The sequence below is a fragment of the Suricata suricatta genome, chromosome 5, assembly GCF_006229205.1.
Source record: "Suricata suricatta isolate VVHF042 chromosome 5, meerkat_22Aug2017_6uvM2_HiC, whole genome shotgun sequence".
In the NCBI taxonomy this organism is placed as follows: domain Eukaryota; kingdom Metazoa; phylum Chordata; class Mammalia; order Carnivora; family Herpestidae; genus Suricata; species Suricata suricatta.
In genome coordinates, this window is record NC_043704.1 from 119,251,679 (window position 1) to 119,316,769 (window position 65,091).

General features: G+C 42.5%; 1 protein-coding gene and 1 long non-coding RNA gene across 3 annotated transcripts in view; both read right to left on the bottom strand.

Moving 5' to 3' along the window:
• Positions 1–1,557, bottom strand: part of LOC115292186 — a 13,692-nt gene extending 12,135 nt beyond the window's left edge. For both annotated transcript variants that reach the window (XR_003908836.1, XR_003908837.1), the window contains exon 1: positions 1,299–1,557. This is a non-coding gene — a long non-coding RNA (uncharacterized LOC115292186). The remainder of the gene's footprint in view (positions 1–1,298) is intronic.
• Positions 1,558–28,340: 26,783 nt separating this feature from the next.
• GRK7 (G protein-coupled receptor kinase 7) lies at positions 28,341–60,726 on the bottom strand. The gene is made up of 4 exons (XM_029940134.1): positions 60,115–60,726; positions 58,365–58,802; positions 37,368–37,642; positions 28,341–29,303 (listed from the first exon to the last, which is right to left on the bottom strand). The coding sequence occupies exons 1-4, from the start codon at positions 60,724–60,726 to the stop codon at positions 28,967–28,969; spliced, it is 1,662 nt and encodes a 553-aa protein (XP_029795994.1). The 3' UTR covers positions 28,341–28,966.
• Between the last annotated feature and the right edge of the window lie 4,365 nt (positions 60,727–65,091).

Below are 65,091 nucleotides of genomic sequence, written 5' to 3' on the forward strand. Positions count from 1 at the left end.
CAAGGAATGGAAGGCCACGGGCCGCATTAGCACCATTAGCTCTCAGAAAGAATCACCATTGTTATCAGATATACCAAAATAGCCAAACTGTTTTCACCAGCTCCTGCTCCTGAGCCATGTGTAGTAGATTAATCTCTGAAATGCAAACAGCAAACACCAGAAGGAAAATCAGTCAGTCAATCCATCCATCCATCAATCATACCCCCTTGAAACAGACACATTGTACTGGTGGCATGAAGAACTGGTTACATCCTTCTGGGGATTTACAATCCACTTAGGAATACTCATTCAGTTGACAAATGTTTATTGATAAGACAAGATGATGGTTAGCTATCAAATCTTCAAGACTACTGAGATTCAGAAGAAGGAGAAGTCCCTCCTAGCTGTAGAGGCCAGGGGAGTCTTATCTAGAGAGGTGAGGTTGGAGTGAGGGCCTGGAGACTGGGAGGTAGTATAACTGTGTGAAGCTGTCAGTGGGAAGGCAGGGAGCGTCGGCTGGAGGGAGCAGTTTTACACAGGATTCCAGGGAAATAAACTTTGAATGGTGGTTAGGTTATATTGGCCCTTAATTCCTGGCTAAAATTTTAGGGGGGGTGGTTATAAGTAATGGGGATCTATTGTGAGGTTTACATTGCTTGGGGGAAGAATTGATGGCCAGGTTTTTAAATTTACATGATTGATGATCAGGCTCAGAAATGCCCTCTACTCCGCTTACTTCCTAAGTTACTAATAGCTAACATAGAAGAATCATTAAGAAACTACCAAGTGAAGAAAATCAGGCCCAGACAGAGCAACATGGGCAGTTTTCTTCTAGTTGCATTAGACACATATTGCCTAAGATTTCCCACACTGGGAATACCTCAGGACGGCCGAGGAACCACTGGCGGCCATGGCTACCACCTCAAGAAAGTGGGAGCCCTGTATTCTGAATCACCGGTCACAGTGATTCTGTGATAAAATCCGCTAGATGAGGAAGCAGTACTTAATTTCATTTTGGCTTAGTTTAGTTTTTAATCACAAGAGATGGTGGCCATTGTGTGAGAGCCCAGGACGTCACGTCAGAGGGCCGGTCTGACCCAACCTCTGCTCTCTGCTTGTCACTGTGTGATCTTGGAAAAGACATAACACTCTAAGATTCATCTTCCTCATTTGTAAAACAAGGACAGGAACACTTTCATTACAGGAGAAATTTTGGATTCAGTTCTGATTTTAAACATTGGGATGGGACGAAGCTTTCTAACTGAGAGGCTGGGCTTCACTGTTCTCATCTAGCCAAGGGGAACAGAAGAATCACTTACCTCTTTTCCTAGCCTGCGCCTTTGACCACACCTGGCTCTCAGCACAATTACATTTCAGACGAAGGTCTGATGAGCTCTTTAGTTTCTGATGTGGGATTTGAAGAGCAATTTGTAGAATGTCCCCTCTAGGAAAGCAAAGTGTAGTGCTGAGCACTAATTTAATTCATATGCCCAAGATGTCCTGTTTAGATCTTATTTCGGACGACATTAATGGAAGGCTTTGATTCTCTGGGCACTGCTATGGAAATGGTGTGAACGCTGGAAGCACAGCTCAGCATCTCTCCTCCTTTGGCCATTTATATACAAATCCATATTAGGCAATAAGGAAAAAGTCCCTGTGCAATTTCATCTACTGTGATTTGGAAAGTAGCCACACCCTCCTCTCGGGACTTCCCTCTTCACACACAAAGCTTTTTCCTTTCAAAAATGAGATTTTTTTGTTCTATTTATAGAAGAAATGTGGGCTCCTTCCCCAAACTATGCTCTAAGATGAAATCAGTTTCACCTCACATCAAAGCTGACCCTTTCTTCTGAATGGCAACATAAATTTACACGAAACTGGCGATTTTTGCTAGTGAATCTTGTCCTAGAACAAGGACAGAACTAACAGATTGCTTTCATTTATCTGAGGGCAAGGCCAGATGAATGTTCACACAAAGGAAAGTAAATACACAAAGGAAGAAGGTATAAACAAAGGAGAAACCAGTGTGCTTTAAGTACAATGTTAGGGACTTATTTTATATCACCATTTCTGCACGTTAAATACTTTACAGATGTCTTAGTATTTAATACAACAATCTTATAAGTATTATTATCCCTATTTTAAGATAAGGAAACCTGAAAAAGAACGATTAAATAACTTAAGGTCACACACTGAACATGAGTCTCTGGTAAAGACACGGGGTGGGGGGGGGATTTTTCTCCTCTTCCTTGCACACTGTGGGACACTGGCCCAAGGGTGGGAGCAGTATCCTCACTCCCCTGATTGCTTCTTCCAGATAATTGCTCCTCTTTCCTCAAAAGCTCTGACCTCTGGTGCCTGTTGTCAGAGTAGATTAAATATTCCCCTTTGTTGAATCAACTCTAGTCCCTGGGGGTCTTGAAGAGTTTTGTTCCCTGTTACTCTTTGCAAATTCCTGGTAATCTCAAAACTCACATGACTGATCTTGCCAATAACCTGTCAGCACCTCAGCTGCCTGTCTTCGGTGATCTTGTCCTTCCACCCTACCTGCGCCAGAGGCCAGCTCGCTGCTGTGCAAATCCGCTTCCACTCCTTCCTGAGCAGACGGCGTTTGCCCTCGTCCTTCACAGTTGGGTGTGGCATCATAACTGAGTTCTGCGCAAAGGAACAGGGGAACCGCCCGTGTAGTTCTCCGCTTTCTCCCTCTCATTATCTGCCAGCCAGATGGAGAGGATCCAAAGGAGAATTCTGAAGCCCTAGAATAGCACTGTCCAGCAGAAATGTAATGTGGGCCACATATGTGATTTTAAACTTTCTGGTAGCTGCTTTTTAAAAAATGTTTATTTATTTTTGAGACAAAGAAAGAGAGAGAGAGCATGAGCTGGGGAGGGGCAGAGCGGGGGTGGGGTGGAGGATAGAGGGTCCGAGGGGGCTCTGCCCTGACACCAGCGATGCCCAACAATAGGCTGGAACTCATGAACCATGAGATCCTGACCTAAGCCAAAGTCAGATGCTTACCTGACTGAGCCACCTGGTGTCCCTGGTAGCTGCTTTAAAACAGTCAGTAAGAAACCTGTGAAATTAATTTTAATAATACATTTTACTAAAGCCAGTACATCAAAAATATGATTTCAACATGTAATAATGTAAAAATTATTGATAAGGTGCAGCTGGCCCATGAACAACATGAAGCTAAGGGTGCTGACTCCCACATAGTTGAAAATCTAAGCATAACTTTTGTCTTCCCAAAACTTAACTACTAAGAGCCTACAACCGACTGGAAGCCTTACTGATAACATAGTTAACACATATTTTGAATGTTATATGTATTATACATTCTTTCAGTAAAGTAAGCTAATGTAAGAATGCTATTAAGAAAATTATAAGGAGGGGTGCCTGGGTAACTCAATCAGCTGAGTGACTGACTCTTGATTTCACCTCAGATCATGATCTCATGGTTTATGAATTCAAGCCCCATGTAGGGCTCAGCCCCGACAGCCCAGAGGCTACTTGAGAGTCTCTCTTTCCTTCTCTCCCTGCTCCTCCCCTGCATACATTCACGTGTATGCACATTCTTTTTCTCTCTGTCCCTCAGAAATAAGTAAACAGTTTTAAAAGTTTTTAATGTTTATTTTTGAGAGAGAGAGAGAGAAGCAGAGAGAGAGGGAGACAGGATCCGAAGTGGGCTCTATGCTGACATCAGATGGCCCAATGTGGGACTCGAAATCATGAACCATGAGATTAGGGAGATCTGAGCCGAAGTTGACACTTAACCTACTAAACCACTCAGACACCCGACATTTTTTTTAAAAAAGAAAATTATAAAGAGAAACTACATTTATAGTACTATCTGGTAAAAAAAATCACATGTAAGTGAGCCCACACATTTCAAATCAATGTTGTTCAAGGGCCAACTGTATTTTATATTCTTTTTTTACACTAAGACTCTGAAATCTGATGTGTAATTTATACTTTGAGCACATATCACTTCAGATGCTAAGTTTTCATAAAAATACTTGATCTCTATGTACGCTGGTCCCTCCTCATCTGTGGTTTTGCCTTCCATGGCTTCAGATACCCAAGGTCAATCAGGCCAGAAAGCAGATGGTTCTGCTTCTGAGGAATCATTAGGTCAAGAGTGGATGGATGCTACACCGTAATGTCTACATCATTTGCCTTGCTTCATCTCATCAGATAGGCATTTTATCATCTCACATTGTCACAAGAAGAAGGGCAAATACAATACAATAAGATATTTTGAGAAAGAAAAACCATATTCACATAACTTTTATTGTTATGTGTGTTATATTGTTATCATTCTTCTATTTTATTGTTAGTTCTTGTTTTAATCTCTTATTGTGCCTAATTTATGAACGAAACTTTATCCTAGGTATGCCAAGGAAAAATCATAGTATATACATGTAGGGCTTGGTACTAACTGCAGTTTCAGGCATGGGTAAGGAGGACTACTGTAGTTTCATAAAGTAGATGGATGTATGCAATTGTTCCAAGCATTCTCTCAACATTTTAAATTAACTAAGCATAAATAAAAATTTAATTTTATCTTCTTAGTGCACAGGTCACATTTCAAATGCTCAGTATTGGAAAGTGTGGCCCTAGAATTAGAGCTGTCATGGAAAGAGACTACAGTGCACCAATTCTCACTCCTACCCCGTCAACAAGCATAAGACTCTGGGTGACAGCAAGCAGTAAGCCTTATGTGCGGAGCCACTAAGATTTAGGGATTGTTTGTTACAGAACCTAGCCTGACCAATACACCAACCTCAGCCACCAACCCTGTTTAGCCATTGTTATTACCAATATTTCTGGCTCCACTGTAACCTCCATTCCCATTTTCCTCCCCTCCTCATTTCCTATGCATTCAGCTCCTTTTCTCTAATATTGAAACTCTAACAATTTGTCAGCCTCACTTTCTTCCTCACCCATGGGATCTCATCCTCTGATTTTTACTTCCTTGCATATGTGCTCATCTCCCCTGTCCCTGCTTCCTTCCATTGTATTTTCCTAGAAAAACCCCTCCTGGGGTTGAGTCCACCTTCTGGTCTGCATTCAGTGAATGTGGACACACAGAATCATGCTGACTTGCCTCACTTTATTTATTTTTATTTTTAAAGTAGTTTGGGGCACCTGGGTGGCTCAGTCAGTGAAGTGTTCAACTTTGGCTCAGGTCATAATCTCCCAGTTCATGAGTTCAAGCCCTGTGTCAGGCTCTGTGCTGACAGCTCAGAGCCTGGAGTCTGCTTCAGATTCTATGTCTCCCTCTCTTTCTGCTCCTTCCCCACTTGTACTCTCTCTCTCTCTCTCAAAAATAAACATTAAAAAAAGTTTTAATGATTTTAATTGAAGTATAATTTAAAAAAAATTTTTTTAAGTAGTTTATTGTCAAATTAGTTTCCATACAACACCCAGTGCTCTTCCCCACAAGTGCCCTCCTCCAACTCCACCACCTCTTTTCCCCCCTCCCCCTTCAACTCTCAGTTTGTTTTCAGTATTCAATAGTCTCTCAAGTTTTGCGTCCCTCTCTCTCCCCAACTTTCTTTCCCTCTTCCCTTCCTCCTGGTCCTCCATTAGGTTTCTCCTGTTCTCCTGTTAATTGAAATATAATTAATGCAGTGTTATATTAGTTTCTGGTGTAAATATAGTGATTCAACAATTCTATACATTACTCAGTGCTCATGATGATAAGTGTATTCTTTTTTTTTTTTTTTTGTATTTTAGAGAGAGAGAGAGAACATGTGCATGAGTAGGGGGAAAGGGGCAAAGGGAGAGACAGAGACAGAGATAGAGAATCTTAAGCAGGCTCCACACGTAGGACAGAGCCTGACACCAGGCTCAATCCCACAATCCTGGGATCATGACCTGAGCCAAAATCAAGAGTCGATGCTCAACTGACTGAGCCACCTAGGTTACCCACAGTATGTGTATTCTTAATCCTCTTTACCTATTTCAACCATCTCACCTTACTTTAAGTTAATGACCAGATACTTCAATCAGGTGTTTAGTAATGCTGAGAGTCCTCCAACATTTCCTTGTTAGACTGCTCTTTCCAATTTTTCTTCTCTTTAGTCCTCTACTTCTCCTATGTCTCCTCTTTATTAGCTTCTGACCCCTACCTGTTTCCAAGGAGAAAATAGCAGCAATCAAAAGAGTAGTTCCATGCACTTCTACCACACCAACCAACCTTCGTACTGGGATCCCATCCTCTCTTACTTTTCTTTTTTGTTAAATGAACTCTATGCCCAAAGTGGAGCTCAAACTTACAACCCCAAGATCAAGAGTCACATGCTCCACCAACTGAAATAGCCAGGTTTCAGTTGGTGGAGGGGGTTTGCTTTAAATCAAACATGTAGGGACTAGAATAATTGCATCACTAGATCTAATATTCTCTATTTTCTTATTTATAAAATGAATGTAACTTGGAAGTTTCTACCAATCTTGCCAACTTATCAAGCTAACACATTCAATCTAATTTGGATACTGTCCATGAGGCAGATGTGTGTGTGTGTGTGTGTGTGTGTGTGTGCGCAGAAAGGACCATTTAGGGCTCAGTATCAAACTCTATGGTTTGGTATAATCAACAAACTTCCTTATAATTCCAGTAAATTTGGAGGAAACCCAAAAAAAGAGCAAAATCTAAAAATCAATGAGCTGTTTCACTGAAGAGTCTTTGCTTTCTTTAGAAGTGGAGGTCTTCTGGGGGTACCTGGGTAACTCAGTTGGTTAAGTGTCTGACTCTTGATCTCAGCTCAGGTCTTGATCTCAGAGTCATAACTTCAAGTCCCACGTTGGGCTCTGCACTGGGCCTGAAGACTACTTAAAAAAAAAATAAGTGGAGGTCATCCAGCCCTTAGAGTGTGAAGTGGATTCCTCTGTAGACCTTAGAGTAGATGGAAGCTTATCAGGCTACCCTTCAGCTAGAACAGTATTTGTGCATGAGTGGAAGCAGTTGTGCTCCCACATTCTCTTAGAAGACTTGAGACCTTCTTACTTAGATATTTAATATGACACAAAGATGTAAAGAAAACACAACAAATGCTCAGATATCTACCATCACTTATTAGTGAAGTCCCTTGTGTCCCACTTCCAATGAACAAAGTATATAGGACTTCTTCCACTGAAGAGAGAACGTAGCTAAATAGAACCAACTTAACAAGGAAAGGATTCAGGGCCACCTGGGTGGCTCAGTCAGTTGAGTGCCTGACTTGATTTCCACTCAGGTCATGATCAGGCTAGGCACTGAGCGTGGAGCCTGCTTAAGATTCCCTCTCTCTCTCTCTCTCTCTCTCTCTCTCTCTCTCTCTCTCTCTCTCTGCTCTCCTTCCCCTCTTAAAACAAAAACAAAGGCAAAAACAAAACAAGGAAAGGGTTCAATGTACCATACACCCATAAATATTAACTGAATGGGAAAGGACATCAGAACTTTGCAGAGATGTTTACAGGAGAAGGTTAAGGTGAGTTGTGATGGCAGGGGTGAAAATATTTGGTACGCTGTCACATGGAAGAATAAGGTAACTTCTGCCCCATGCCAGTGTCTAGCCCAACTTGACATAGGGCTAGATGTTGGATGCAGTCCAATACCAGCATGCTTGCCCTAACACACAGGCAACCTCCAAACTGGTTTATTTCTTCAGCCTCCAGTTCATCTGACTCATTTTCTATTTGGGGTCTAGAAGCTGGGTTTCAAACCAGATCCTTGGTCTAACCTCTGGTCTAGCTCTCTTTTTCTTTTTCATGATTGCATTTCTCCTCTTAGAATGCAACCTTCTAGCCCTCTGGGTCAATCCCCTGCAGGTTTGCCAGGACTCACCAAAAGAACCTGGACTTGGAAAAGAAACTGGGGCCAGAGAATGTGAATTGCAGGCAGGTAGGTTTTAGCTCCATGAAGTGAGAGAGGCTCCCTTGGAAAGCAGGGGCCCTGTCACTGGGCATGTGCAAGGGGTGGCTGAAGGGCCACCTCTCTTAATAGAGTGGAGAGAACTCCTTACCGGGAGGGGGTTGAAGGCCATCACCTCAAAACTCTCCCAAGGGCCAAAGAACTGACACTACAAGGTGGTCTAGGACCAGCCAACAATAATAGTCTTTATGTTGATGTACACTTTGTATCTTAGAAAATAGTGATGGTATTCCAGATTTAACCATTTTGAGCCTTCTTCAGTTGTAAAAATCAGGAAAATAAAACTACCACACCACAGTGTTGTAAGAATTAAGAGATGTTTGCCTTGTGAATTGTAAAGCACTTGAAAATGTAAATGTAAATGTAAATTGTTGACAATGGTTACCTTCAGGGAGTGGCCTTGAATAATGGTGCGAGCGTAGCCTGAGCACGCATTACTTTCGCAATAGCGTGTGTTTTAAAGTATGACATATGGCATAGACTGTGCAATTACACATGAATCAGCAGATACATTCCAGTCATTCTCCCTTTCAGGAGGACACTTAGCCATCATGTTACCATATAGGTTAGCATCATCCTATGCTATTAAACATTCTTTGATAACATTTCTATAAGGATGAAAAGAGATGTATTTAACTGTTTCATTATTGTGGCTGCGTGGGTTGTCTGGAGTCTTTCCATATTATACACAATACTAGGATGAATACTCTTGTGTCTCTTTCTTTCCTTTCCTTTTTTTTTTTTTTAAGTTTATTTATTTATTTTGAGAGAGAGAAAGACAGAGCACAAGAGTGGGTGAGGGGCAGAAAGAGAGGGAGAGAGACGGAATCCTAAGCAGGCTCTGCACTGTCAGCCCAGAGACTGATGCGGGGCTTTAACCCATGAACTGTGAGATCATGACCTGAGCTGAAGTCAAGAGCCAGATGTTTAACCAATTGAGCCACCCAGCACCTCCTCTTGTGTCTCTTTCTGAGTATTCCCTTAGGATGGCTTCCTAGAGGTAGAATTGCTAGGCCAAAGGGAAAGCATATTTTCCTGGCTTCTGACTCTTTTTTTTCTTAATTTTTTAAAATATGTATTTATTCTTAGAGAGAGAGAGAGAGAGAGAATGAGCAGGGGAGGGGCAGAGTGAGAGAGGGACACAGAATACAAAGCAGGCTCCAGTCTCTGAGCTGTCAGCACAGAGCTGGACACGGGGCTTGAATTCACAAGCCATGAGATCAAGACCTGAGCCGAAGTCAGACGTGCCCAACCAAGTGAGCCACCCAGGTGCCCCTCCAGGCTTCTGATTCTTATTACCAAATAGCCCTTCAGAAAGATGGTGTCAGTTATGCTTCTGCCAGCAACGTATTATCAAAAAAATTGAAGTCCAACACACTGAAACAATGGAAACCTAAAATGAATCACAGCAGCTGGATGATGTCTCTGTCATATAACCCAGGAAACTGAGTTGGGAAGAGATATTCATGGGCTCGTTCTTGGCCTGTAAAAAAGTCTTACTTTACTCAAGCCTTGTCCTCTGTAAATGACCTCAAGTGCTCCATGTTTTATCTACCCAGGGAGAAGCTCGTTAGTCAGATACACCTTCTCCACCCCGGGGAAGCTCACTCAGGCACCCCTTGGCATGAGCTGGAGAGGACCCCTTCCCTCCACTTCACCTGGACCCACTTTCTCTGAGCTAGGCTGATGGAGCAGGCTGACAGCCCAGATAGCCCAACCTGACTCTTGTGCAGTCTGCAGCTAGTGTGAGCCCCTTTGCTGCCTGTCTTACTGTCCTTCCCCCCACCCCCACCCCCGCCAAATCATCTGAAAACTGACTGAGGGTCAAGCCCTGCATGGGAGCAGAAGCCCAGATAGCAGGAAGCCCAGCCATTTCTCCTTCGCCTTCCCCTTGTGCAGAATTGGAACCCCTTCTCTGCTTGAGGGTTTCAAGAACCTGGGCCCAGCCTTACCAGCAATACCAACAAGATCAGCATTTTCTCCCCTACTTCCCTCCAAGACCTGGAGGAAATGAATAAGAATTCTTTTCATGCTTTTAAGTATTTTGTTGTTGTTGTTGCTCTTGTTATCAGAAGTCAAATCTAAAGCAGAGAGGAAGGGAGGCCTCCAGAAAGTCTCTGACCTCCCATTTCTTTAATAGCTTATGGTTTCCAGCTTGTACTGTAATCTTTTAACATTTCCAAGCTAAATAGTGGATGAAGTGGTAGGGGTGAGGTAGTGTGTGTTGGGGAGAATGTATCACTTCTGAACAGAAGAGAGAAGGAATACACTTGTAGACCAGTGAAAAAGACCACTGGACTCAATACACTAGGGGTCTTCAAAATACCATTATCCATCATAGCCCCCAAGTGGAGGAATCCCCATATCTACCTGCAGAAGTGATAAGTAAATTACATTATGTGTGTGTGTGTGTGTGTGTATATGTATGTTGTATAATATGTATATGATATATATGTATTTATATATGTATATATGTGCATATGTATGTGTGTGTGTGTATATCTATATATCTATATATATATATATGAAACAATGGAAATCCCAAATAAACCATAGCAGCTAGATGGTATGTATGTTTTTTTCATGTAATGGAATACTACACAGCAATTAAATGGGACAAAGTACTTTCAAAACACAGAACATGGGTGGCTCTCAAAAACTTAATGTTGGGTGAAAGAAGCCTGACACAGAAGAGTACATATTGTATGACCCCATTTATATAAAGTCCAACAACAGGCAAGATGTAACTAAAGTGTTTAGGGATCCCACGGGCAGTGTTTTATTAAGAAAAGTAAGAAGTGATTTCTATAAAAAAGTAGTGGTTAACTCTGGCAAGACAGAGGGAGAGTTGTGTTTAGAAAATGGTATGAGGGGGCCTCGGGTGCTGGCGATAAGCTATTTCTTGAGTTGGGGGTGGGTACATGTATTTTTAGTTTATATAGTAAGTCTTTAAGCTTGCATTCTTATGTTCTGTGCATTGGTAGGTATGTGTTAAAGAACAAAATTCAGCTGAGTACATTTGAAGATCTAATTGGCTTTGTTAAGTGATTCATGAATCAGGCCGCACCCCCGCTACAAACAGAGGGGAGCTTCAAAGAGGTGGACAAAATAGAAGGTTTTTATAGGAAGGAGGCTGGAGCAAGGACATTATTAGCAGAAGAAAAGAAAGAACAGTTTCTGGAAAGTTCACTTTCCCTTGGGGTGAGGGGGACAGAGGGTCTTATGCAGATGACCTCATTTCTATTTGGGGGGACAGGGAAGACCCGTGTGCGGGTTACCTCATTGGTGCTAACCGGAAAATCCCTAACTGGTTAAGTCTACATTTCTGGGGGAGGTTGGAAGTGCAATTTGGTTAAGTATTAAATCCTGGTTTGGTGACTTGGTCTATTGTAAGTGGTTCCATCTTGGGCTTGTGGGGTTCTTTTTAATAGTGTGTTGTTTTTCAGATGAAAAACTGTACCCATGTATTTTTGTGTCTGTGTGTGTTTACAAAGATTGAGATCAGTGTTTTCTGGAATCAATCACTAGTTGATGCAAACATTCTGTATTTGCAGTGTATGATGTGTATCTGTGATGTAGATTGAGGACCCTCTATGCACCTTGTGAGGCCACTGGTGGAGGACAAGCAAGACTGTGTGACTGGGTAGAGAAACATGAAGACCAAGACAACTACTGAGTCACAGAGCTGTTTGCATGCATATCTATTTAATCTTCTCAAAGATTGGGGCAGCCAGAACCACAAAAGAATCATTTCAGTTTAAAAGGTAGAGGATAATCTCTTACAAAGAAATTAGTTGAAGTCAGATAGCCTGAGCAAAATCTGCTCAAGCTTTGGGAAGAAATAAATGAACTAATTTGTAAAGTGCCTGATACTTGTACATAATAAATGGTAGGCGTATTCTTCTCATTTAACTCATGAAATTGCAGAGCCTGGTTTGGGTTGGACTCCCCCAGCCAGCAAGGGGGAGGATCACAGATTCAAACCCAGGCATGTTTCTCTCGAGCCCAGGGTGCCCCCACCTGCCCCATCATAACGTAAGTATTCTGTAGGAGCTCGGGGGAGGGAGCATGGGTAGGAGCAAAGGCATGTCACAGAGTGTGACACTGGAGCTGACTGTTCTAGAAGAGGCACAGAGTAGCCTAGGAAGTATAAAATTTCATAGAATCACAGGGGAATGGTGGGTGAATGACTGAGTCACTGAACTTAGCTAAGTGTCAGGTTCCAGGAATTAAGGCAAGAGGAGTTCCCCCACTTATTCCAAGTGTTATTCCGGGGATTGAAGGTGAGTATATTTGAAAGTTCTTTACAAACTGTTCAGCATCATGCAGATGTAAGATTGTGTGTGTGTGTGTGTGTGTGTGTGTGTGTGTGTGTCCCAGGAAAATTTAAAACTTGGTTGGGCACCTGGCTGGCTCACTTGATGGAATGTGTGACTCTTGATCTTTTAATTAAAATAAAGCTTGGCTTACATCTATAGGTAAAAGGGGAAATCATAACCTTACCTTTTGACCTATAGAGACCACTCCCAAGCCTGGGACACAGGAAGATAAAGGGAAATTCCTGAGAATACTAACCTAGAAGATATTAAGATATCCAACTAAACCTAGGAGACTAGAAATAGAGCTTCAATATATATATATGTATATATATATATATACACATATATAAAATATTAGGCCAAACTTTGGTGATTACAGTTTATTGTTAACAAGGATGGAATTGTTGCGCAAACTCTAGGATGTCCAGAATATGCTTGCGGCAAATATAAATTTAAGGAGGCAAAAATGAGCCCATTTTCTGGGAAAATTCTATGAACAAAAGCCTAAATTTCATTAGCAAAATCACTCACATCCTCCTGGTACTTTGTGGTCCTCTGAAAATACTAATAACTAATACTTCCTCTGTGTTTACCATGTGTTAGACATTTTTATAAGTACTTTATATGATATCTTATTGTTTATAACTAATTATAAAAACAGTGTTAATCATCATAACAATCCTGTGAGATATGCTCTCTTACTCACCTCCATTTTACAGATGGGGAGACCTTAGATAATCTAGCCAAAGTCACAAAGTGGTGGGATTTGAACTTAGGCTGGTCTGATTCTGGAGTTTACATGTTTACCCACTTCCCTCTACTGTCTTTCAGGCTGGTTAAATTAGCTATGATAGTGACTGTTTACAAGAAGAGACTCTTGATTTTTACTTTATCTCTTTGAAATTCAGCCTAAAATCCACACTTCTCAAACTCTCATCATCTACTTTGAATTCAGTGCAGCCTATGGAATGCTTGTGAGGTCACCTGTGTCTCTCTGGAAGGTGTTTCTGAATGTTTATTTAGTTGTTCAAAGTTTTGAGAGTTTTAAAAAGGACAAAAGAGGCTGACCCTGGTTTAGGAGCTTTGAGAAATCCTAATGAAACCACCAAAGAGAAAGCAAACGGGCAAGGTTGGCAATGAAGCCCTGTGATGAGGTGAAGATTGAGAGACAGTGAAGAAGGAGAATGTGAGAACAATCCAGAGCCTCACGCTGCGGGCCTGACCTGCCGGGAGGAGGGAGGGACTGTGCTCCTGTGACAGGCACGATTCTCTGTGGTGTGGGATGCTGCAGATGGCACTGTGCACACTGACAGACACAATAATGTTTTGTGAAAAACCATTAAGTTCTGCCACAACAGCCCAGCAGAACACACAGATAGGTAAAGACAATGTAGCTGCTTTGTCTGAGATACTTTCTTTTCTTTTTTTTTTCTTAACGTCATTTTATTTACTTTTGAGAGAGCGTGAGTGGGGGAGGGGCACAGAGCTGGGTACAGAGGATTTGAAGCGGGCTTTGCGCTGACAGCAGAGAGCACCATGTGAGGCTTGAACTCATGAACCGCAGAATCATGATGTGAGCCAAACTTGGACGCTCAACGGACTGAGCCATCTAGGTGCCCCTGTCCAAGATTCTTTCTATCGTGCTTTGTTCAATTGCCTTCCAAGTCTCATCCAGAAGTGGGTGAATATGCAGCAAACCTGTGGCAAGTGAGCGTGTGGCTGGCTCTGCGGACACCCCAGACTTGGTCAGGGGTGTCCAGGCCCTCTGTCCCCCAGCTCACAGCCCCAGATGCCACAGAACCTGTCAGCTCCTTCGTGCCACAGACAATTAAGACGCACCCTACCTCAAGTGGGTTGTGAGGCCGCCAGGCTTTGGCACCAGGGACAGGGGATTAACCCGAAGTGAGGTTTTTCCTCAAGCAGGAAAAAAAAAAAAGGCAATTGATAGAACTAAGGAAATGAGCTGAGAAAAAGCCAAACAAAGAATAGTGGTTAGATGATTCATGAGGTGGGGTACTCCTTTCTGGAAAAAAAAAAAAAGGAAAACACACGGTATTATAAGATTGTAATCTGCCGGTTACTGTCTTGTTCTTTAATGACTATGTTCTCTTTCAGAATTCTAAGTATAGGTTAGGGCTGGAAAGGGGGGGAAAGTTGAAATGAAGGAATTTTACTTTTTATTAAAATTTTTTAACGTTTGTGTATTTTTTTGGAGAGAGGGAGAGAGAGCGAGAGCGAGAGCGAGAGAGAGCGAGAGAGAGAGAGAACGGAGCAGGGAAGGAGCAGAAAGGGAGGGAGACACAGAATCTGAAGCACGCTCCAGGCTCTGACCTGTCAGCCCAGAGCCTGATGCGGGGCTCAAACCCACCAACTGGGTTCCCCAGGGGACCCTGAAGGGCTTTTATTTTAAGCAGGTCCATTTCGTCTGCCTTCCGTTCCTGTTAGGGCTGCAGATACGCTCTGCAACTGAGTCACGGCAGCCACTGTCCAGGCAGTTACAATTCATTCAGTTTGCTGCGTCAGATGCAAGAAGGGAAGAGCTTTTAAAATTTGGCCTCGGTTTGCTCCAAAGAGACCTGGGGATTTTTTGCAGGTTACATTATTTTCCAGCCTAGTAACTTTTCCCTCATTGCTATTGTGAGTGCTTTCATTGTTTTAAACAAATAACAGTCCAGGTACAGCCAGACTCTTTTCTTCTGGCAGGAAGACCCCAGGAAGAGCTATCAATTAGTAACTGTTCACAACATACAATTGGTAGGTGTTTGATATTTCCAGTGCTACTGAGGAGCTAAAATTTGGACATTCAACTTTGACCAGATTAAGAAGAAGGAAATCACAAACCTTGTCCTCTCAGTCTATAATAGTTTCTATCATTGAGCAGAAAAGAAGTTTACAAAAATGAACTTTTTTGTTTAAAAAAAAAAGTCCTTCCATGGGGCACCTGGGTAGCTCAGTCAGTGGAGCGTCCAACTTTGGCTCAGGTCATGATCTCACAGTTCACGGGTCTGAGCCCTGTGTTGGGCTCTGTGCAGATTCTGTGTCTCCCTCTCTCTCTGCCCCTCCCCACTTGGGCTTTGTCTCTTCCAAAAATGAATAAACATTTTTAAAAAAGTGAGCAGTGACAGGCATGAGGGTTGGAGGTGTATGAGAGTGGGGACAAGATTCCAGTCACGCATGTGTACTTGGACAACTGGGTGGAGACAGCCTGGCCTGAAAGAAACTATAGATTAAATTTCCCTCCCATGATCAAGATAAGAGATGTGGTGACAATCTATGGTTAAATTTTGGTTTTGGACACTGTTTATTTGGATGTGAACCTAAGGTCCTCACAGTATTTGTCGTGTGTCCTTTGTCTAGTGACTTGACTTCTTAGTACCCCCCTAACTTAAATATAAAATGGGGGTGTAAGGGTCCCAACACCATGGGACTGAGGAAGGATCAGATGATTAATTCATGCAAAGTGCAGAGTAAGTGCTCAACAGATGTTAGCTATTATTGTTATCAGGGCTAGAACATCACAATAGCTCTTCTGTAATATAGAAATTCCAGAAAGTTTTTAATTAGATGTGCAATCTTGGGGCTGAGTTTTTGTATTTGTAAAATGAGGGAGTTGTCCAGATAAGGTCCACACTGATCTTAAAAGCTTAGAATTTATAATTCTTTGCATTTTCTTAATGGAAATACTGAGGCATACAAGTAGTGCTTGTCTTTGACACAAGTTAACCCAGCAAAGACAGTCACGCTCCTGAGGAGGGGGCTGGCCACCAATCTCCGGGGCTACTAGTCTTCTATTATCTCATCAGAAGATCACTACCCAGGGCTCTTGGGAGTGCAGCCTGGTGTAAATTTTCCAGAGGTCAGTCCGGCAATATTTATCAAAAGCTTTAAAAGTATACTTCAAAATCCCACATCTAGAATTTGTACTAGGACAATGATAAATACTAATTAAGGATGTTGCAAGATAGCCACAAGGATGTTCATTACAGGGTTATTTATAATAACCTTCCAGGAAAAACTGGAAAAAATTCATAATGAAAACAGAGGATTGGGTAGATAAATTATGGTGTATCTATGTAATGAAATATACTTTTAAATATGGTATTTGTCATGGTAAGATGCTTACAATATATTGTTAAATTAAAAAACAGATTATCACATAATATATACACTACGACCCCAGATGGTTAAAAATCACCAATATAGGGGCGCCTGGGTAGCACAGTCGGTTAAGTGTCTGGCTTCGGCTCAGGTCATGATCTCACAGTTCATGGGTTTGAGCCCTGCATTGGGCTCTGTGCTGACAGCTAGCTCAGAGCCTGGAGCCTGCTGTATTCTGTATCTCCCTCTCTCTCTGACCCTCCCCTGCTCACACTGTCTCTCACTCTCTCAAAAATAAAAACATTAGAAAAAAAATTTTTAAATCACCAATATAGATATAGATAGATAGAATAATCCACCAAAAATGCACCAAATGAACCAAATATATTACCAGTCTACTAAATAATCTACCAAAATATAAACAGTGCTTACCTCAAAATCGTGATTGATATTTTCCTTTTTAAGAAACGTTTATTTATTTAGGGGTAAGGGAAGAGCATGTGAGAGAGAGAGCGTGTGCCAGTAGGGGTGGGGCAGAGAGAAGGAGAGAATCCCAAGCAGGCTCTTGGCTGTCATCACAGAGCCCCACTCAGGGCTCAGTCCCAGGAACCATGAGCTCATGACCTGAGCCAAAATCAAAAGTTGGACACTTAACCAATTAAGCCACCCAGGAGCCCCCTTTTTTTCCCTTCCTTCCCAGTTTTAAAGAATAAACATATGGTTTTTTTCTAAACTGTTTATTTTATAAAAATTAAAACATAAAAAGAGAAAGAATTGTTAGTCACTCCGCACCTACCCCCACTGCAGCCATGTACCCATCAACTTCAGCAATTCTTAGCTCATGACCAATTTTGTTTCACCATGTGTTATTTTTTAATAGGAAAAAAACTACTTAGATTTTTTTTCAAGACTGTATAAGGGGAATTATTATTCATTTTACTCTAACTACGGGCTAAATAATAAGAAAATTGGTTCAAGATTCATAGTGGTCCAGAGCATTGCATTTGTATTCAGATCAGGAGCAAGTAAGAGCAATTCTGCACAGACCTAGGCCAGAGTTTCACCAGGCAAACATTTTAGTCAAGAATAGCTTCAGGGGCAAGCGACAGAAACCCACCTCTAACATGTGAATGTGGGAAGCGGCTGGCTCTTGTGACCCAACGGAGTGCAGGTGGACATAAAGGCGGCTGATGGATGCAGAGTGTCCCTGGGGCCTTGGGCTTACTACTCTCATGCCTCTGACTTGAGTCCCAGGCATGTCAGCTCACCGCCTCTCAGCAAGGGAGGGTAGGGGGTCCCATGGCCCTCAGTCATACAACCTGGGGAAGTCTTTGTCTGATGGGCCTTGGGTCAAGTCATTTCCCTGTGGCCAAGGGAACCATACTGAGATATTTAGAGGTTCTGACAATAATAATAACAGCAGCAACTTATAAATATATAGCATCTGCTCTGTGCCAGGCACTGTCTAAATGGTATGTGAATATATATATTACATGACATAGTAATACATATGTAATTTATATATATATATATATATATATATATAATATGTAATTTAAACCTCATAACAACCTTAAGAGGTAGGTACTATTCCTAGTATCATTACTTTAATTTCGAGATGGGGAACTTAAGGCCAAGAACACCCAAGCAACTTGCCCAAGTTCATACAGCTAGTGACTAACAGAACCAGGATTGAAACCTAAGTAGCCTGGCCTTGGGTTAGTATAATTAATCACTCAGTGGTTTCATTGCTTAGTCTGAGCACCAAAAATATTGTGCCTCCTACCATATGTAATCCAAATCCAAATCACATTAAATTCTGGATTAGGGTAAGAAAATTTTAAACATTTTTTCTATGACTATTCTGATATTGGTATTACATGCTTTTCTCATGGTTTCAGTCCTGGTACCTAAGTAACACTGTCATGTGTATAACCGGCCCCAAGGTTTAAGAAGGGATTCGTGGTAAAGCAGGCAGTGTATAAAGTGCACCTTTACTAGCCAAAGGTGTGTTAGGTGTCTCCCGCCCCCACAGGAAGTCCTCCAGTCCACTTTGGGGACTCCTACTTTTGGGACTCTGGGAGCAGCTGTAGACTTGACGGCTCATTTCTGCAAAGGTTGACATGCATTCCTCTGACTTTCTCTCCCTCTTTTATTCTTTAAATACATTTAGTAGCAAGTAATCAGAAACTCAGCATTCAGTCCAAATCTAAACTCTAAAGAGGCTATCATCTTAAGTCTGAAAGAAGAAAGGCCAGCTCAGTGATGGCATCAAGAACCCATGTCCTCCCATCTTGCCACTCTGCCTCTTTGTGTTTAGCCCTTGTTTTCAAGCTCATACCCTATGGTCTCAAGATGGCAACCCCAGCACAAGGTACCATTGCCCTTTTATAACACAACATTTTAAAAGGAAGTGGTCAAAATGGCTTTCTTACACATGGTTCTCTTATTTAGGCCAAAATATCTAACAACATCTAACAACATCCCAACAAGCATCTGTTTACTTCTCATTGGCCAAGGTGATGTCTCATGACTGTGCCTAGACCAATCACTAGCAAAAAGGATGTTGAGTTTAGATCAATCCTAATTCATCCTCTAGGTAAGAGCATGTAGTTCCCTTGGAAATATTTGGCATCTGTGTGCGAGGAAGGAGAGATGGCTGTTGGGTAGGCTGTCATGTAATCCCTTCCTCATTCCTCTCATGTCCTTCCTCTAAATAGGCCTAAAAAGTAGAAGGCCTGGGGCGGGGTCAAGGTCAGGGTTGGGGAACAGGAGACATGGTCTACTCAGTAGTGAAACTCATAGTTATTCTTTCACAGAATAATCGACCGCTGTGTTTTCCTAAGTCCTCAGAAAATTCTTTAATTCCAAACTGTGAAAAATGTCCTACCCCTTATTAGTTTCCTATGGCCACTGAAAAAAATTACCACAAACTTCATGACTTAACACAAACTTATTCTCTTATACCTCTTGAGGCCAGAAATCTCAAATCCAAAAGTTTCACTGGGCAAAAATTTAAGGTGTTGGCTCTGGGCTCGTTCCTTCTCAAGGATCTGGGAGGATCCATTTTCTTGCTTTCCCTTTGCTTCAGTGTGCATAACTCCACCAATGGCATGTTTCCCTGTATCGCACAGCCTTCCTTAAAACAGCTCCTCCTGAATCCCTCTTATAAGGAGGGTTGTGATTATTACTGAAGGATAATCTCCTCATCTCAAGGCCCTTAAATTAATCACATCTGCAAGGTCTCTTTTGCCAGGAATTAGAACATGAATATCTTTGGGGGGCATTATTTAGCCTACCACACATCCCACTTTCCAATCCCCCAATCTCAAAACTTTTAGAAGGGGGAACTTCAGGGCACAATGGAATTCCAGTGTCTTTTCAGTGATGCTCAGCAGCCCAGAAGCTCATTATTGCAGGTTTGGGTTCTATGGCTTAGGTTTGTGGCAGGTTCTTGGGGGAGGTGGGTTATGCCTAAGGGACAGAATTCTCATCAGATGAAAGTCTTCCTCAGGAGCCTAAGGGGGACACTCATAACTCCCGGTTTCATACTTTTGCAGGTAAATGAGTTGTGTTTGCTTTAAGTCAGTGCATACGGAAGAGGTGGCAGATCCCATTAATGTGAAGTAACTTAATCAAATAACATGCCAACATTAGCTTCATCACATTTTTAATGAACCCACACTGTGGAGTGACGATTCAAGCTATTGGGACATTATGTAAAATTTCTCTAATGAGTTTATAGACCACTCAGTTTCCCTCTCTGTGTTTCTTTCTTTTTTTGTTCTGGTTCTGATCCTTGCCCCTGGCTTTCCTGTTCTCTTACTGTGTCATCTTCTACATAGAGGCAGCTTCGTATCCAGCTTTCCCTGGCATTTCTTCGCTTTTCTGTCTGGTGAGTGTCTTCCACAGGCAGTGACTTGTGGCTGGTTGCCTTCTCCCCTACAACGTTGCCCACCTCCTAAAACTGGAACCAAAGCTTGGGGGCAGACCTGCCAGATTCTGGGCAGAGTCACGACTAACCAACCACAATTCATGTCAGAGACAAGTCCGTGAAGTGCTGGTAAATGCTTAAAAACCCAATTTCCAGGAAAAAACCAAACCCTGCGTTGTAGCATATGCTGATTTTTGTGTTGCAAGTATGCCCACCACGGCCAAATACAAGCCATGAAGGCAAAGGCACCCTGAAAGTGGCGTCGGTGAGAGGTGCCACCATGGGGCTACGTGCAGGTGTTTCCTCCTGACACAGTACTTCAGTCGTCTGCCTCCTCCAACGCAGGGAGGAGCTGGTCACACGTTCCCTCTGCAGTTTCTTCCAAAGGAAACTTCTCACACACATTCTCCCCAAGTTAGTCTTCTACATGGGAGTATAACTGAAAGTAAACTGAGTTGTCTTTGCACTTTGCTCCTGGTCTTCTCCACTGCTCCTTGTTACTTGGGTGAAGTAATGCTGGCTTACAGTCACCTTTACTGGCAAGGCAGTCACCGTACAGGGGAGGTGAAAAGTGACCGGCTCCTTTGGCGTGTCTCAAGTGTTACACACAAGAAAACTCTCAACTTAATGTAACATCTGACACTAATTAGCTGAGCTTTCTATGCAACAGGAGAGAAAGAGGGGAATGGTGGGAGAGGGTGAGCCAATAGAGTATATAATTTAAATTCCCAGAGAATTCAGATTTCATTTAATGTTTCCTACCTTCTTCTTAAACTTCTCTTCTAAAATCAAGTGGATGGATTTGTTTCACTTCCTTTCTGCAACCCTGGATATGATGGGGTAGGGCACAGTGAGTGATAAAATGACCAGAGTGGACTGTGAAAGGGCGAGGCAAGATGACCAGACAGCCCACACACTGTATGTCAGACCTAAGTGACAGGATGGATCAAACACTGAACTTTGAAATGTCGCCAATGAAAGACATATAAAGTAATAAAAACAGTGGAAATTCCACATGTCTGGGCGAAGTTCTGCCCTGCAGTGTCTGCTGTTCTGTTTTATGGGCCTAGCCTGGAATATAACTAAGCAAAGGCGAGGGCCGGAGGGCACAGCGCTCCCCAGGAAGTGGGGTGCGGACAAGGGCATCTGAATGTTTGTTTGGTGGAGCTGCTGTTTCACCATTGTCTGCCTTGTTACCAGTTATGACATGTGCCCAAGCCGCCTTCGCCCCTTCATTCCACTGGCATTTGTTAAAAAAACATTCACTGAGATCCAGTCTGGATGTGTCTTTTCGCCTGCCTGTAACTTTCCACTTTAAGGGAGCCGTCATAAGGAGTTTACAAGTCCTACTTTCACAACTTTTAAAGAGCAAGGATTTTAAAGCATACACCTGAGATAAATTCTTACAAAGAGAAAAGGAAGAGGGTAAACTGGATTCTGGTTCTTAAATCCCTCTAGGCATGAGGCTTCTTGGTCCTTGGCATCAACTAAAGAGAAGCAGGGAGAATTATTGATCCATATTGGCTAACAGAGGTGTCTTGCCAAAGGGGGACATATTCAGGATTGGCATGGTCTGTCTTGGGCTCGCTTCCTGTCTCCTACCACAAGGCTTAGTACATGGTAAGCCCTGAATTAATATTTGTGGAATGAATGAATGAATGAATGTATATGATTATTTTCGAGGAGACAAAGAAATAAAGAAGTGTAGTTTCAAAAGGATCTTTCTAGGGGTGCCTTAAGCATCCACCTTCAGCTCAGGTCATGATCTCGCGATTTGTGAGTTCGAGCCTTTCAGACCTGTGCTGACAGCTCAGAGCATGGAGCCTGCTTTGGATTGTGTCTCCTTCTCTCTCTGCCCCTCCCCCACTCACACTGTCTCTCTCTCTCTCTCTCTCTCTCTCTCTCTCACCCTCTCTCTTTCTCAAAAATAAATAAACATTAAAAAAAAAAAAGGATCTTTCTAAGTGTCTACACAAAAGCCATTAACCCACAGGACCAGAAGTAGGGTGAGTGGAACATAAGGCTCAATCAAGGTGCACAACTCATGCAACTCAGTTTTGTGCATGTTTCCAGGCTGTGCTTGTGCACCTGAGACTGAGCACTGGCGTAAATACCGTGCCCCAGCTGCCTCGCTCACCTCACTCTAGTCCTGGCCCTGTGACTCCAAGTAGGGCCTACAATGTATTTCTTAGAAATTATTTCTTCCTTGAATTTAGTCCACTAAGTCTGATCCGAGCCCCACAGGAGACATTTCAGGGAATAGGGACAGGGGCAGTTCTAACCTGGGAAACCAGTGACCTCACAGCCAAGAGTTGTCAGGTGAACCTGGGTTTACTCAGCGCTTAACTGTGTACTTGGAGAAGCCCATTAACCTCTGGAGCTCTCTTTTCTTCATCAATAAAATGCAGAAAATAATGCCTACTTCACAGGATGACTGTGAGCATTGGGAGTAATACACAAAAAAGGCAAAGTACAGTGCCCAGCACATAGTAGGTGCTCAGTAAATGGAAGCTTTTATTGCATTATTATATTGGCAGCAGTAGCAGTGAGGCTGACAACACTGCCAGGCTACCTCCTTGAGTAGGAGAGAGCACACACGTGTACTGGCCAAAATGAATTTGCAAAAGCTGTACTGGAAGACAGAACTGCCAGATCCAGGCAACCAGGTGGAGATCTGGCCGTGTGCCAGACACTGTGCTGGTTGTCCTGCATTTTCTCTAAACCTGACCACAGACTATTCTTAAATGATTATCTATACTCATGAATAATATAACTTTTTAGTGTAAGTATGTCCAATATGGCATTTGGGACATAATTATACTAGAAAAAAAGTTGGTTTGTTGTATTCTGTGATTTAAATCTAACTGGACATCCTGCATTTGAATGGGGAAACCTTGAAGGGGAGTTGTTAGTTCAGGGCTATTAAAATGGAGTCTGACTTTGGGTATGTCTCTGGAATGCGTGTTTGCATTGATGGTCTCAGGGGCTCGGGACACTTTGCACTAGCAGGTGAACTTCTGAAGCCCTCCTTGGTTCTTCTGGCCCCCAGCTTTTTCCTCTCTGCTTCTCTCGCCAACAGCTTCTCCTGTGGCATGCAGGAAGCATGGGCATGGCAGGAATGTACACGACAACTGGCAGTGCAGATGGGAGAGGCAGGGTGAGGAGACGTGGTTTAAAAATATGTAATAGTCAGCTGGCCGCATGCACCTCGACCAAACTGCTGGGGAAACGCTAGCTGCTTTCTGAGCTTGCCACCACACCCCTCAGCCTTCTGTTTAGGGGTTCTTTCTGCTGTGTGTTTCATAAGAGAACAAAAAGAGAAAGGGCTCTTGCTCAGAACTTTTGCTAATGGAAGCAGAATTCCAAAAATAGGCTTTAGGATGCTTTAGGTTCTTTGATGGGGTTGTGACATTCTGAGTTGTGTCAGTGGATAATCTTCAAAAAAAAAAAAAGGTAAAATTGGGACTGTCATATAGATATAAAAATGAACACATGTTAAAGATTTTCATTTAACTCATTCATGAGAAAACTGGTGCTACAACCAGTTGAAAAAAGTAATAAAAACCATATACCTATATGCAGCAAAAGAATGTTGAAATGAATGAGCAAATTAACATAAAACTGGCTTAGGGGGTACTGGGCTGAGTTGTATCTATCAAAATTCATATGTTAAGGTCCTAAGCCCCAGGTACTTCAGCCTATGGCTGGAGGTTTGGAGGTAGGGTCTTTAAAGAGATGATTAAATGAGGTCACTAGGATGGGCCCTAATCCAATATGACTGGTGTCCTTACAGGAAGAAATTAGGATGCTGAGACACACAGGAAAAAGAAGATGGGCAGAGAAAGTAGTCATCTAGAAGTCAGGGAGAGAGGCCTCAAAAGAAATCAACCCCACTCACACCTTGATCTTGGACTTGGAGCCTCCATAGCTTTGAGATAAGAAGTTTCTGTTTTTTAAATGACCTAGTCTGCAATACTTTGTTATCAGAGGCCTGACCAATGAATGCAGTGAGGGGAGGGTCATTTGTATATCTATACACAAGAATTATTTTGCATTCCCACTGATTATCTACAGTTTACAGAATTGTAAAAATGGCTCCTTTAGAATCAGACAACCTAGTCAGTTTAATAATAAGATAATTTTTCACTAGGAACAGTACATTACTACTTGTGGGCCAAATCTAGTACTACCACCTGTATTTTGTAAATAAAACTTTATTGGCATAGCCATACTCAGCCCTTCACACATGGGCTATGGCTTTTTTCCCATTACAAAGGCAGAGACAAGTAGTTGCCTTCTGCAAAATCTAAGAAATAAGAAAGACTTTCTGGTCTTTTCAGGAACAAGTTTGCATATGCTCCACTAGGCAATGCATTGGTTTTCCACTGAAACACAAATGTTTCCCTGTAATTGGAGTGCCCTTCAAGGTCATCCAGTCAAGGGGTTCCCAGAATTTGAGATCTCACAGGTCAGTAAAATTTCAAAAAAATTTTGAGGGAGGGTAGAAGGTCTCCAATTTTACTTTTGTCAAATATCAACTGCTTTGTAAAAAGATATTTTGGAGTGAATAGTACACACAAAACTTTGCTGCCTTGTATTTGCTTTCCTTTCTCTGGGGTTTGGTAAAACTTTCACCACAGACCAGCACAGCTCTTGCTCTGGATTGTGGAACAAATAATCTAGCCCAGCCTTGGGCACCAATTGCTGGCTCTGTCCAGGGATAGTCTGCTGGTTTAGATCAGACATCTTAGCTTTACTCCCTCTCAGGACCCAGGCTAATACTCTTTGGCCAGAAAGGGATTCTCGGGGACTGATTATTGCCAGGGCCAGCCTGGACATGCCCTACATACCCAGGTCTAACTGTGATGGGCCCTGCCTTGCTTTAAGTAATATACTTTTTCCCGATTTTTAAAATAAAAATGTGTTCAGTGCAGAAAACGTGAGAAAAAGTGGAAAGAACAAAATTCATCTCTACCTAGAGAGATATAAAAGTTTACTGACACATAGAGGGAACAAAAGCACCTTCCAATCTAAAAATCCTAGAGGGAGAAAACCAAGCATCTCTCCCCAAACCAAAATGGAGCCTGGCACATGGCAGGTAGCAATATTTATTGAAAGAATAACTAAACCTACATGACTGAAATTACTTTTCCTAGACAATCCAAGAAAACTCAGTAAGTCTTTGAAAATGTTTTTGAAAATCAAAATGGCTAATAGCTAACATGATAAGTCTTCCAGGTAACCCCTACCTCCCCCCAAAATTCTGGTATCTAATTTTTTCTTTATATCATTTAAAAAAATTGTAAGACTTAAAAGTGCCCAGAACAACTGTTTAAGAAGGAAGGATTATATATTTTCACTAGTTTTCATGTCCAGACAATTTATATAAGCTAAGTCATATTATTAAACTGCCCTAATGGTACATACAATATAATAAACTTTATAAATTCATCCAATAGACTCTCAGGATTTCAAGACTTGCGATTCCTAAGAAGCCCAATTTATTGAATTTTCAATCCATGCTTTGTCACCTAAACGAGAAACATCTTAAATTTGATATTCTAAAATAAACACCTGAGAATATTTTTTTAGCTGTTTATGGCTGGCAGTCTTAAACTCCATAATTTGTCACTGTTTTCTATGAAAACCTCATCCATACCTTCTATTTTGAAGGCACCCCTACATCCCTTTAAGGAGTTTATCCATCTCCTTTAAACCCACCTCCTCCTGGAGGAAACAAACATTCCAAATAATCCCTGACAAACTAAAAGAATAACAATGACTTCTCTCTGGTCCTTCTTTGTCTGAATATTTCACTCACATATCTGTTTCCCCTGATGTTTCATTATGTTTATAAAACTTTTCTCTAAAAATGTAAGCTCATTTTCACTTTTGGAAAATAAGCAAGCATCACCTCCTTTCAAAAACCACTTTCTTCCTTCGATGAGACATCAAGTTTCACCTTCTTTAAGTCTTTACCTGAATCCCACCCATGACCTGCACAGATCGCTTTGTAACTCTGACGTGGCCTGCGTGGGTCCTACATCAGGCATGGGGCAAGGATGGACTCCAATGTCTCCACTCTTTCTAAGTAGTTTTTTCTTTCATTGTGTATGAAAACTTTCCTTTTAAACTGTTCCCCAGGACCCAGCTCTGTTCCTTCTCTCACCTCCTTTGGAACTTCTAATTAAGGTAGCCAGGTTTAGCTCTTACTAGTTTGTTCCCTGACCTAGAGTCATTTGACCAGTTGCTACTTACTGACTATAGTCTTTAATCTATTATGCCCCTACCATATGCATTATGCCCCTACTATATGCATGTACATGAAGCTATGTGCTTCATATACATTATTTCTAGTCTTTGCAACAACCCTGAAAAGCTGTGTGACCTTGGATAAGCTACAGAACATCTATGAGCTTCAGTTTCTCATTTAAAATGTGAACAGGAACACTGACAGGAATCTGTGTTCTACACTACATCATACAGCCTCTCTTAGATAGTGCTCTTATTTCTCTGTGGTATCCCCCAGATGCCTAGGATACGGCTCAATGTGAACTAAAGCTCAACACCTATTTACTTGGTGATTGTTTGAATATAGTTATCTTATTCAGTTACTTTTCTGAGTTAGTTCTAAGTTTATCGAAAGAAGCAGACATTCATATTGAGGAACCAATGCAATATGACATTACTTTTAAATGTCTAATTATAAAGCTAAACCCTAAAACCTCTACTCTTGGAATGCTCTGGTAAATTGGATTTCTATTCACTGTGAATTTGTTTTTTGTTAAAATAGACTTATTAGGAATCTTATCAAATTGCAAACTACTTTCTTGCCTTAGGAAAAAGAATCTTCTGGACACATCTGTGTCTGATCTGCTTTGATGACTCAGGACTCTGCGGTGCCTCCAGGGCAGGATCTGGAGCATCAAGAGCTTGCTGGGGATAGAGAATGAGCAGGAGGGTGAGTGGCAGAGGCACTAACCCAGGACTCAAGTCCAAGAGGATTTCTTACTTCTTGTCTGGATGTGCCTAATACTGTCTTGTAGTTGAGGATTACTGTTAGCTGGATTCCAGTTAACCAAATATTTTTGGCCAGTATTGGTACAACTCTTGGCTCCCTTTCTCAAGGAACAAAATTTTTAAATTGATTTCAGCCAGGTTTCTCAGCACTGGGTCAACTGAGATTTCCTTATGCACACATGTATCTCTTTTGTTCCTTTTTAAAAATTTCATTTTATTATTACTCTTTTTAGTAGGCTCTACACCCAAATGAGGCTTAAATTCACAACCCTGAGATCAGGAGTCGCATCATCTACCAACTAGGCCAGCCAGGCACCCCTCTTTTTTTTTATTTCTTTAAGTATAATCACCTCAGATTTATGTTTGTGTCCAAAATATTTTTTTGCACCCTTAGAATTTTCACGTTGGCTGTGCTTTTGAGAAGTGCTAATTCTACAATATGATGCTGGCTGGGCAGCCACTTGAGCTGAGGGCTACCACTTGTTCAAATCAGTTTCCGAGTTGGTATTTCTCCTTCAGGTCTTGAAATAGCCAAGAGATCTACTTGCGAAGGTATGTGTGAAGAATGGAAGTGTACAAGGACAAGAGAATCTACAAGATGAATACAGAGTATCTTCAGCCTCATATATATTGCAACTGCCAAAATTACATATTTTATGGGTGTTTGAAAAGTTGCTGTCCAATGTATAATCGAAGCTTTGAGCAACCCAAACAAGAGTCCACGTATAGCAGCATGTAAGCCTACAAGGCCATGGTTCTAAGACCTGCCTCACATCAGAAGCCCTTGGGGAGCTTCTGAAAACCTAGATGCTCAGGCTGTACCCCAGATCAATTAAAATCTGGGCACAAGAGTCAGACATCAGTATTTTTAAAGATCCCTAGGTGATTCCAAAGTTCAGCAAAGTTTGGGAACCAATGGGATGTAGAAAAATACATGTAAGCAATTTGTAGCATGTTACCTAAAGGACTGGACTTATGGAATACTTTAAATACGTAGGGCTCATGTATGTTTACATCTAAAATACTTCAACATTATAATGGTGAAATATTTCAAAAATATGAATCAGAGGCTTTCAGTACATTAAAAATTATTCTGTAATTTAAAATATTGCCAAAATACTACAATCCATTCTTTTTCAGGGGGAGAATATCAGGTCCATTTATTTCCAGCTTCCAAATCCTTTTTACAAGTACAGAAGCAGAAGAAATACTGAAAGATGAAGGGAGCAAGGGATATAAACAAAGAAAACTAAAATGATTATTGACTAAGAATTGCAAATGCTCATTACTGAGTACACCACAGACGTCCATTCTCTATTCCTAGGACTTTGTGCCATTTTCAGGGACATGATGCTGTAGGCTCATGCTTTTAGTTTATCAAAATAATCCTGAGTGTTCCTTTTCCCAGCCCTTGGTGAAAACTGAGACTTTACTCGACTCATCTTTATGAAAAAAGAGAGAGAAGAAAGCGGTGGAGGGAGAGAGAGAAGGAGGGAAGGAAGGAAGGGAGGGAGGGAAGGAGGGAGGAAGGCAAGAGAAAAATGTGTCCTAGTGGTGAGCTCACCTGTCCTTTGAACTGTTCTATGGTTGAAATGCCCTTCCTGATTGATCAGTCCTCATTCAACAGATTCTCATGTGTTAGGAACATTCGAGGACTATGTCAGCTGAGATTCCTGCTGCCCATCTGGTAGAGAGAACGACTTATAATAACAAACACACACCAGACTTGGATGAATTACCATCCCCACAACCTGCAGGCCTGTTGGGGTCATTCAATTCTTCAAACAGTCCCGTTTCTATAATTTCTTCCTGCCATGCTATGGGGACAGCACCTGTTGCAAATCTTTGGAAGAATGTCTTATCTTTTTCATCAAATTCGATTCCCCGAACCTCAGAGAAATCTTCAATTTCTGCGATGTCTTTGGCATAAACCACGGAAGGGTCTGGCACAAATGGGGGCTCAACAAGGCCAGCTTCCAGGCGAGCAAAATTGATGGTTTTGAAGAAAGGGTGTTGCCTGGGATCATCAGACGTCTCTCTGTGAAGAAATGAGATGGTCAGATTGAGTCACACTAACAAACCAAAACAGGAAATGTTCTAACAATACAAAATGTGCAGCACTCTTTTCCTATAATACATTTCATTTTAATTGCAAAGACAATATAACGACTTAAAGAATCACTTAGAAAAATAATAACTTGAAAACTTACCCACAATTCCACCTTACACAGATAAGAACATTTTCATTGTTTGCAGATAACCTTCACATGTAGATCTAATTTTTAGAGTCAAGCAGTTGACGTGACTTTTATTCTTAGTATTTTGTGGAAATACAAGCAAAATTCAGAGGGGCCAGAACCTGCCTGCCTGCAACTTCCAGACACTGCATCTTGCTCTGTCCTTCAGAGTCAGACAGAACAAGAGAATCATGTCTCTTCCCACCACATTCCCAAAGACAGCACCACATCTCCTCATTCTTCATATGACATGATTTCCAGGAGCTCCACCTCCCTCCCCCCACTGCCACAATATTTTTAAAGACTTAAAAAATCCATTAGTAATTTTAAGTCACGTTAATGAAGAGTATCCAAGACTGTGGTTATTTGTTATCAAGGCCTTGTTCTAGAAATTATTCCAGTATTTGCCTTAGAATATGGGAGAAAAATGTATGTTCCCAATTATGTAACCTCTTGTATTAGTTATCTATTGCTGTGTAACAAGCTACCCCAATATTTAGTGGCTTAAAACAACAAACATTTATTATCTCACAATTTTTATAGGAGAAAGAGAGGAGAGGGAGAGTGAGAGAGTGAGCCTGAGGTAAAAAAAAAAAAAAAAAAAGAAAGAAAGAAAAGCACAGTCTTTTACAACCTAATCTTGGAAATGACATCTCATTACTTCTGCAATATTTTTAGAAGCAAATCCATAAGTCCAGCCCACCCTTAAGGGAAGGGATTACACAGGAGTGTGGATAACAGAAGCAGGATCTCTGGGAACCATACTAGGGACAGCCTACTACACATTTCTTTTGGCTCCTCTTAAGTCTAGGTTTTAAAGAAATAAAAAGGGGGCTGTATTGTGGGATCAGATTCAAATGATTTTTTCCTTTTCCTTTTTTTTTTTTAAGTTTATTCATTTATTTTGAGACAGAGATAGCACAAATGGGGGAGGGACAGAGAAAGGGAGAAAGGGAGAATTTCAAGCAGGCTCTGCATTGCCAGTGCAGAGCCCAGCGCAGGGCTTGAACTCACAAAGCCATGAGATCACAACGTGAGCCAAAACCAAGAGTCGGATGCTTAACCAACTGAGCCACCCAGGTGCTTCTTCCTTTTTCTTTTATGTGAATAGATATGTTGCTCTAAGAAATGTCTTCCCTTTTGGAAAATTAAATTTCTGTCATTAATCAATCTTAGTAAAAATTAATCACGCTCATAGTTTTCCCTTCACATTTATTCCAGTAATCAAAAAGCTTTCAGGAAAAGGACTGAGGACTTCTCCCATACATCCCCTCCAGAGACTCCCAACTACGTCAGACAATTTCTGCACCAGACTCCACCCAATGGGTTCTAGACACGGTAATGAGAATAACTACCATCTATCCAGAGCCTACTCTCAGCTAACACAAAATGAAGCGCTACCCTTATGTTATCACAGTCAACCCTCACAGCAATGCCTGTCTGTCTTTTAACTGTATTTTTAGCCTCTTTTAATCTCTTCAGTTGCTTCTGCACTCATAAATAGCTGTGCATCTGAAAAAACCAAAAGGTACAGGTGAGTTTTTCAAATGAAAATTGTGATCAAATATTATTGTGAAAAAGAGAAATTCAGTTGGAGGAATCTGATGTCTAGCCATTCTCTGGGTTGTTTTTTTGTAGTTCAGGCTTAGCACCATCCAGAAAGGCTGGTGCAGGACTCCTTGGACTTTTCTCATTGTGAACCAGCTGAAAAACAGGTTTGGAGAACTGCATCAGGAGATACTGCAAGGTGTCTCTCTTCTTCCCAAAGCCACCAAGTCTCCCTCAATTGAAAGAAAGGAAAATGCAGGCTTGCCGTCTCCTAGAACTTACGGACCAGTGTGTGTGGCTTACGTACGTCCTGTAGAGTCAGAGTCTTGAGGGAGGGTTACTGAGATCATTTGAAGCTTCGAGGGAGGATTTTTCTCTGAACTTAGGTTTATGAGTTATAATTTACACAGCAACACTCACCATTTTAAGGTATCAGATTTTGGTGTGGGGAGGGTATCACGTAGAGTTTACATGTGGCAGAACAAGGATAGAGCTAGAATTCCATCCAAGTAGATCAAGAATGAATCCCAAGTCTCTGGGTCTCAAAGAAAACAAGAGTTGGAATGGGACCTGATGCCAGGAGGAAGGAGCTCGATGGCCACGAGCAGGCATGAACACATTGTCCCACAGGTCAGGAGAGGTCCTTAAACTCACTCTGAGCACTTTTAACTTGGGTAAACAAAGAGCGCCCAGGGGCTCAGTAACCTTGAGAAACTTGTCAAGCCAGTCTTGACATCAGGATGCACAGTTCTCGAGTAACATCTCAAGAACAGGCCCGAATGGCCTTGGCTGGTCCATCAGGGACGGCGGACTACAGCCCTTTTGCAACTAGTCACAAAGGACTAAAGGTTTTCTTTATGTTCTCCAACACCCCAACTAGACGGGCAGGGTCCATGCTTTATGCCCTTTTTCACTAAATGTCTGTGGTGGCTGATGCTGACAACAGAAGACTAGGCTTTCTGACCCCTATTCTTTCGACTCAGCGTCTGGGCCGCTGCAAAGCTCATCACTTTATTTTTTGACGAGTGTCTGTTACATCAGGTCTGTAATTAGAAATAGCATGAATATTATTTTACTCTTGAATCTTCCACTGACAGCTTCATGCAGAGACCTTTTGGCCCACCATTATGTGGCACGCTTTGGATAAACAGGAGAGGCTACTGATGGAGGCGGCATCTTTTGTAATAGCCAAACCGGCTGCCGTAGGAAAGGAGATTCTCCTGCTTGTTGGAGTAGATTTTATTTCACAGCATTTACAGGTGCTCTTGTGTTCCTGAACCCCACACAGAGATTACAATGGATTTTCTTATAACAGCCAATGGAGCAAAGATATCACCTGGCCATACACTCTGGGGTTTGGTCTGCCAATAACCATATGTATTGGTATGAAATTATGTGTTGGAAAAGCACTTAAGTCAGAGGCTTGCATGGTTATTTGATCTTGTTCTGCTGCACTGACTGACCAGAATAAAACCTGCAAAATGCTTCAGTGGGCTTCAGCTTTTATTTTATTGGAAAACACCATAATTCCTATCAGGTGCCCTTGTGAGATGCTCAGAGAAGTTTTCAACTTCTCCGCAAAATTAATTCACAGATCTATGAAGACAAAGGGGAGATCCTTTTGGTGATGTCTAAAGAAAGCAAAGGGTTTTTAAATTTATTTCAAATGTTCGTGAATGCAACAGGAAGGGGCCACGTGACCTGTCCGCTGAGTGACATGCTGTGTAGGCATTTGCTTGGCCTTGAAGGACACCACTAACTCAATCAAGCATTATTTCATTTGAATTTTTAAAAAGATACAGAGAGTTGAAATGAAAATGTTAGAAGGTTTTGCCTTTCACTGAACAGCTGGTTTTTATATGCCTTTTCTCTAATGTTGTAAACAGTTTTATTCAAAACAGTCACAACAGCAGATGCTTTATTAAAAGGTTTTGCTTGATGGAGCAGCTTCAGGCAATGTGCCAGTGCTTTAAGGTGGCATTTTCCTGAAGAAGTTTGTCAACATTTCATTTTATGTACCCACAGCGTGTTTATAGATTTTTCAATCAATCCTGGCAAGCGGTGGTGTTCCCTTCAGGGAAGTCATCTAAAGAGACTGTCTGCTTTCCTTGCTGCCTCTGCCACTGTTGGTGCTCCCGCTCAGCCTCCCCGTGCTTGAGAACCCAGGCCGTAGCCATGGTCAGAGGTCACTGTTTCTGTGCGTCTCCTCTCCTTCCTGGGCACATGAAAGACAACGCTAGCCAGACCTTTTGAACGTGCTCGGAGCCAAGACTCATTCTGGCCAAACAGAAGTGCATGTGAAGTGATGTGCAAGCGGGTCACTTCCTGACTGAGGCAGTACAGAGCTCCCTAGGTTCTCCATGCTCTCTCCTCTTGCTAGAGCAACTGGAAGCGGCCAGTTCCAATAGCGCTGTCCGAAGGAAGCAGCCTGGGTCTCTGAGTCACTGCTCAGCGGGGGACACCCTGCAGTGCTGCTGGACCCACAACCGACTTTGTATGGATGAGAAAACCCCCCCTTAGTTTTAAGCTGCACAGACTTTGGGATTTGCTTGTTATCATGACGTGGCCTATTCTGACCACACTAATACAATGTTAGAATCTACAAAGGAAAATCAGCTCCAGGTTTTACTTCACACAAATGCAGAATGTCCACCAAATTTCAAAATACTTGTTAGTTTGGTATCTGTCATGCTTTGAAAGTTATTACAAGTGGGTTTTGTTTTGCTATTTTAAAAAGTCAAGTCAGGGTGCCTGGCTTGCTCAGCCAGTCAAACGTCCAACTCTTGATTTTGGCTCAGGTCATGATCTCGCAATTTCATTCGTTTGAGCCCCATGTTGGGGTCTGTGCTAGCAGTGCAGAGCCTGCTTGGGTTTCTCTGTCTCCCTCTCTCTGCCCCTCCCTTGCTACCCTGTCTACTTCTCTCTCAAAAATAAATAAACTTTAAAAATGCAGGTCAAAAAGTAAAAATTTACCTCCATACTCAAATATTTTTAATTAAGGCAGCCTTACTCTAGAAGCTTCACTAGCAACAAGTAGTTGCTTGGAAGATTTAAGGTAATTTTACTGCTTAAGTTCTGGTGTAATATTAAAAATCAGTCATGTTATTTCATGTTGTAACTTTCATATTTGTATATAAATGTATTTTTTATTTGTTTTTAGAGAGAGAGAGACAGCACATGTGAGCAGGGGAGAGGGGCAACAGGAGAGAGAGTCCCAAGCAGGCTCCAAACACAGCAGGGAGCCTGATGTGAGGCTTGATCCCACAACTCTGAGATTATGACCCAAGCTGAAACCAAGAGTCAGCCATTCAGCTGACTGAGCGACCCAGGCACCCTTATATTTGTATATATTTTTAAAAATTTGTTTAATGTTTATTTAAAATGAGTGAGAAACAGGGTATGAGCAAGGGAGAAGCACAGAGAGAGGGAGACACAGAATCTGAAGCAGGCTCCAGGCTCTGAGCTGTCAGCACAAAGCCCGACATGGGGCTGGAACTCACGAACCATGAGATCACGACCTGAGCCAAAGTCAGACGTTTAACAGCCTGAGCCACCCAGGTGCCCCTGTATATAATTTTAAATTTTGAAAATTTAGTCCAAGAATTTAAGACATTCAAGCTCATAGTTTAGTCAAAATATTATCTGCTATCTCTCTTAGAATAAATTAATAATAACTGCTATTGTTTATTAAATGATTCCTAACATACATTATATCTAACTTTAGATATATCTAAACCTCAAAATATCCCATGGTCTTTGTCAGGATGCTCTAGAGAAACAGAACCAACAGGATGTTGAAGGGGTCTGGAATGTACTACAGCAGTATAAAAATTATTTTGAGCTAAAGGCATTTGAGAGTCAATAGATACAGGTTCTGAACTCCCCTTATCTGCCTTGAAGCAAAGACTCTCCCAAAAACTCAACTCATAAATCTTCTCCCTGAGTGTTTTAGAACCAGGAAAGATTGACTTTTATCACCAGTGACAGAGGGACCACACCTCAACATTGTCACAAAACTATCATATCTCCTATCTATTCTTCTAAGGGTCCATTTATCTCTCCCAAAACTCATTAGTTCTCTTAAGTGCCCATCCCCCCACCAATCCTAAGAAATCATTTGTTTTCCTGTAAGCACTCTTCTCCTGCTCCCTTTCCCCAGCTAACATGGCATCTAATTCTAACTGATCCCAGTCATGTTTTTCTGTGAACTCTTGTATATGTGCATGAATAAAAACTGTCCTTTCTCTTACTATTCTGTCTTTTGTCAGTTTAGTTTGTAGGCTTCCAAACTAAGAGGGTAGAGGAAATGTTTTTTCTCTCTGACAATATGTGTGCATGAGAGGGAGGGAGGGAGGGAGAGAGAGAGAGAAAGAGAGAGAGAGAGAGGGAGGGAGGTTGAGGGGGGAGGGAGAGAGAATGATTTATTTTAAGGAATTGGTTCACACAAATGTGTGGAGATTGGGCAAGTCCAAATTCTGCAAGGTAGATTGTCAAGCTGGAGACCCAGGGAAGAGCTGCAGTTCAAGTCCAAAGTTGGTTTGCTGGCAGAATTCCCTCCTCTTTCAGAGAAGTCAGTCTTTTTCTGGTAAGGCCTTCAACTGATTAGATGAGACCCAGCCACATTATGAAGAATAAGCTCCTTTACTCAAAGACTACAGATTTTTATATTAATCTTATCTAAAAAATAACTGCACAGAAACATCCAGAATGACTGATCAAATATTGGAGTATGGTGGTCTAGTCAAGTTGATATAAAGTTAATTATCACCCCCATAAACTCCCCATTTTAATACATGAAGGTATTGAGATTCTGAGAAAGCAATTCAATTGCTTGAGGTAAAACGACAGAGTAGAGCTGAGATGTGAGTCTGTGTCTGTGACTATAAAGCCCTTGATTTTGTCTCTATGTAACATAGTCGCCCACTGCCAAGGGCCTTTTTACAGGTCAGCTTTTACTTATTGTGTTTCTTCTAAATATCTTGATCTTATTATTCCATGTAAGCAGTAAAGCTTGACTTTCTCAAAATGAATGTCGGGGTGCCTCAGTCAGTTAAGTGTCCAACTTAGGCTCAGGTCATGATCTCATGGTTCATGAGTTTAAGCCCCATGTCAGGCTTTGTGCTAAAAGCTCAGAGCCTGGATCCCCCTTCGAATTCTGTGTCTCCCTCTCTCTCTGCCCCTCCCCTCTTCACACTCTCTCTTACAAACATAAAAAATATTTTTAAAAATAAAAAAATGAATTTCAACTGTACTCAACATAGCTGGTAACATGATATGTACTCACTAAAAATCTGTTGATTGATGATATCTTGCAGAGCCATTTAAAAGTGGCACAGTTGGGGGCATGTGGGTGGCTCAGTGGGGTAAGTGTCCAACCTCAGATCAGGTCATGATCTCCTAGTTCACCAGTTTGAGCCCCACATCTGGCTCTGTGCTGACAGCTCAAGAGCCTGGAGCCTCCCTCTCTCTGCCCCTCCCCTGCTCATGCTCTGTCTCTCTCTTTCTCAAAAATAAATAAAAACACTAAAAAAAATTTTTTTTAAGTGGCGCGATTGGGCGGCTGAGTGACTCAGTCTTTGAGTATTTGACTTCAGCTCAGGTCTTGATCTCGGGGCTTGTGGGTTCAGGCCCTGAGTCAGGCTCTCTGCTGTCAGCTTGGAGCCCACTTTGGATCCTGGGTTCCCCATTCTCTCTCTGCCCCTCCCCCACCAGCATGTGTTTATGCTCTCTCTTTTTCACTCAAAAATAAACATTAACAAATTTAATTAAAAATTTTTAATTAAAAAAATTAAGTGGCAGAATTTTCTCGGTGCCTGGGTGGCAGTCAAGTGTTAAGTGTCCTACTCTTGATCGCTTGAGTTTGGCTCAGGTCATGATCCTGAGGTCATGAGATCAAGCTCTGCCTTGGGCTCGATGCCTAGTGGGGAGTCCCCTTGGGATTCTTTCTCCCCCTCTCTCTCTGCCCCTCTGCTCCCACTCGCACGCTATCTCCAAAATAAATAAATATTTAAAAAATATATTAAATATAATATATATTTTATACTTATACATTTATATATTTATATATTATATATCTATGAAAACAAGATATGTATATATGTATAGGCATATATACACACATTTATCTCTTGGAGATTGTTCCATATCAAGTGGTCACAGTGTTTGAAAGTATCAGAAATAGTTAAGCATATAACATGCAAATAATAACAGGAAAATAATTAAAAAACTTCAAGGCCTCGGCACTAATCCATAGTACTTTCCAAATCCCCATGGACAATGCTGACACTGCTAATCACCTCTGTTATTCGGTAGTTTACCTGCTTCCTAAACGTTGTTCCGGTTGCTTGGCCAGGAATAGTCTGCAAATATCTTTTGCTTCCTCTGTGAAGTTATCATGTTGGAATTTGACCTCTTCTTTCAGGGTTCTTTGCTTTAAATCCTCTTTACTGACTTTTTCCTTGAAATCTTTAAATGGTGTTCGTCCAGCAACCATTTCATAAATACTGCATCCCATTGCAAACCAGTCCACAGGATAGGAATAACTCACTTTTTCCATTAGGATTTCAGGAGCCATATAACCGTTGGTTCCAGCCTGTAATACCCCAAATAAGAAACAAAACAAAAACACTGATGTGAGTATAACAAACGCTGCAGATCGCCTATCCAATACCCATTCTCCTTTTCTTTCTTTGTTAAGGGAACCTTAACTTATTTGGGGTGGCAATGTGTCTAACCTATTCTAGTCCCTGTTTTCCCAGCATTATCTAGTACAGTTGGGGCAAGTCATGTGGTCCATTCTGGCATATAAGACATAAAGAGAATTTAGCTGGAGTGTGTTATAAAAGGGACAGATGAAGCTGCCCGTGATTTCCCCACTTCATCTTTAAGGTGAAATGTTCAGGGGATGTCTTTATGATTCCCCTGAGCATGGCCTCTGTATTTTATTCACAGATAATAGAAAATTAGATGCATATATTTTTTAAAAAGTTTACTTATTTATTTTGAGAAAGAGAGAGAGAGTACATGCATGCATGCGTGAGTGGGGGAGGGGCAGAGAGAGAGGGGAGGAGAGAGAATCCCAAGCAAGCTCCACACTATCAGAGCAGAGCCCAGTGTGGGGCTTGAACTCATGAACCATGAGATGATGATCTGAGCTGAAATCAACAGTTGACCACTTAAAGGACTGAGCCATCCATGCACCCTTAGATGCATGGGTTTTTAAAGGTTGAGCACTTTATTGCTAATATTGAATGTTCATATATTATCTGGTCTGTCATTCTTATTCTATTCACTACATAATGATATTAATATCACACATCTCTGCCTGTCTCTGCATTGAAAAATTAGTGTAGTTATTTTAATCTAGAAAATTCCACACATGAAATTTCATCTAACATGTATGACTATATTTTGTAGGCACCTTTCTAATGGCAATACATGCTAAATGACCACTGGATTTTAAAAAGTATCTTTTAAATATATATTTTTATTATGGCAAAATACATATAACATAAAATTTGTCATCTTAATAATTTTTAAATGTACAGTTCAAGAGTATTAAGTACATTCACCTTGTTGTGCAACCATGATCACTATCCATCTCCAGAATTCTTTTCATCTTGCAAAACTGAAACTCTATACCCATCAAACAACTCCCCATTGTTCCCCCTCCCCAGGCCCTGGCAACCCAATTCTACTTTCTGTCTCTATTAATCTGCCTACTCTAGGTCCCTCATGTAAGTGGAATCATGCAGTTATTGTCTTTTTGTGAATGTGTGATTTTAATAATCATTAATTCAATATTTAATGAATACATATGCCTCATATTCTAAACCATGTGTATGTGTATACACACATGTATATACACACACATATATACATGGTTTATAATATGTGTATATACACATGTATACAGACACATATATACATGTATGTATATACACACACATATACATTATGATTTCATAAAAACTAAGTTGCTTTTGGTTAGAGAACAATGCATAACTTCTGTAGCAATTAAAAATTCAAAGCATACCCTAAAATGACAATATGCTTCTATTAGTACATAAAAATGATAATATAAATTATTGGCAGAGTTGTGAGAAACAGATGTGCTCTGTAAATTGACCCAGACGTTTAGGAGGTAAGATATAGAGTCATAGACAATAATATGTACCAACTGTTCTGTTCTTCAACCAGTTTACTTACCTTTGGAGTATGTATCTCAAAGAAATGACTCAGAAGAAGGAAAAAGAAATCTATTCTGGGTGTTCACAGCTCCATTATTCGTAAAGGTCACAAGCTGGAAATATCCAAATGCCCATCAATAAAGACAACAGACTTGAGTCTATTGTTAATACCAAGAAGTCTAAATATATACTGGGTTTCACATACTGATTACAAATATGCATCCCAGTACATCAAAAAAGTTAGAAGGTGTTTTAGTTGTTTATTAGGTGATTTTTTTCTAATTGCTTAAGTATATGCTTTTTATATGCACAGTATACATAATGTATTAGGAATATTAAATTCCATAGGTAATTTCTATATGGATAACAACAATGAAAAACGTATATGACCCAAGCACTAATGAGAAGTAATTGGCCTGTTCTGGAAGTGACTGGGGTCTGACGGGCTGGGCATGAGTCAGCGTGGCACTGCTGTTTTCATACAAGCTAGTATATAATTTGGGTGACCATATGTTCCGGTTTTCCCAGTACAGTCCCAGTTTATATCTGTTGCCCTGGCATCTTGTCTAGTTTTGCATGTGTCCAGACAAAAGGTCCTGTAGGCTCCTCTGAGGCCCAGGATATAGTCTTACTCATCTTTGTATCCAAACTAGGTACTTACTGCAGGGCCTCATCTGGTGCATGCCCAACAAAATGTTTGTTAAATAAACAACAGTAAAGAGGTAACTAGATGTTTTGCATTCACTATCCAACCAATATTTATTGAGCCATGCCCTCCAGTGAGTTCTAGGGATACCAAAACATATAATACCTGGCCCTTGCCCTTCATCATATACAGGCTGGTAGAGACAGATCAAAAGGTTAATTCAATAATGGAAGTATAAAACAAGCACAGAGAGGCCACAAGTGGTGTGTGTGTGTGTGTGTGTGTGTGTGTGTGTGTGTGTGTGTGTAAGAGATACTTCACTGAAGGATGACAGCTGAGCTGAATCTTGAGGGAAGAGTCTGTCACTCAGAGAAGGCTCGCCATCTAATGAGCATATGCAAGAGATGGAGCCAGGAATAACGTGGGGAGCTTTAAGGAATTCGGCATTTCTGGAATACAAGATCCGTGGGATGCAATGGTGGGAGGGGAGACTAGGGGGAGAAATGTGGATGAAGTTGAGAAACATTGTATGCCAAAATAGCAAAAACTCATTCTCAGTCTACCTTTTCCCTTCTATCCCTCTACTAGAGAGGCCAGAAGGCTAAACACTCCATCTCCCAGCTTCTTTTGTACCTAGGGTGACCTTGTGCAAGGCCAAGGTGCTAAGGGTTGGGGGAAAGGGGGAGTGAGCTTACCTAGAAATACATAAAAGAGGGGCGCCTGGGTGGCTCAGTCAGTTGAGAATCCAACTGTTGATTTTGGCTTGGGTCATGATCTCAGGGTAGGATTGAGCCCCTTGTCGGGCTCTGCACTGAGCATGGAGCCTGCTTGGGATTCTCTCCCTCTCTCCCTCTCTCGCTGCCCCTCCCCTGCTCAGATGCTCTGTCTCTCTCTCTTTCAAAATAAGCAAATAAACATTAAAAAATACATAAAAGATATAAGACGGATTGATGGATCAATAGAGGGATGGATTAACGGATAGACATGTAACAAAGTGAATCTAATAAAATATTAACGATATACAACAGAACATAGGTCATAAAAAGGAATGAAATACTGTACATGCTATAGCATAGATGAACCCTGAAGACATTGTGCCAAGTTAAAGAAACCAAACACAAAGGCCATATGTTGTATGCTTCCATTTACATATAATGTTCAAAGGAGCCAATTCCATAGAGCCAGGAAGTGCATTAGTGGTTGCATAGGGTTGGGAGAAGGGGAGTGGGAGTGATGCTAAAGGGTAGGGAATTCTGGGATGAAGAAAAGATTCTAGAACTGTGATAATGCTTGCACGGCTCTATGCATATACTAAAACCCACTGACATATACACTTTAAATGGGTCAATTTCATGGTAGTTAAATTATATCTCAATAAAGCTGTTCAAAATGTCTACAGTAAAGGCTAGGTAATGGGTATACAGGTTCTTGATGTGAAATTCTTTCAACTTTCCTACATGTTTGAAAGGTTTTTTGTTTTGTTTTTTGTTTTTTGTGTTTTTGTCTTTTTTTTGTTTTTGTTTTTTTTAATTTTTTTTTAGTGAAAGCATATAAAAATTCAGTTTATTAAGGTTATAATTATATAAAAATTTTAATATTTGAAAAGGAAGAGAATATATACATATTAATCATTCTTTTGAGTATTGGAATTTTGGTGATTGCTCTTTTGTTTGTAGTTTCAAACAATTTATAGTTATATGATTTGTATGATTTTACTTGAGACGCATTAAAAATAAATATCTGCATCATCATGACTATTTCTTAAACCCTTCAAGTCTGATTATAGTCTTTCTTCTCACTTAATTCAGTAACTTGATGAAGTCTAAACTTGGATAGGAATAGGTGTTATGTTATGCTTACAGTAAAATATAAAAAGAAAAACTTGAAGATGAGGAAGAAAATATTCATCTTTGAGATTTTTCTTGTGGAAGTCACTAAGAGATCCGTTCTCTGCAGTTCATTTTACCAGCACCCATCCAGGCTGCTTCTGTTCTCTTCTGCACGACCGGCAATAGTTACCCTGTTTTCCTCCAATCCATTTCTCCCATCCCACTGTGGTCAGAATGATGGATTTCAGTAGGAGATCTGCCCACATCGCCTTGCTTAAACCTTCTTTTTTTTTTTTTTAATTATATAAAGTATATTTCATATTATATCAAAATTGGTTTCTTTTTTCTCAGGTATCCTTCAGGTTCTCTTCCTTCTGGAGTCTGTATTTTCTCCTTCCGCTCTTGCAGATGAGAGTAATATCCTTCTCAGTTCGATAGATGGGGCAGACGAAGTTTACAGAGCTCCCTTCCTCTCCGCCATCTTGGCTCCTCTCCCAGGTTTTTTTTTTTTTTAATGTTTTATTTATTTTTCAGACAGAGACAGAGCATGAGAGGAGGAGGGGCAGAGAGATAGGGAGACACAGAATCCAAAGCAGGTTCCAGGCTCTGAGCTGTCAGCACAGGGCCCGATGCGGGGCTCAAACCCACAAACCTGATATTATGACCTGAGCTGAAGTCAGAGGCTTAGTCAACTGAGCCACCCAGGTGCCCCTGAAGGTTTTTATATAGAACATAGAGGGGGGGAAAAGGAGTGAGGGAAGGGGATGCAATGCCAGGCATTACAGATGGCTGCTGGTTCACCAGGCACAAGAGACTCTTCTGGAAGGGTTATAAAGAGGAACTGCAGGGGAGAGTGAAGGAGGGGGAGTCCATCTGCCCGGCTCCCTCCCATCTCCTGCTTCCATGAATCAAGGATTACTCAAGATCTGACTGGTCTGTATTCCCAGATATGTCATCCAGACCTTTAGCAGCTGCCTAGAAACCCGGCTTCACATCACACAGTATATTTCCTCCAATTCTAAAAGTGGGGGAGCAACTCGGCCTACATGTGGAGCCAGGAGGGTGCTGTCCTAGACAGAGAGAAGAGGCGGAGAGGGACTGTGAGGTGTGGGAGGTTTGTGGCCCAGTATACAAACTTGATGACATTTCTCAATGATGTACTTTGGTGTGGGGCTTTTTCCATCTGTGATGCTGGTTGCTGGTTGGCTGCTTAATCCAGAAACTAATGGCTGTCAGAATCAGGAAACTTTCTCATATTATTTCTTTGATCATTGTCTCCCTTCCATATTCTTTCCTCTCTTATTCCTTTTGGAAATCCTCAATGAATCCCCTATGTTTCTTATCTTTTGCTTGTATTTTCCATCTCTCTTTCCTTCCTCTTCCTTCCTTCCTTCTTTTCATTTCCTAAAGAAAGGAATCTACTTTCTTTCCTTTCTTTCTTTCCAGGAGAGTCCCTCTATTTTTTCCTCCAAATCGTTTTCTTTTTTTTTTTTTAAGTATTTTATTATGGGAAATTTTAAACATATACAAAAAAGATATGAGAATAATAAATCCAGTCTATGCTACACTCAGCTTTGACAATTATCAATAAATGGTCAGTCTTGTTTCATCTATGTCTCTGACCCACTCCTACTTCCCCAGTCTATCCTATCATTTGTACTTCACTATGAATCTCTAAAAGATAAGGCCACTTAAAAAACAAAGCCAAAGCACTACAATACCATTATCTCATTTTAAAAATAACAATAATTCTTTAACATTATCAAATATCTGGACATGATTACACTTCTCCACTTGTCCTATAAACCTGTACTCTAAATAGTTTGTTATACAGTTAAGCTTAATACAGTGTAATTGCTTGGTATGTCTCTTAAATTTTTGTGAATATATAAGTACCTCATCTGTCTGCCTCCCAGCCCTCTGAAAGTTCTTGTTAGAAAAAGTGGCTAAGCTATAGAGCATCTCCAGGTGAGATTTTGCTGATGGCAACCCTGTGGTATCATTTAACACGTTCCTTTATTCTTAGTGTTTCCTATAAATTAATAGCTAGATCTAGAGGCTTAATCCTTCTGAAATTTCATTTCTGCAAATGTTTTTTATTAAGATACAATTAATATAGAATAATGTACATAGATGTTTAGTTAGACAAATTTTGATAATTGAATACACCCATATAAATACCACCCAAACAAGATATAGAACATGTTTATCCACCCAGAAAGTTCTCTTGTGTCTCTTTCTAGTCCATTCTCCTCCCTCCTTTGCAGGCAACCACTTTCTGATTTCTGTTACCACAGATTAGTTTTGCCTGTTCTTGGATTTCATGACATGGAACTGTATGGTAGATACTCTTTTGTGCCAGATTTCCTTTTTTTTTTTGACATAATGTTTTTAAGATTTATGCATGTTGTTCTGCAAACTAATTCATGAATTTTTCTATTTCCAAATGTCCTTTTCTTCTCTGAATGTTCTTTGTTTCTAGCATTTGTTCTTGGTTCATGGATATGATTCTTATCTCCTCTTAAATCTCATAAGATATTAATTATAAATAAAAAAGTTCTCTCCTATTCATTGCATTGCTCCTGCATTCTATAAGCTTCTTTCTTCTCTTGGTTTTTGCATAATCTTTCATTTGGGAGGGTTCTGCAAATAATAAATGATCTTTGACTGCTCATGTTTAAAACTGACAAGCAGTTTGTTAAGTGAGGGCTTCACCATAGGGTGATCCTGCCATGTCAGCGGGGACCCCACCTGTGAAAATCCATAGACCTTTTGCGTTAGCCTGCTCAGCTTCCCCGGAGAGAGGCTCCAGTATCCCACCCGAGGGAGGTCAGCCTGCTTGCGCTCATTCTGGGAGCTAAGGTGGGAGGGGCGGAGGGTCTCCCTGCACAAAATATTTCACTCTCTACAACTCTCAGCTGGGCTCTCTGTTCCTGGGTCCAGCTTCTCTCTGGCTCATTCCCTTCTGCTGGGGTCGGAGAGGCATGAAGAAAGACTACAAACAACATCCAAGTGCAGTTCAGATGGTGGTGATTGGTAAGTTCTACTTAGCAACACTGGTGGTAAGCTTGCTCTGTGTGTGGCCCCTTTCCAATACGCAGATTTCAGAGGTGAGTGACTTTAAGGATTAAAATAGCTAATCAGGACACCAGATAAACATCAGCTGCTCAGTAGAAGGAAGGTATAGGGTGCAAGTGGAGAACATGCCTTGTCCTAAAAGAAAGGATGTAAGACACAGGCTGGGAGAAAAATTGGAAATAATAATGTATGATACTTATTATGTGCTTATTACATGCTATTTTCTCAAGTGCTTTACGTGAATTTCTCATTTCATCTTTATGATAAACCTATGAGATAGACACTATTTTATCTCCCATTTTACAGATTAGGAAACAGAACCACAGAGGGTTTAAATCCTACCCAAAGCCATCCACCCAGGATTCACACACAAGTCTGCACTTTGAACACTATATTACACTGCCTGTATGGAAGTAGGTGAGGTGGCTTTTTCTTACCCTTCCAAGTTCCCTTCAGCTTTCTCTCCTCCCCTTACAGTCCTCTCGTTCCCTCTCCTCGTCTATCAAGGATCAAGACCTCATCTGGGTCCATTCTTTTTTTTCTTTTTAAAATTTTTTAATGTTTTATTTTATTTTTGAGAGAGAGAGAGAGAGAGAGACAGTGTGAGCAGGGGAGGGTCCGAGAGAGAGGGAGACACAGAATCCAAAGACAGGCTCCGGGCTCTGAGTTAGCTGTCAGCACAGAGCCTGACAGGGGGCTCAAACCCACGAACTGTGAGATCATGACCTGAGCCGAAGCTGGATGCTTAACTGACTGAGCCACCCACGCGCCCCGGTCCATTCTTGCTTACGTTGCTTCCCTTCCTCTTTTCCCAACAAGTTCTTCATCCTTTGCCTGTATCTCTGCTCATCAGGCTGGCTGGGCTGCTCCACGCCATGAAGGTTGCTAGGAGTGGAGACCAGCCCCCGAGTCATGCTTCAGGGCCATCTTGCTCCCTCCCCAGGGAAATAAATGAAGACCTGGCCCACCATCCTAAAGCACTACAGCCTCTTGGTGTAATGGAGGGAGCACAAGACAGCATGCAGGACAGCTTCAGATTCATTCCAAATAATTTTGAGGACTAAATTTACCTCTTGGCCCTAAAGACAGAAAATGTCAGTGATGGAATTTTGAAGGGCACCACCTCCTTGAGGAGTGGAGGTATTTCACAGAGAAGAATGGAATTAGAGGCACACGCCAGACTCTAAGCACCCAAATTCCTTCGCAGCCTCCAGCTGAAAAAATTAATTGCCTGCCCTTTATGCCATTTGTCTTCTGCATGTGAACTGCCTCCTCAGAGTGGGGTGGGAGGAGAGAACTAGCCAACCAGCATGGGGCAGGGTCCAACCACGCTGACCTCTCACAGCTTAGTTTAACTCCTGCAGTGACAAAGGGCCCCCACGCATCAGTCTCTGTGTCATCAAAACAGTCGCTTTTAGTCCATGTGTCCAGAACTGCCATTGCCAGGGCTATAGGGATCACCCAAGTGTCAGCAGCAACAAAACCCTTCGTGGAGGTTTAGCGTATGGTTTTTGTTTTGTTTCCTTCTTTTTTTCTTTTGGTTTTACAGTGCCTTTTAGTGGACCCACATAGTCAACACCTGGTCAGGCAAAACAAGGTATGCCCAGCATGACAGGGCATCAAGTATCACAGCCCACAGGGTTTAGGAAGCCAGTAATGATGCCTCTTTCTATACCCTCCCCCCCCCCCCCGCAGGGGGCAGCAAGAAGTCTTCACGTGTGTACTGCTTAGGCCCATCCGAACCACCTGACACCTACCGGTGTTGAAACTGGAGGGAGGTGCACATGCGAGGGCGGGATCGGGATCAGAGCCAGCCTGTCAGGACCTGTGCAGACACCCCTTACATTATTCTTGGATGCTGGCTTCCACTGGCCCTGCAGCTGTTGTCACTCTCACCCTTGGGCACATGGGAGCTGAGTGGCAGGACCAGGCTGGGCAGTCCCAATGTGACTCTGGACAGCAGTGGACTGTGACCCTGGCAGTGCTGAGAACAGGGAGGGGCCTTTCGAAGGGACTGAAAGGGACCGGTCACAACATACTGATTTTATATATCCATGAAAAAGTGGGTGTGTGAATGTATGTCTGTGTGTGTGCCGGTCGTTCAAGGTCAAGGCTGCCAGTAAACCTCCAGCTCCCACTGAATCTGAAAAGTTGGCAAGCTTAAATTCCATCATTAGAAGAAATGCCAGCGTCATGCCCCTGGTGTGACCAGGCCAGGCTGGAGTTGATGACCAGGTCGGGGGAAACATGGAGAAAAGGAAGCTCTCTGCCTTTGTTGGTGGTGGCCCAGCAAACTGACCAGCGGAGCAAGAAACTGCCCAGGATGCTTCCCCCCCAACCCCCCAGCTCATCACAAACCAGATCCACTCGACAGAACAATCCAAACAGAAGAGGGAATCAGAATGTACATCTTTTGTTTGCCGTGGCAGGAGAACTGTTGAGCAGAGGAAAAAAACAAGCTGAGCTTAGCGCTATCAGCTGTTTCCTGGGGCTCGCTCCTTCCTTCCTCCGAGGGGGGCCTGGCCGCTTTGTTCTCGTTCCCAGCTGCTCCTCTGCGCCTTTAAGCAGTGGCCTTTGCAGACCTCGGAGGAATGCGGCCTGAGACCCCAGGAGATTAAGCTCTGAGCTCCGCCTGCATGCTCAGCCCCAGGCCGCAGCCTCCAGAGTGCCTGCTCTTGCCCCTTGTCTGCTTTCTGCCAGCCACTTCCTAGGTGGGCAGCAGAAGCCTCACCAGAAGTGGCTTCCTGCTCTTTGTGACACCCCTAGGAGGACACCATTTCAGAGACCCCCTGCAGGGGATCCAAAAGAGAGGTTTCTGTAATAATGCTTTCCACAGCTGTACAGCCTGGTGTCATTCTGCTGTGGTTCGGATTCCAGCTCTCTCACTTACTAGCTGGTCACCCCCTGCCTCACAGTTCTTACTTCATAGGACTGTGATGAGTATTAAAGTGCTAAGGCCTACTGAGTACCTCCCACAAGCTTGGCACAGAGCAGGTCCCCAACAGGTGTTAGACACTACGGTTACCAAGCCCGGGTTCTGGTTGTCTCAGGCAGGGTGGCTATACAGGAAGAAAGGTTCCAAAACCCCCGAGACTACATCTGATTGAAATGCAGGGCCTGGCATAAGGGCAGAGATCGGCAGTTTTGATTCTTCCACCGGACTGTGTTTTTTGGTGGTTTCATGTTCCCCGGCAGATGTCTCCAGCAGAGGGCTGAGGCATGTTTTCCATGGTGTCTCTAAGATGCTCAGAATGAAACCCCAAGTGAAGTACCATGTGGCAGTGAGGAAGCAAGGAAATTGTGTGTGCCTGCTGGGCCCAGTCTAGAGGGGAGCAGCACGCCCCTGCCCCACCGCACCCACTGCAGCCCCACGGTCCTGCTGGCTCCCTGCACCTCGCAGAGAACAAAGCACAGGTGCACAGGTCACCTGAGAAGCCCCAGTGCCAACAGGTGAGGCAGAAACAATGCAACAGAAGGAACTGTGACTGAGGGGTCTGGTACTTAGACACTGGTAGGATAATCTGAGCAATCATTTCTTGACTACCTACTAAAGGCTGACCCTTTGCTAGGCTTTTATCTACCTTGTTTCTTAATCTTCTCATCAAGCCTAAGAGGCAGACAGTATTAATCACGCTCATCGAAGAGACATGACTTGCCTGGAGTCAAGTGTAGGGCTTTGGCCAGCCTGAGTGGCATGTCTGTGCCAATTAGAAGAAGGCACCCTGCTTAGCTTGGGTTGGCCCTCAGTCCTCAGCATCCCTATGGCCAAGTGCCCATGTGAGGGGACAGTCTATGCACCGCAGCCACGGTAAGTGGCAGAACCAGGACTGACACACACACTCCTTCCATCTGGTTGACACTGTGGATCAGATTTCATCAGCTGTGCTTGATGTGAATGGATGCCCTGGGCTTCCAACATGTGTCCGTATCAACTCCGATGATGCAATTTTTTGGTTCCCTGCACGATAGTCCTCTCCTTCTGCCCCTGCAGACCTCCTGGCTCTCTCTCCTCACTTCCACAACTCACTGGACAATGTGTCTCCAGGGCCCTCCAGTTCCCAGGCCCTCCTATTTACTGCCATCCCAACTCTCTCTTCCTGAGTGTCCTCCCAACGCTGCTTTGTCATTTTCCTGCCTGAAAGCTTTCGCTGGCTCCCCAGGCTCTGAGTTCTAATGCCCTTGTCTGACTTTTCCAGCCCTGAAGGGCCTGACATCTGCTACACTCTCCAGTTGTACTCTCTGCACCCTTCCCACCCTGTAACTCCACACTCTAGGCAGCCCGGGCCTCTTGTTCTAGGCTTTTAGCTCGACAGGATTTCTTAACTGTGACAGCACCGACATTGTGGGTCAGATTGTTCTTTGTAGTGGGGGCTATGCTGTGCACTGTAAGATGTTTAGCAGCATCCTTGGCTTCTACCCATTAGATGCCAGTAGCACTTCCCCCATCATGAAAACCAAAATGCCTATAAGGATTGCCAAAAGTCCCCTGGGGGCCAGAATCCCCCTCGGTTGAGGACTCCTTTGCCTGGCCTATAACCCTTTCTTCCTCACCTGCCTAGCTTGCTTGCCTTGTAAGTCTCAACTTGGTTGTCATTACCTCCTGGAAGCCCCTCCGACACCACGACCCAATATCAGGCATCTTACTTGGACAACTTTATTCACACGTATCTCACTGCCCTTTTACTTGTTGGTCTCTTCCCTGTCCTGGGGCTTTATGAAGGCAACCATTCGTGTGCCTGGTTCCCTGAACTCAGGGCCTAGGTCTGTACCTATGATACAACCTGACTGATAAATCAATCACCTCTGACACCCTGCTTTCCCTTATGCCTTTTCCAAATCATCCCTGAGGCCCAAATTACCATAATCCACTTGAATTCCCTCTGGTCAGTTCTTACTTCAGACTAATTTTTTCTTTTTTCTTCTCCTTTTTTTTTAAATGTTTTTTTTTTTTGAGAGAGAGAGTTGAGTAGGGGAGGGGCATGGAGAGGGGAGGGGTGAGAGAGGGGGAAAGAGAGAATCCAAGCAGGCTCCCACCTGGGGCTCGAACTCACAAACCATGAAATCATGACCTGAGCCAAAGTTGGATGCTTACCACCCAGGTGTCCCCAGACTAATTTTTTCAAAACAGAAATCTAAGCATTTTATTCCCTTGATTAAATTCTTTCAAAGACTTTCTGATAATTTTTTTTAATGGGCTTCACACCCACCTTGGAGCCCAATGTGGGGCTTGAACCCAGGACGCTGATATCAAGACCTGAGCTGAGATCAAGAGTTACACGCTCAACTGCTCACCTGACTGAGCCACCCAGGCACCTCCTTTCTGATACCCTTAGGCAAAAACCTAGAGTCCGTAATACAGCCTGTAATGCCCAGTTTGATGTGGCCCTTGCCACCTCCTCACCTTCACTTGAACCATGTTTCCTCTTGCTTCATCATTTTCCTTTCCTAGCTTCTTTTTATTTCCTCAAAAGCAACAGGTACCTTGCACTGGCGATCCCTGCTGCACTGCAGACTGTGGTACTCTGCCCAGATCCTCTCTTCAGGTGTGGCCTTCACTCCTCCTAGGATCAAGGCCAGCCTCCAATGCAGCTGAACAGTGCCCTGTGCCCAGCAGGGGCCCTGTGCTGGGGTTCAAAACTGTACAGAGGCTGTCTTGACACATTTTTGAATATATATCTTGTAAATTAAGTCCAATAAGACAATGGAGCACGTGCCTGGGGCCTGGAGCCTGGCTCACACACAGTCCTGTCTCCAGACACATTTCTGCCTCCAGCCATGGGCTTCTGGCTGTCTCCTCCAATGTCTCTGCTTAGCAACTGTCGTGACTCTCTGCTCCTGTGGAGGCCTGGTCTCAGGTGCAGGGTTGGGCTCAGGGTTGAGGTCAGGCACAGCCTTCCTCAGGCTCAGCTGTTAGTGGGGGCCTGGAGGCCTAGGAAGGGTTTCCCTCACTCTTATCTCTCCAAGCCTGATGGAATGTGACATTGAATAAAAAACCACCATGACCTGTTGAAATATTGATCATGGAAGACAGGAGAAAGCTTTTTGCTGATATTTGAATGAGGGTCCCCCATTAGCAATTCACAAGAAACTTGGAAACTTATGCCAGCCCTTGCTGGGAGCAATGACTGCTGATGGCTCACAGCTCCACCTCACCCTGGAAACTGCCCTCCTCCCTAGGCAACTGCCCAGCCCCAAGCTGCCTCCTGCTAGCAGCAGGCCAAGGCTGACTGGCCATTTAAGGGATACCTGAAAGGTATGGCCTGTGAAGGAAGGGCCATCCCAAATCAAGAGCTTGTTGAAGGACTGACTGAGGTCTTAGTTCCTTCTACTTCATTGTGGGTCAGCTTCTTCTTCTGCCAAATCCTGCCTTCTTCATGCATATATATCTCCCGAGAATGCACCCTAATAAGTCTTCCATATGAAAATAGGTCTGCAAGTCTGTTTCCGGGAAACCCAGCCTAAGACACTTCTCCTAGGACTTTGCTGTGTGAATACCTATCTGATCCTCTGATATCAAGTTACGTTGTATTTCCCTTTATAGTTAACACTCTGCTCCTCACGTGTTAAGTCAAATGCTCCTTGGAGATCCCCATGTACCACACGTTCACAGCATTTATCAAAATTGAAATTTTACATTCTTGTGAGTGATCATTAAGTTCCCCACTAGACTAAGTTGCATGAGGACAGGAAATCATGTCCATTGTTTGCTCATTGTTCTATCCCTCAGGTTTAGCACAATCCTGGTATGTGGGAAATGTTCAGTACCTATATGTTGAATGAAGGAGTGAGGGAATGAATGACTGTCATTTGAATGAAAGGATGTTGAAAATAATTTTTTTAAGACTATAATAAATATTTCGGAATGCCCTTAATAGTGCTAAATACTTTGAAAATGGATTTGAAGTTTTGGTAGTAATCAAAAATTACCAGGAACTAAATTTAGTTAATGACAGTGGTTATAATTTTGGTAGAGACCAATGTGTAACCAAGAAATCACCAGAATTCTTCTCCTTTAAGGCTCTTATACTGTTTCTCAGAAGTAAATTCTCAAAGAGAAAAAATTTTGGAGCAGGGTCATAATAATTGTAAAGTATGTAGGTGTTAATTTTTTTAATGTTTATTTTTGAGAGAGCACCAAAAGGTGAGGGGCACAGAGAGAGGGGAACAGAGGACCCAAACTGGACTCTGTGCTGACAGCAGTGAGCTGGATGTGGGGCTCAAACTCTCAGACCATGAGATCATAACCTGAGCTGAAGTTGGATGCTCCACTGACTGAGCCACCCAGGTGCCCCTGTATGTATTAATTTTGATGAAACACATTTTGAGATCTTTTAAAAAATCATTTATTCAGGGGCACCGGGGTGGCTGAGTAGGTTTAAGCATCTGACTTCTGCTCAGGTCATGATCTCACAATTCATGGGTTTGAGCCCTGCATCAGGGTTTGGTGACTGCTTTGGATTCTATGTTTCTGCCTCTCCCCTGTTCATGCTTGCTCTCTATCTCAAAAGTAAAGAAGCATAAAAAATTTTTTTAAATTACTTATTCAGTGTTTCTCTAGCATTTATTTGGGACAAAAGAGACTTCAAAATAAACATAACGACGAACCTCTGTCACACATGATACCTCTGAAATGAGGAGTTAGTCAGAAATTTCAGAGCAGAACAAGGTAATCAAATGTGTCACAAGCTTTTGGGTCACTGTTCTAATTTTATTCCCATTCTCAACAAAAGAGCAAGTCTTCAAGACTCATGTTCCATAAAATCTGAAGGCCACTGTTCTCCACATAGAATTCAGAATCTGAGGGCACAAAAACAGACACTCATGTCAATAGAACAGAACAGAGAATCCAGAAATGGACCCAGACATGTATGGCCAACTAATCTCTGACAAAGCAGGAAAGAATACCCAATGGAATAAAGACAGTCTCTTCAGCAAGTGGTGCTGGGAAAACTAGACAGTGACATGCAGAAAAATGAACCCAGACCACTTTCTTACACCATAAACAAAAATAAACTCATAATGGGTGAAAGAACTAAATGTAAGACAGAAAGTCATCAAAATCCTCAAGGAGAAAGCAGACAAAAACCTCTTTGACCCTGGCCACAGTGACTTCTTACTCAACACGTGTCTCTAGAGACAAGGGAATCAAAAGCAAAAATGAATTATTGAGATCTCACCAAAATATAAAGCTTCTGCACAATGAAGGAAACAATCAGCAAAACTAAAAGGCAACCAACAGAATGGGAGAAGATATTTGCAAATGACATATCAGATAAAGGGTTAATATCCAAAATCTATAAAGAACTTATCAAACTCAACACTCAAAAAAAAAAAAAAAAAAAAGATCTAGTGAAGAAATGGGCAAAAGACATGAATAGACACTTCTCCAAAGAAGACATCCAGATGGCCAACCAACACATGAAAAAATGCTCAACATCACTCATCATCAGGGAAACACAAATCAAAACCACAATGAGATACTACCTCACACCTCTCAGAATGGCTAACATTAGCCACTCAGGCAACAACAGATGTTGGCAAAAATGCTGAGAAATAGGATCTCTTTTGCACTGCTGGTGGGAATGCAAACTGGTGCAGCCACTCTAGAAAACAGTATGGAGGTTCCTCAAAAAATTAAAAATAGAACTACCCTCTGACCCAGCAATTGCACTGCTAGGTATTTATCCAAGGGATACAAGTGTGCTGCTTCAAAAGGGCACATGCACCCCAGTATTTATAGCAGCACTATCAACAATAGCCAAAGTATGGAAAGAGCCCAAATGTCCACTGATGGATGAATGGATATAGAAGATGTGACACACACACACACACACACACACACACACACACACACACACACAAAATGGAGTATTATTTGGCAACCAAAAAGAATGAAATCTTGCCATTTGCAACTATGTGGATTGAACTAGAGTATTATGCTAAGCGAAATTAGCAAAAGAAAGACAAATATCATATGCCTTCACTCATATGAGAACTTTAAGATACAAAACAGATGAACATAAGGGAAGGAAAGCAAAAATAATATAAAAACAGGGAGAAGGACAAAACATAAGACACTCTTAAAAATGGAGAACAGACAGTTACTGGAGGGGTTGTGGGAGGGGAGATAGGCTAAATGGGTAAGGGACATTAAGGAATCTACTCCTGAAATCATTGTTGCACTATATGCTAATTAACTTGGATATAAATTTTAAAAATAAAATAAAATAATTGACACACACAAAAAAGAATTCGGAATCTGAGAATCTCAGCATGAGCCCCACTGCCCAATTTTCCTATTATATTTTCCTGGAGTCCCTAAAAAAGTGCTATGAATTAGTTTTATTGTATGCATGTAGATGTCAGCTGAGAATAGGCAGGAGTGCTTAGCACATTTATTAAACGTGAACACAGACAGTGGCTGGGACCATGTTTAATTGTATCATGCCTATGTGTAGGATGCTGGCTGAGACATTAGTCACATCATTCCCTGTGTAGGTGGGGGTGCTCCTTTTTGAAGTCTTAACTCTGTCAGAGGTTCAAGTAGACTTCTGGTTGGTATCCGCATCAGCCCAGGCTGAGGAACATATGCTAATATCATCAGATGTATTTATTCAGAGGTTTACCAAGAGAAGGCTTTTATAGTATTAAAAACCATAGGCTCTATATCCTGCCCTCTATATGAATTTAACAGAGTAGAAACAAAACTGTAAGTGCTCTTGGGGGTGCCTGAGTGGCTCAGTCAGTTAGGCATTTAATTATTGATTTTGGCTCAGATTTTGATCTCACTTGTTGTGAGTTAGGCTCTGTGTTAAGTGTGGAGCCTGATTAAGATTGTCTCTCTCCCTCTTCCTCTGCCCCCTCCCCCACTCACATGTGTATATATATGCATGTGCAGGCTGTCGCTCTCTGTCTCAAAACCAAAATAAAATACTCTAAGTGCCCTTGAATCTGATATACCTGGATTCACATCACATATAAGCAATGTGACTTTGAGTAGGTAACTTAACCGCTCTGAGTCTTAATTTCTCCATCTGTAAAATGAAGCTAATAATATTCCTTGTAAAGGATCCCATCATCCCTTGATTAAGGGGTCAGAAATCTTTCAAACCTCTCAAACCATGGAGGTAACAGCAGTTGTTAGGAGCATCTACTGCTTTTGCCTAGCTGACATCCATTTCTCATTCTGATTTTCCTCTGGAGAACACATTCTTGTGTTTAGATGCCTTCTTCCCAGCTCTCAGGAACAGCAGTGATCTCATCCTGGCCAGTAGAATTGGTTGCGGTTTGGCATGTGACCTGAGTTGTCCATTGAGAGTCTTCACTGGGAAATGTGAAGGAATTTTTCTTAAAGAAGTGTTTTCTTTCCATGGGGTTGCTTGGTTGTATGTATGGATATGTATGGAGATGCTGGTGGCCTCTATGTGGGGATCACCTGAGTGAGGGTGAGGCTAATGTGGAGGACAGAAGAGTGGGGCAACAGAGGGAGAGATTCTCAGGGACACTGCTCAGGCACTTGGATCAGGCCTACAAAAACTATTATATAACCAGGTTATAAAAACTATTAATTTCTTAAGTAACTTCATTTTGTCCCATAAGAACCCTGACTGATAGTCCAGTAAATCATAGTAACTATTCCATACATTAATTTTTTTTGAATTTACAAGTCTTTTCCTCCAAATAATTCAGAGACTATCTCACAGACTCATAAAGCTTGGGAAATTAAGGAGGCCCTGAGGCCTGCCTAAAATGGCAGACCGTCAGTCAGTGACACAGCTGGGACAGGGACCCAGGTCTTCTGCCTCCCAAGCCAGCACTCTTAACCATTCTGGCCTTTCCCAGTGCGTCTTCCTCGGCCTTCCTCACACCTGAGCAGAGCCACCTATTCTTCCCGGGGGCGTCTCCCTGTCATCACATTCTAGGCGTGGTTCATCTCATCCCCTCCACTGAGGACAACCACATTTTAAGAGAAGTCCGTCCAGACGTGGATCTTGATGGAACCTACATGAGAGGCCACGGGGTCCTGAACTCTGGGCTTATGACTATTCAGAGCCCAGAGCCTTTCCTCAACCCTCATTACCTCATGTGTGGATCCTTCCAGTTGCTCTTTGTGGGTACCCAAACCCAGTCTCTTTTTAATTCATCTTACATATGTCCAAAGCATCTTCCTAAAGAGTCACTCTGGTCATGCCACTTTCTTCTTGAAACACCTTCAATGGCTCCCTATTACCTAGACAGTCATGCCCAAAGCGCTTTACCTAGTGTCTCCCAATAGCCTGAAAGGTTCTGTGCCCTTCCAAGGATGCCTAGCTCCTACCGAGGGAAGAGTTACCCACTTGGAAGAATCAAGTCCAGAGTTTCAAATTCTATTACAGCCTCAAGATCTATTTTGATAGATGGTACACTTTCTGAGCCCTGTTGGAAAGGAAAATATTGCCCTTCTAACAATGTCCAGCACCTTGCTATATTCTTTATTCATTTTGATGCTATCATAAAAAAAAACTTTCTCCCAGTTACCTTCCTTTATGAGTTCATAGTTCTGTAGATCAGAAGTCTGGGCCAGAATGGCAAGTTTCTTTGAATATGATCTTACAAGGCCAAAGTCAAGATATCTGCTGGGCTCTCTTCCTATCTGGAGCTCAGGATTCTCTTCCAAATTCAGATGTTTATGGAGCATGGAAAAGACCAAAATCCCAGAGATGCTGATCTGATCAACCTGCAGCTGTGGAACTAACGCCAGCACTACTAATCTCCACACTACTTGTTACATAAGGAAAATAGAGCCCTGTCTTATTTAATCCACTGCTATTTGGCTTTTCTATGATATGCTGCTGAAATCAACCCTTAACTGATACAGCTCCCATGACTATGCCACTCCTACCTCTCAACCTATTTCTTTTTTTTTTTTAACTTTTTTAATGTTTTATTTATTTTTGATACAGAGAGAGACAGAGCATGAGAGGGGCAGAGAGAGAAGGAGACACAGAACCAGAAACAGGCTCCAGGCTCTGAGCTAGCTGTCAGCACAGCGCCTGACGTGGGGCTCAAACCCACGAACGTGAGATCTGACCTGAGCCGAAGTCGGAGGCTTAACCAACTGAGCCACCCAGGCGCCCCTCAACCTATTTCTTTAACCTCTTCAAGGCTCCTCTTCCACATTCCCTACACGTTCATGTTCCTCAGCTTCCATCCTGTCCTCTCCTCTCATGGTTTCCCAATTACTCAGGGGTGCCTAATGCCTCCCAAGTCATGATGACTCCAAATCTCACTAGCCCAGACCTTTCTCCACAGTCCCAGACCTATAGGTAAATGCCCAGGGAACACCTGCACCTGCCTTTGCATAAACACAATCACCACTAAACTTGCCAGCTTTCTCACAGTTTTACTCCTCCATCCAGTCATTGGAATTAGAGACCCTCCCTGTTTCTCACCTTCATACCCAGCTGGTCCTGATGTCCCAGCAGGTCTCTTTCCAATGGTGCCTACATATTCCCACTTCTTCAATCCTGTCTTCAATCCCTCCTGACTAGGTCCTCTGCCTCACACCTATAATCCAAGTTGGTCTTTCAAAAATGTGAATCCCCTCATGTCATTCCCTTTCTTAAAACCCTTCAATGGCTCTTTGGCCTCCAACAAGAAAGAATTCCAATGACTTTGCATAATCTGAGCCCTACACATCTTGTCTTATGTTACAGCCTTATAAAATCACCTGCACTTTCCCAAACTTGCCATGATTTTTCTCACTTCCTTGCCTGATTGTCTTCATTGCCTTATAAGCTGGAAACTGTGCAAAAACAGTTTCAAGTGAATATTTAAGAACCTGACTCGGGCCTCTGTCTCTCACCTTTGTGTACAGAAACTCAGAGGTAAAGACCTATCAGAATCCATAGATTTTGTATTGTTTACTTAACATAATTGCTAATTAATCAAATAATCAGTACCCTTTAAATCAAAGAATTCTCTCCAGGCCACTTTGAAACAAACTGATCAAAATAAACATCAGGTGCCTTTGTTCTCTGCTACACATTTTCATTCAGAATTTCACCTTTATCCAAAGTAAAACATCCCCCATTCACTATCAATGGGAAAGGAGATATTTACCTTAATGTACTAAGTGTTAGGGGCTTCTTCTTTTTCTTATCCTATTAAAATGTACCTCCTGGGTTTCTGGAATTTTAGGACCCAGCCCCTAAAATTTTCCAGAGGAGAAAACCAAAGGTTTATCAACTCAGGAATGTGGCACGAGGGAGGTGGTTATTGGTGGAACACACTAGATGCCGATTCTGGATTCAGTCCTTTCCACCTTACCACAAAAACACAGACCATTTCCAGCTCACAAAGAAGGCTCCCTGTGCCTGCCAGGAAAGGAGAGCAAAGTGACCCCCACAGAACCAGTAAAGCTAATCCTCTTACCTCACTCCACTTAAGGCAAGATGACAACATAAGGGTTTTAAGGAGAAGGAAATTAGAAGAATTATGTCCAAGGCTCCGTTTGCCCTGGGAATAGCTCAGCCCTCTCTCCTTCTCTCTGACTCTGTGCCCCACTCTTGGGACCAGTGGAGAGCCACTCACCCTCTGTGTGATGGGCTTGCCCTCCTGGATCTCCACGGCCAGCCCCAGGTCGGACAGCCTGCAGTTGCCCAGGTCGTCCAGAAGCACGTTCTCCGGCTTCATGTCCCGGTAGACGATGCCGAGGGAGTGGAGGTGCAGCACCCCACAGGTCATCTGGGCCGAGTAGAAGACCACCCTGCTCATGTCCAGGCCCCGCGTGCCCACATTGTAGATGTGGTACTTGAGGTCTCCCCCATTCATCAGGCTCATGACCAGGCAGAGATGGGACTTGCTCTCAAAGGCGTAGGCCAGAGAGACGATGAAAGGGCTGTTGACCTTTTCCAAGATTTCCTTTTCTAAAAGAGCCATTTTCTCACCATTTTTCTTCTTCAGCCGCTTCTTGTCCAGTTTCTTACAGGCATACATCTTACCAGTGTTTCTCACCTGGACAGCACATACCTTAAAGGGAGAAAGAAAGGAAGAGGATGAAAAAGAAGTAGGAAGCACGAGTGAGAGAAGAAAGCAAGGTGGATACAGGGGCTGGGAGGGCAGAAATCAGGTGAGGTGAGAAGATGGCAGGCTTCTAAGAGAAGCTACAAGCAACAGGGGGTCTTCAAGAGAGAACTAGGACCACAGTGAGGTACCTCTGCACCCTCCCACCATTAGGGGGGCCATAGTGAAAAATAAAGGGAAAATACCAAGTGTTAGCAAGGATGTGGAAAAACTGGAACCTTCATTCATTGCTGGTGGGAACATAAAATGTGGAAGATTTTGGTGGTTCCCCAAAAAGTTAAACATAGAATTGCCACATGACTCAGCAATTCCACTCCTGGGCATATGCACAAGAGAAATGAAAACAGGTATTCAAATACATGTACATGAACGTTCATAGCAGCACTGTTCAGAGTAGCCAAAAAGCGGAAACAACCCAAGTGCCCGACAACAGATGAATGGGTACGTGAAATGTAGTATACCCGCAAAATAGAATACTCACCCATAAAAAAGAATAAAGTACTGATAAATCTGCAACACGAATGAACCTCCAAACACTATGCTTGGTGAAAGAAGCCAGATACTAAAGGTCACGTATTGTGTGATTCCATTTAGACAAAACATCAGAGGAGGCAAATCCATGGAGACAGAGACCAGACCAGTGGTTGCCAGGGATTGTGAGGAAGGGACAGGGGAGTGACTGTTAATGGGTACAGGGGTGATGAAAATGCCTTGGAACTAAATAGAGGTGATGGTTATGAATGTATTCAAAGTCACTGAAAGGGTTAGTGGTTAATTTTATGTTATGTGAATTCTGCCTCAAAAACTGTTTTTCTATCTAAAAAGAGAAAGAACTGATCATGGCAGTGGTATAAAATTGATTCTCAATTTTACTTCAAGGTGAAAGTTTTCTCAGATATCTTAAGTTTTCTCAAATTAGGGCCATTAGCACAAGGAAGGGAAACGGAGAGCTCCCATGGGCGTGTGTTGCTATCATTCTCCAAAGTGTCGGGGGCACTTCAGTGTGCTTCTGGTGTAGATCCCATCATAAAGATTTTTGGCCAACTCCACACTATGTTTGTCTTTCCTATGCCGCTCTCATTTTATTTCATGTGGTGGGCAGAAAAAAGATGTGCAGGTGAGCTGGGAACTCTCCACAGGCGGCACTGAAATCAGTTCTAAGTAAGTCCTTCTGAGCTGTTTTTATTTTTAAAGGCAAAACCAAATCCTTTTATGCTGTGTACTTCACCTTCTATTCTGGCCATCCTGAGACACTTACCTCCCCAAAACCACCTTTCCCCAGAACTCGGAATTCATCAAAGTACTTGTCCGACACTGGTTGCATCTCAAAGACTTTCCACTGCAGAAACTTGCCATAGAAGGGGCTGGCCAGGAAATCCCGGAAGGGCTGGTCCTGCAAGAAGGCCATGACCTCAGCCTTGGCCTGTGCTACCAGGGCTATCTGATCTTCCTCGGTGGTGGCTGCTTGACACTTGGTGGCCAGAGCTGGGCTGAGGAAGGGATGTGGATGCCCTGGAGCAGAAGCAGCAACACAAGTGGCCACTAGCCCCTGGAGCATGCTGCCCTTGACAGGACCCTCCTCAGCCAGCTCCCAGCTCTGTACCTCCTCAAGGAAGGCCACGGCCTCTTGGTATGGGGGCACTGTGGCTAGGAAGTCCCGGAAGAGGCGGCGGCCGATGGGCTGCTGCTCGCACAGGCTGTTGAAGTCCTGAGGCAAGGACTGGCGGAGCTGGGTGCAGCTCTGTGGCCCAGGCAGCATCAGGCTCCTCCGCCGCTTCTGCAGCTCCCTGCTGTCTCCATCCTGGGTCTTCCGGGCCTGCAGGTAGGCCGTGTTGGCAATCAGGTTGTCCAGGCCCCCCATGTCGACCATGGCTGGGCACAAGGTATGCTCCCAGGAAAAGAAAAGGAAGGATGGACAGCTGTGGTGGGGACTCAGTAGGTCTGGGGGCCAGCTGGCTGGTTTCCCTTGCAAGGTTCAGTAGCTTCCAGAGGATTTACAGTGATTCTAGTCTGTGGGTAGCACCGGCAGAGGGGACAGAAAGAGGTTTCACTTGTAAGAAGCTTTGCTGGCTATGTATAGCCGGCCAGAGAAGGGCACATCACAGGTCATGCTCCCATCCACCAAGAGCAAAGCAGCCAGAAACACCTGGGAAGGCCACCTGTTCGTCATGGGGACCTTTTCCATACACCCCCGCTCCCTGAATACACGGTTACCACTTTCCAAAGGAATAGTCATCATAAGGTGGTATACTATTTGTTGCTGACAGCATTATTTTATTAAACTCCTTCTAATTTTACACATTTCCTACCAGGCTCAAGCTAGGTAAGCTCCTAGGAATGCCAGGTCAGTCAGGTAGAGGAACTGTGAGAAGTAGGAGAGGTTTTCTTCCATGTCTAGCAGCCCAACACAAAGCAGGTTACAGAAGGGGATGTCTGAACTTTTGAGTCCTGAGACATGTTCCCAGAGGCCCTCAGGGACTCGTGTTGTAGCCCTCAGAGTGGACTGTGGTTTTCCCACAGCCAGTTGCACCCTGAACAGTCTGCAGAGATCAGCCAGTTATGGCTTTCCTAGTTCCCAGGAGTCTCAGACCTAAAGTACTGGGTTACAAAAAGGGGGAGGGTCATTGTGGCCCAAAACATCCCATGAAGTGACATAAGCAGAAAAAGAACACCACTTCACCACATGTGGTTGCAACTGTTCCAAGGGCACAATCTAATGAGGAGAATGTGAATGTGAATGAGCCTCCTTCTGTGTTGAGACCCAGAGCAGTGCAATTTCATGCATGGCTCCTCGACATCTTTGCCAATACTCTCTCACCAAGCCCAGGAAGCTTCCCTCCATGGAGACGGCTCAGAGCCGCCCCAGACCACGACCTCACAAAGAACAGAAATTGGTTTAGACAGAGATCAGGCTAAGAACCTCTGCTCCAAAAATAACACTTGTGTCCTACAGGGAAAGAGCACTCAGGCTTTTTCTTCACAAAGCAAGGCTAAGGCAGCTTAAAAACAAAGTCATTCAGTGTTATGCCAGAGCGTTTAAAAGGGAGACGGGGAGAGACAGAGAGAGAGAGAAAGAGAGAGAGAGAGAGACAGAGAGAGAGGTGGAGGGGGGGAAGCTGGTCAGTCTTTTTCTAAACAAACAACTTCTAGTGCACACTCTGTCAAAACCTCATCATGACCACCTCGGTCGGCCTGTCAGAGCCTGCCCTCCGTTCCCCAGAGCAGATGAATGCTTGGCCTCATGCTACCAAGAATTATGTAATGAACTCATGGGCACACTTCGGCTTTGCACTGCTGCGCTGTAAACCATCACCCCTACGGTAGAGACAGGTGATCTGCGCCAGTGACCACTGCTCAGAAACGTTGGTACTTCTTTTTGTTCTTGAAATGTCATCCTGGGTCCACATTTCTGAGTAGTGAAAAACCAGTCTGAGAATGTCTCTTAAGGCGGAAATGCCTTTTCCTGTGGTTCATATGAATACAATGGCAATGGAACAGAACAGGGCAGAACTTTAAGAAAATGGTAGAATTGTCATCACATCGGTATTTAACCTTATTGCTGAGAAAAGAAGGCTTTTCACTGATGAACATATATACTATGAATGGCTTGATTCCACTGGGACTAATACCTTCCTCTATCTCTAGTAATCACTCCACCCAGCAGTGTCTAATAGAAATATGCGAGGCCACATATGGAAGTTAAGATTTCCTAACAGTAAAAAGAAACAAGTGAAATTAACTTTAATAATATATTTTATTTAGCCCATTATATACAAAATATTATCATTTCAACATATATAATTGATATGAGTTGCTAACGAGATATTTTACATCCTTTTTAAAAATTATATTTTTATTGCTTTTGCAAATGTTTTCTTTTGCCAGTTTTTAAATGTTTATTTATTTCTGAGAGAGAGAGAGATTGAGAGCATGAGCGGGAAAGGCAGAAAGAGAGGGAGACAGAGGATCCGAAGTTGGCCCCACACTAATAGCAGAGAGCCAGATGCAGGGCTCGAACTTGCGAACCATGAGATCATGACCTAAGTGGAAATTGGACGCCCAACCAACTGAGCCACCCAGGTCCCCTACATGCTTTTTTATGTCCTGAGTTTTAAGAATATGTCTGTATTTGACACTTACCACACATATCAGTTCAAACTATCTACATTTCAAGTGCTCAGTAGACACACATGACCAGTGGCTACCCTATTGGACAGCACAAAATTAAACCTTCCTTACCTAGTTTTGTCATGAAGTAAGAGGAATTGTTCATATGTTCGTTTGTTTTCTAATCAGTAATCCCGTAGGCCATCTGTGTAAAAAACAAAAACCCTAGAAAACAAAAACCAAAATAACCCTGCACTCTCTTATTAACTAAAAATTATCTAACTCATGAGAACAGAATTTAGATAATATTTGAACACAGAGTTTAGAAGTTATAAAATGACTACGTGTTGCCTACTGTCAATTTAAACCAGAATGTCATTATTTTTAAGTTTTACTCACCTAGAAAAAAAAAAAGAAAAAAGGTCTTTTTAAAACAGAACCCTTTATGTGATTACTAACAATTAGGGTCCAGGGCTTTTCCCAACTTGATGAAATATTAATTGTAGGTCCAATTAAATAACAGCACTGTATCCTTAGCTTTAGAAGCAGAGCCAAGTGCTAGGCACATTCAGGATACTCTGTGCCAAGGGGGAAAAGTACCAGAAAACTTGGACTGCAGATGTGGTCCAGCAGTTAAGGGCACTAACTCCAGGACCACTTGGGAGAGCTGAATCTCGACTCTAAGTCTTAGCTGTGTGATCTTCAGCAAATCACTTAAGTTCTCTGAGCCTCAGTCTCATTATCTGAAAACAGGAATAAAGTGCTGATTCTTGAGTAGGTTTGCAAGAGAATTAAATGCCAAATACTGCCTAGCACAATGGAAGTGATCAAAAAATTACTAGCTTTTAAATGATGACCATGAATCATCAAAACGTAACCTAAAATTATGCTTTATTTTTATTTAATAATAAAAATAATACAATTATGCCTTTCTGATATGGAGATTGGAGGTAGGAGAGACTTAAGCAATGTGGAAGCAGTTGGGTTTCTATGGCAGCCAACTCAGGGTTTCAAGTGACGCTGGAAAGCTGCGGGGTCTGGAGCAGCTAGAAGACAGAGAGACTGGATTCATTAAGTGACATGCACAAGTTCTAAAAATAAACTAATGCAACTAAATGATTTACTGTATTCTTTCGTAAGAACAGAAGACTAAACTCTGTCATGTGAAAAAAGGAGATCTTTCATTTTGAAAGAAAAATAAACTTTTATGATGGGGAAAACAAAAAATATTTTACTATCTTAAAAAAATTTTTTTTAATGTTTATTCATTTTTGAGAGACAGGGACAGAGTGTGAGCAGGGGAAGGGCAGAGAGAGAGGGAGACACAAAATCCAAAGCAGGTTCCAGGCTCTGAGCTGTCTGCACAGACCCTGACATGGGGCTCAAACTCACAAACCACAAGATGACCTGAGCTGAAGTCAGAGGCTTAACCAACTGAGCCACCCAGGCACCCCTCTTTTACTATTATGATTAAACTGGTAACCTAGACAAAAGAAAAAACATGCTCTTTACCCAGGTCTTCCATTACATGTGGTTTAAAGCATTATTTCTGCTACAGATGCTTTTAAATTTTAAAATGCTGTGACATATTACAACATTTGAAAGTCAAAGAACATAAAAAATTAGGTTAAATTAGTAATATGGTATGCTTGGTTTGCTTCTCTTTTTAAGAATTTTTAACACTGAATTTATATCCTTGGATAAAGAAAATAGCAGTTTCTAATAAGAACATGACTCTCCTTTACAATCCACAGTTCTCTGTATGGCCCTATAGCATCTGTATCTGAGGATCAAGAATTATGAAACAGGAGCTCCTGGGTGGCTCCGTCAGTTAAATGTCTGACTCTTGATTTTGGCTCAGGTCATGATCCCAGGGTCGTGGGATCAATGTGTCACTGGATGGAGCCTTGCATTGGACTCCGCACTGAGGGTACCGCCTGCCTGAGCGTCTCTCTTTGCTCCTCCCTGTTCTCTTGATATGGTGTGGTCTCAGAAACAAGATATTTTGCACACTGATTGTAACTTCTGAAGCAGACTAATAGGTTAGCATTAGGACACCCAAAGAAGCCAGGTTATTCTTCAACTTCTGAATTAAATCCTTCCACAGTAAAGATTTTGCTTTTTTTTT

Bases quoted from the DNA above. Each gene is read 5' to 3' on its own strand.
- GRK7 (XM_029940134.1), bottom strand. From the start codon at position 60,726: ATGGTCGACATGGGGGGCCTGGACAACCTGATTGCCAACACGGCCTAC. The intron at 58,803-60,114 runs GTAAGTGTCTCA...TCTCCCTTTAAG, and splicing joins GGAAAGGTGGTTTTGGGGAG to GTATGTGCTGTCCAGGTGAG. The intron at 29,304-37,367 runs GTAAACTACCGA...ATTTCTTCACAG, and splicing joins GAACAACGTTTAGGAAGCAG to AGAGACGTCTGATGATCCCA.